This window comes from Chenopodium quinoa, unplaced genomic scaffold (assembly GCF_001683475.1).
Source record: "Chenopodium quinoa cultivar QQ74 unplaced genomic scaffold, ASM168347v1, whole genome shotgun sequence".
Lineage (NCBI taxonomy): Eukaryota > Viridiplantae > Streptophyta > Magnoliopsida > Caryophyllales > Amaranthaceae > Chenopodium > Chenopodium quinoa.
In genome coordinates, this window is record NW_018742951.1 from 5,851,639 (window position 1) to 5,923,727 (window position 72,089).

Below are 72,089 nucleotides of genomic sequence, written 5' to 3' on the forward strand. Positions count from 1 at the left end.
GGTCCTTGCACAATCGGTGCCGAAATCAAAGCTTTCTTAAGTGTGTTAAAAAGCTTGTAGGCACTCTTTGTCGAACTTGAAGTCAACTTCCTTTTGCAATAAGGCAGTCAAAGGCTTGGCTATAAGAGAGAAATCTTTTATGAATCGCCGGTAGAACCCCGCATGCCCTAGGAATTGTCTTACCCCTTTTGCATTGACCGGTGGTGGTAGCTTTGCTATAACTTCAACCTTTGCTTTGTCCACCTCTATGCCTGCATTTGAGATCTTGTGACCGAGGACAATACCTTCTTCAACCATGAAGTGACACTTCTCCCAGTTCAGGACTAAATTCACTCTCTCACACGGTTGTAGGCACTTCCCCAAGTTCACTAGGAAATCATCAAAGGAGGCTCCCCCAACAGAAAAATCTTCCATGAAAACCTCCATCTCGGCCTCCAACATGTCCCCAAAAATGCTCATCATACACCGTTGAAAGGTGTCCGGTGCATTGCAAAGTCCAAAAGGCATTCTCCTGTAGGCAAAAGTACCATATGGACAAGTAAAAGTCGTCTTCTCTTGGTCATCCGGGTTTATAGGTATTTGGAAAAACCCCGAATAACCATCAAGAAAGCAATAATAATTTTTCCTAGTTAGTCTTTCGAGCATTTGATCAATAAAAGGGAGGGGAAAATGGTCCTTTTTGGTAGATGCGTTTAGACGTCTATAGTCTATGCACATCCGCTAGCCGGTCACCGTTCTAGTTGAGATGAGCTCACCATTCTCATTCTCAACTACAGTCATTCCCCCCTTCTTAGGGAAAACATGCACAGGGGAAACCTATCTAGAGCTTGAAATGGGGAAGATGATACCTGCATCAAGAAGTTTGGTGATCTCTTTCTTCACCACCTCCCCCATTTGAGGATTGAGTTTCCTCTGCCTCTCAATAGAAGGCCTCGCACCATCCTCGAGAGTTATGTGATGCATACATGTAGCGGGGCTAATACCCTTGAGGTTATCAATGGTATAGCCTATGGCACTTTGATGCTCTCTCAATACATCACACAACTTCCGAGTTTGATCCGCATCTAAAGAAGAATTCACAATGACAAGATAAGTTGAATCAGGGCCAAGAAATTCGTACCTTAGATGTGATGGTAGAGGTTTCAATTCTACCATAGGGGCCTCGTTTACCTCTTTTGTGGTGGCCTTAGCAAGTGCATACATGGGTGTAATTTCCTTGAAACCGTTATCACCATCATCTTCCTCTAGCATTTGCTCCTCTATGTACCTGCTCTCATCGGTATCACTTGGCTCAAGATCATGGTTAGTAGAAAGCAATAGTGTATGCATACTAGAGACAATCGAATCAATAGTGTCAATCATCATGCAGTTTTCGGAAGTAGACAAAGGATATTGCATGCTTTTGTTCAGATCAAATTCAAGGACCTCCTCTCCTACCTTTAAAGAAATCTTGGCACTCTTCACATCAATGAGAGCACCAGAGGTAGCTAGGAAAGGTCGCCCAAGAATAATAGGTATATGATTATCTTCATCCATTTCCAAAACTACAAAATCCACAGGTATCACAAATTTCCCAACTCGTAGGGGAACATCTTCTACCTTACCCTTAGGAAATTTGATCGAACGATCAACTAACTGTAGGGTAATGTTGGTAGGAAGAAGTTCTCCTACCCCTAATCTTTGATATACAGAATATGGCATAAGACTAACACTAGCCCCAAGATCACATAATGCATTATCAATTTTCATTTTATTAATAGCACAAGGGATTGAGAAATTACCTGGGTCTCCCAATTTGGGAGGCATCTTTTTCATGATGATTGCACTACAATTCGCGGTGAGGTTAACAGTTTCCACCCCATCACAATTCCTCCTGCCACTCAAAATATCTTTCAAAAACCTAGCATAGTTAGGCATTTGTTTTATAGCGTCGGTGAATGGTATGGAAAGGTGAATTTGCTTCAAAGTATCTAAAAACTTACCGAATTGAACATCCAACTTATGTCTCACAAACTTATGGGGTAAGGAAGTTTTTGCAATAGATTGGGTTCTTTGACTTGTGTTACTTCCTTTTCATTTAAGACCTCTACAGTTTTATCATTCTCCCCGGTCCTCTCCTCCTCACTCTCTATAACAGTATCAGTGGTAGGTGTAGTCACAGATTGACTCCTAGGGGGTACTACTTCATCGCTCCCCCTCAATGTCTTTCCACTCCTAGTGGTGATAGCATTTACAGAGTTTTTAGGGTCAATACCTTGAGGTGGGAGTTTTGACACTCCAACCCCATCCTTTATAGCACTAGCCAACTGAGAAATCTGGGTTTCAAGCATTTTATTATGTGTCATCACTTCATTAAACTTTTTGTCACTGGTGGCCATGAAAGTGTTGAACATTTTGGTCTGTGCTTCCATCATCTCCTCCAAACTAGTCCTTTGCGATGGTCCTTGAGCATTGTAGTTGTCATTAGAGGCTCGGGAGCCACGCGCATTAGACTGTTGGGGATTTTGATTTTGGAAGTTGTTCCTGTTACCATTGTTATTCCAATTTCCCCTGTTATTGGCATTCATGTTCTGATTGTATTGCCCTAGATTACCTGCATTTTGTTGGTAATTATTCTGATTACCAAAATTACCATGTTGATTATAAGACCCTTGGGGATTTTGGTCCCTTTGGTTCCTGTTTCCCCACTGGTTTTGCTGTTGGTAGTCAGAATTATTACCCTGTTGATTATAATTGTTCCCTCTTTGATTAGGTGGTAAATATCTGTTATTGTCATTCCTAGGTCTATTATCATAAGACAAGGCATTGACTTGTTCATTATCACACTCATTACCATCATTATAGTTGGATTGAAATTGGGAATCTACGTTACAGGCAGAGGTATCATGGTCATAAGACCCACAGTTTTCACAGAATATACATCCAGCAGGCATATTATTAGAGTTAGAGTGCATACCTGCTCCCTTAGAATAGGATGGAAGATTTTGATGCGGTGGAGCGTTGAGCTTCTCCTTGATAATTGACATTTCCTTACCTAGATTTACAATTTGCGATGTCAAATTCCCGATTGCATTAAGATGGTCTACCGAATAGACCGCTCCTCCACTTTGCTCGTGGCCTCTCGCTCTCCATCTTGCCAATCCATGTGGTGTTGTACCACATCTTCTATGATATCAATGACTTCTTCTTCGGTTTTGTTCATAATGGGGCCACCTGCTCCCGCATCCAAACTGGTCTTCCCTTGAGGACTCAATCCTCCATAGAAAATCTGTAAAACTTGATATGTTGGGATTCCGTGGTGTGGGCACTCTCTTTGATACTCCTTGTACCTTTCTCATGCTTCGTAGATTGACTCCCCACTCCTTTGCCAAAATCCCTGGATCAAAGCTCTAGCATCGGCCGTCTTCTTTTGGGAATAAAATCTTCCCAAGAATGATGTCGTGACATCATCCCAAGTGTGTAGAGAGTTCGGCTTCACCTCCTTCTCTAACCATTCGAGAGCTCTCCCGATAAGTGAAAAGGGGAAAAGCTTCAATCTCACGAACTCTTGATTCACCCCATTAACCTTGATGGTATTGCAGTACTTCTCAAATTCGTTCAAATGAGCCAAAGGGCTCTCATGCTTGGCACCACTAAACTGCCTTCTCTCGATGAGGGTGATCATAGCGGCCGGATCTCGAAATCATTGGCCTCAGTAGTGGGTGGGGCAATCCCACTTGAAGCTCTATACGCCCCAGGAGTTCCCAACTCCTTAAGGGGTCGTGGTGCTAGCCGATTGGGTTGGCGCAGTATGTCTGCCATTGGAACCTGTTGTGTGTTGTGTTCCCTTCCTTGAGAGTTTGATGACGTCAATCGAGATTTACGATTGCTCTTCAAAGTTCTTTCGATTTCTGGATCGAAGGGTATTAATTCTCTCTGTTTAGACCTGCGCATACACACTAACCAAACCAATTAAATAGCAGGGCTACAAGTGTAGCCAAAAGGGAAAAATCTTTTTGTGCTTTTTTATGATGAACTAGACTCAAGAAATCAAAAAGCAATTAACAAACACCGTTCCCCGGCAACGGCGCCATTTTGACAAGGGTTAAATCGGTCGCTACAATCTAACTCTCAATCAAACAATACTTATACAAACACCCTATAACCAAGTACAATGGCAAATAAAGGTTCGGTCCACGAGGAACGAGAGTAATTGCAAATCAATCTTAAACCTAAGCTAGTTCGAAATCAATGGAAAATGGTGTTCTAAAATACTACTAATAAGATGGAATAAATCAATAAACTAAGACACTAGGGAGAACGGGAATCCGCCTAACCATTGGCAACTAAGCAACAAGGAATCACAGAGACAAACGGGATATGCAAAGACTATAAGTCTGATCAATATCATGTGATAGGAAGACAACGGGCAATACTAAGCTTGGATTTCTCATGCACTTAACATTACTCGATACATAATCAAACCACATTCAATAATGAAATACTCAATTCGCAATCTCTTGTTCAAATCAAGAATATCATGCAATCAAATTCAAGATTCTAGGTTAGCTACTCCTATTATAATGAATTAACATGCAATCGCATATAATCAATTTAATCACAATCCGTTTATCAAAATCAATCCTCAATTACATAGATTACCTAGTCCGGGTTTCATCCCGAAACCCTAGCTAGGAGACTACTCACACATATTCATAATCAAAGCAATAATGAATTCCAAAAGCATAATAGATATAAACATGAATTCTGATTAAGGAATAATAAAGCTTGATTAATAAACAAGAATGAATAATACCAATTGTATTTATGCGAATCAATGGAAAAGTTCAGAACTTTGATATCCGTTGTCAATGAATAATACAAAGAATCTTCGCAAATCTTGCTTCAAATAAATCCAAGAAAACTAAAATCTCTAGAAATATCTCTAAGAAAACTAATGAATCTCTAATACTAAGAACGTTCTCCAATAACTCTCTACAAAGGCTCTCAAAAACTATCTCTAAAAACTGTCTCCGGAATCCTCTTAAAGTTGGGCCTTATATACGTCTTCTAATTCGGAGAAGTCAAGCGCGCAGTTAACCCTGGATCAGCACGGCCGTGCTGAATTTGGCACGGCCGTGCTAGCTTGTCAGTAAGTAAACCGGATTTCTTCTTCAAATTGGCATGGCCGTGCTATATATGGCACGACCGTGCAGCTTCCTGGCACGGCCGTGCTAAAAATGGCACGGTCGTGCTGAATATGCTCTAGCACGGGGCTCATACTGAAGCTGACACGGGCACGGGCAACATCTGGCACGGCCGTGCGGGTGCGTGGATACTGACACGGCCGTGCTATTGGCTTGCACGGCCGTGCTGCCTTGCCTGGGGTTGCTTGCTTATAGGCCAGTACGGGTGTGCCTATGGTAACACGGCCGTGCTGCCTGTGCTATGTAATCAATGCACGGCACTTGAACTTCCTTAACTCCTCGGACTCCGGTCAAGGCTAGCTCTGTTACGCATCAAGGGCTCGGGATCCGATTAAACTCGGTAAATATTACCTGAAAACACATCAAAAACAAACCGAAAACCCGTGAAGCACGTAATATGGGGAACGTAAGCATAACAAGGTAATAATCGGCCAAAGCGGCCCCAAATACATCCAAAATCATCCTAAAATATGCTCTAAAGCGCGCCCTAAAGTGCGCTTGTCATAGAGTAGAAAGAATTTTTGGAGAACTTGTTGAAGTAAACTTTTCAGACAAGAAAATTTTACAGAAAGGGAAATTAGATACACTTTGCATATTTATGAGAAGTAATTTATGAGAAGTATATATTGAAATAAATGTCCTGGACACTCAGAAATTTTAATTACCGCAATTTGAAAATTGCTTCAATGTCCTTTCAAAATTCACCTAAACTGTTACTTGATGAATCTATCGAAGGTTAAGATGGTAATTTTGTTCTAACTATCGCTTGATTTGCAATTGTTACATTGAGCCCTAAAACGCATCGTTTAGGTTTGCGTTTCTCAATTCCAATTGAAATCAATTTATGCGAGACTTTGACAAACCATTTGCATCGTTTTATGTTTGAACGAAAATCAAATGGTACAATTTAACTAAATCTTCAACGCTCGGGTAAACTATAAAAACCTTTCAAAATATCCTTGACACAATCTTGTCATCATTCACTCTCTGATCTTCCCTTTCTTCAACCCTTAGTTCTTTCGAAACTTTCAAAGTGAAAACATGGTTTTTCCTTCTTTGAAAGAAGTACTAGACTCCTTCAAAGTCAAAGAATGTCCAATTGAGGCTCATGAATTATATGAGTTGATTGGTAAATACCCTCAGAATTTCAGACCTGGCTTCTTTTAGCATATCTCGTCTTCCACCACTAGTTTTGGCATCATAAAAGGCACAACTTGTAATACCCTGACCCCAAATAAGAGTGGGGCCTATTATCACGAAATGCGCATCTAGGACCAATAACTTCCCTCATAAACCAACACAAGTCCTTTCGGCGCATTTTGTCCTCACTCACCTAAGAAAACTTCCCATGAGATTACCCATCATAAGATTACTCCCTGTCAAGCACTCTTAACTGAGATGTAACTTAGCATATGTGCTCTGTAAAAGAAATATGCATCTTGTTGGTATGAGTAGTATATTAAGTTCCTTTAAAGCAATCATGAGGGGTATTACATACACCCCCACTTGAGAATGGCAACGCCCTTGTTGCACCTGGAACCCTAGGGACCCCAGTATTATGCTTAATGGCCTCTAGGTATCCAAAGTGTTACATCTAGTCTAGATACGACCATATAGCCCCAAAATCCTCCCCTGCTACATAGGATTAATTATCCACAATCATCACGCGATCGCAGGATTGCTCTGGTACCATTTGTAACACCCCAACCCCAAATCAAGGTGGGCTTATTGTCATAAAATGCGCATCTTGGACCATCAACTGCCCTCACAGACCAACACAATCCTTTTGACGCATTTTTTCCTCACTCATGCGCACCTTGGGATCGGAAAACTTCCCAAGAGGTCACCCATTCTAAGACTACTCCCAGCCAAGCACACTTAACTAAGAAGTATCTTAGCATACGAGCTCCCTAAAAAAAAGATGCAGCTTGTTGGTATGAGTAGTATATTAAATTCCTTTAAAGCAATCATGAGGGGTATTACGTAGCCTCTATTGGGCCAACATTCAAGTTTGATTTTTCGTACTTGGGTAAAGCCATGCTCCGCCCTGCAGCGTTTATTAACTTAAACTCAAGCGGCAATTGGATATTAAGCCATAATCTAATTAAAGGTTGGGTTTAGGACCTCACTGCCGGGGGTCGGTTTAAATAACTCTCTAAGTTCCATCCCAAACGGGAGAAGAAGAAAATTTATAGTTTCCTTAGACTAGTGACATATGGCAAAATTCCATGTAATGGATCCCTAACATGTGCCTTGATATTGTTATGGGATCTTGTGTTAAATTGCTTCATCCTGCGATAGGGTTGTATGACTGTGACCCTTACTGACATTACTTTCCTTACTAGTTTGTCCCCTTACAGCAATAAAGACTAGCAAGTTAATTAGAGTTTTCAATGTCATTGAAGGCACTGGACCCTTGCACAAAAGGTGTCATGATCTTCTGAAGAAGATTTTGGCGACATCCAAGAGTAGCAAGGTCAACCTCAATGCTTTTATCTTATATTTCACATCATCATCATACTAAACTGGAGTATCATCTGTGGAAGAGGTACCACTCTTCTTTGTATTCGCTCTTACTCGTTTAATGATGTGCAAATCTAGTGGCATTTCTCCACCGTTATTGCCACTTGATGTGAATATAACTTATAGTAGTTCCTTCGTAGCTTTAGGTCCGATTTTATTAGGACAATTGTACATATGTCTATTTAGATGAAAAGAGGCCCTCATTTAGGTTAAAATTTAGAAAACACTAGGGAACCTTTGTTGTTGATTACTTGTTAGGGTCATTATACACCACTTTGTGCATAGAGAAAACTGAAGAAGAGGTTACGAAAGAAATGGCAGATTAATGAGACATCTTTGTATGCATCTAGAACTGACTGTAGGGAGAGAAATTTAAAATTGAATTTTTGTAATTATGTTGAGATTTGCTTCAACTATTTTGATCACCAAAAAGTCCCTGACCCCGAGTTAGTCATGCGCTGTCTGCTGGAGTTAGATCCATTGCATGTCAACTGGAATGTTATGAGTCACAAAGACAGCCCAGATAAAGGTAGTCTTTGGGTTTTTGATGCTACTCCAGACTGGCTTGATAAAATGGGAATGGTGACCACCTTTGAAAAATATTCCCCATTTTGGTGTTTTGTTTTAGCTGTAAGGGATTTGCCTGTAGGAGAACCAATACATTTTGGCTTTGAGGTTTATAATCCTCAAAAGTTAGTCAGGCAATTTGGTCTATGCTAATATCTTGATGTTCCCTTAATCACCACTTGTAACATGCCTTGGGAGTCAAGGCCAATATTCAATGAAGAAGATGTTTGGGCTAGTAATTCCCTTGAATATCCTTCAATTGAGTTGCTACTTTGAAAGTCATGCAACATGTTCTCCTTAAGTTATCTCGAATGGTGGTATCATGGGACCACTTCAAGGTCATGCTGTTGAAAATGCCAAGGCACACTTTGTTGTGAGTGTGGCAGGCTACAGAGGTATTGCTTCTTCCCATAATCATTCCAATTTCATCCTTCATTCCCACTCACAATCTACATTTCAAGTAGAAATTTATTTTTATTTTCAGTTTTTGTTAATTGGAAGTTTGGAACAATGTATTGAGTGATTTTTTTTATTTTTTTTTTATTTTTTTATTTTGTGTAACTTTTTAAAAAATTGAGAATTGTTGCAAATGTATTATGTTGAATGTTATTTTTCAAATTAATGAGATATTTTAAACTATGGCATTAGAATTTCCCAAAAAAAAAAACCCCAAAAAAAATTTAAAATAAAAACCCATAAAGTGAACCGAACAGGTTTAAAGGAAAATAAGAAATAAATAATTTCCTTCCAGGTCAATAATTTAGCTAGTTTTGGAATTAAAATTTATAATTAGCCGTTTTAGTAAATACTTTTGTATCAAATTAGCTATTTAGGTAAAATATCCGAATTGGATCTAGTTGAAACTTCAAGCTTACAAGCAGAAATTTGTTAAATAAAGGAGTTTCTAATGAGAAGATGTCATCTAGATTCTATGGCCCTTTTCAAATTATTGAGGCTGTAAGAAGTGTTGCTTACAAACTGAAGCTCCCTCAAGATGGTCAAATTCACCCTATATTTCATGTTTCTCAATTGAAGAAGTTTCAAGAAAACATTCCTGCAATAACACACATTCCTAGTTGGCTTCATAGGAAAGTGCAGAGGAGGAATGGGAAACTAAAGCTACTTTGGAGAGGACTATTAAGCATCACAATACTTGATTAAATGGAAAAAATTGCCTTGTTACAGAGTCATCTTGGGAGTTTGCTTAAGACTTTGAAGAAAGATTTCCTACATTTAATGTGTCAACTTGAGGATTGTTGGATATTTATTTTCATAAATATATTTTGTATTAATGAATAATTATTTATCTATAGAATAATAATGTAGAGTATTGTTGTATGACTATTTGGATTGTATAATTGAATAATTGTAACTTTTCATTGATAATTTTAATGTGAATTGTTGTGTTATTTCATTCACTCTTCATTAGTTATAATGAATAGTTGTGTTGTTTCATTACTTGCGCCTTTTCATCCATGTTTCTTTTTCTATAAATAGTTGTTGGTTGTTCTGATTTAGGGTACTTAATATTAGTTTTATTTACTCTCTCTTAAAAATACATGCATATAATTGCGGTTACTCTAATCTAGTTTGTTCGCTGGCTTCTTATAATTACAATACCATTTTATAAGAAACTAAACCCGTTCTATTGTAGGAGACAATTGCTTAATAACATTGGGTATCATAGAGGGAGTAAAATTGTCTTAAGGACACCACGTGATTTGTTGGGCTCAGGTCATAATAGTTTACATTTTACATTAGTTATAAAGGTATGTGTTATGTTTTATTTGTTTTATATAATAGATATATAATTGTTTAATTTTTAATACTTGTTTTTGTATATTTTTAATAATTGTGTTAACGGATGAGCATTGTAATAGGAGTTAGTTAAGTAGAGCTGAGTTGACAGGTTATTAACTGAGTCAGCATAGTTTGTTTTGTTACGTTATTAGAGATGTTGTTAGTGCATCATAGGTTATAAATAGCCTTTTTCAATAAAATATTATCTTCAAACAATATCAATCGAACAATAAAATATTTTTAGAAATTTTTTTGTTATTACTATGTTAAGCAAAGAAAAAATAAAACAATTATCTTCAATCAATATCAATTAAACAATAAAAAAATTTCAGAAGATTTTAGCTATAAGACATTGATATATCCGTGCATTGGCACAATTGAAAACTAATGGGATACGTATTTTAAAATAGAGGGAGTAATAACAATAATAATATCAACTCATCTATATAAACCCAGTAAAACCCATCTTCTTTCATCCTCTCAAACTTCCAACCCAGAAAAAAAAACCCCGGTTCAAAAAACCCTCCAAAAATGTCAGCCCAGTTCATCGAAAAATACCGTGAAAACGCCGAAATATACACCGGTTCAGACATCTGCAAGCAAAAATCAAAAGAACTATTACTCGAAATCAACATGCCTAATGGTCTACTACCAATGGATGATATTGAAGAAGTTGGCTATAATCGATCAACCGGGTTCGTATGGTTGACCCAGAAAAAACCGATTCAACACCGGTTCACAAAGATTGGTAAGCAAGTATCCTATGATACTCATGTCACTGCTTTTGTTGAGAATCGTAAGATGAAGAAACTTCATGGAGTTAAAGCTAAGGAGATTTTGATTTGGATTACTCTTAATGAGATTTGTATTGATGATCCTAGTTCTGGTAAAATTACCTTTGGTACTCCTACCGGTATTTCTCGTATTTACCCGATTTCGGCTTTCGAGGTTGAAGAGGATGAGAAGAAATGAGGTGTATCGTGTAGCTCATCTAGTGGCGAGATGGGATATGAATATATGATACTAGTGGTAAATCTAGTAATTGTTTTTACTTTGGCGGAACTCGATTTATGTCAATGTATTATTTTCGGCTTGTTTAACATATGAAAATTCGGGGCATTGCTTTCTAATCAATCATTAGATGATTAGTAGATGTGTTTGTCTACTATTCCACGGAAATATAGGTGTAAGCTATATAATGTATGCAACTATGTCTATGAAATGATTGAAATCTATCTATGATTGAATAAATTGAATTATGTAACATTATTATTAAATAGTTATCATCGATGGAGTACCTTATCTTTTGTTATCTTACTTGTTTTAAAAATCAAAATAGATTCAATTTTCTTCCTCTACCTGTAAAATTGGGATTATCAACAAAATGTTGGCCTAATGATAACTGAGAAATCTTTCAAATTTAAGTTGGAGGTCAAGAGGCAAACTTTTAGAGCAAAGCCATTAGTTGTCCTAGCCAATGGTGGTCATCAACTTTTTAAATTAGTATTTCCATTGGTTTTCCTCTAACGATTTATGATCATATATACTCATCAAAAAATAAATAAAATAAAATAAAACTAACGGCCTACTTATACCATGGCAAGTAGCACACATATCCATATATTTAGTATGAAATATTATTTAATTTTTAGCCCTAAAGTATTAAAATTTATGAATTAATGTCAAACTACCTAATATGAATTTTCATATAATTTAGGTATTAAATTCCTATGAATTAATCCTAATTATTATTTTTATTATTATTTTAATCAAGGGTTTTCAAGTAGCTATCCAAATAAAGGTTGTTTGAGCATAATTAATGAGTTTTCAGATTTATTTTAGAGGTTTTAATTTATGAAAAGTTGCTTCGAATTATGTTCAATAATGAAGTAATGTTTGGTGATGAGTATCTTATTTATAAGATACTTTGATTTGAGTGAGATTTTGCATTCTGGCAATTTTAAGAGCGTCCTTAATATGTAGGTAGTATATTCTTAGATAGTTTAGTATCATGTTACTATGTTAGTATGTTGTTATTTAATTGATCAATCATGCTTAGTATCACTACGATTGTTGTGATGATTTGCTTGAATATGTGGAGTTTCATGTCCTGTTTATTGTTATGCAAGTATGTTTGGGATCATGGATTTCATTTGAAATCCTAGAATTACCGAATTAGACCATTTAACTTATTTGGATAATTCAAGAATTTGGATTTGCATTTGGTCCAAATCCAAGCCTTTAGAGAAATAAGGCTGATTCATTTTAATTTCAAATTCCATCTCAAATGTTGTCATTTCAATTTCTTATGCAGCTCTCTCTCCTTTCTCTCTCCTTGGCAGCCATTAGAGGAAGCTCAATATTTGGCAATTACCTCATAAATTAAAGCCAAAAATAGTCAGAGAAATATTTTTCTCTCTCCTCTCCCAAACTCATTCTCTTTCTTCCACGACCGTCCCAAACACGACTCTCTTCCTTCGCTACCACCACCATAACCACCACGATTCTCTCTCCACTAAATCAAATCGCCGGCTGCCTACAACTTCTTCCCAACGCTAATTTATCATCTTATCGAGTTTATCCTGAAAATTCAATTCCTTGACTCCAAATTCCACACACCTCCGAATGTAAGTTGGAATTTGAAATGTTGGAGTTGAAATTCTGAAGTTTCCCAAACACATTATGATGGAATTGAATTCTGCGATTTCAAATATTGAAATTGAATTCCACCATTTGAAATAAATTTCATGCTTCCAAACGCAACCTAAGTTTATTTTCTAATATGAATCAAGTGCATTAGTTTTTTGTTATATGAGAGTTTAGTATGAATTATTGTGTTGTTTGATTCATAATAAAGGAGGAAAGGATCTTGAAAGTCATTCTCTCTCTAAAAAAATAAGAACACTCTGATCTCTCTACCCTATCTCCCTCATCCAATTCCCAACAAAACCCAAGGTGTGCTCGCCAGCTTCAGGCGCCGTCAACCCTGGTCTTCGGAGAGCCTCTAACAACAAGGATCATAGATTAAGTATTTGGGCTCACAGTAGAGAAGAAGACGAGTGGAAGATAATTGCATAATAATTATGCTTTACATCAATACAATTTATGCTCTGCTAAGAATCACCTGTGGAAGATAATTGCATTATAATTATGCTTTACATCAATACAGTTATATGATCTGCTAACAATCACCAATGGAAGATAATTGCATACGAAGTAGTAATTATGCTTTACATCAATACAAAACAGCGAAATTAACACAGATTGCAACTGACCACCCCATCTCAAAAAAAATTCTCCCAAAATATTTGGTTTGTGCTGCAACTTAAGACCGCATCACTAGCCGGGGCAGCATTTTGGGACTTTCACAATCGTTATAGTTTAAACGGTTAAACCTGAGCATTTGATAGCTTAATTGATGCAGTTCAAACCAAAAACCATAGCCTAATAGCCCATATATGCTGCAGTTCATGCCAAAAGCTGGAGCATTTGTGAGCAATTGAAGCGCAACATTTGAGATTATAATTTTTTTTAATAATATAGCTTTAATAAAGTTATAAACTACATTATTCCTATTTTTTATGAACCTAGCCATATATGGATACACAAATGAACAAGCTAATGCAGCAACAAACTTTAATGGTATAGCGAAAATACGACAGACAAAACTACCAACTGCCACATCAGAATAAAGCCAGCAATATACCATACTCTCATCCCTAGCTGCCATAGCTTACAGTTGCTCCCCAGCAAAAACACTGATACAAGGCTGAAAACCTGAAAATACAAAATGTTGGACATACACTGATCGTCTCCGTTCAATAAATAAACTACAAGCTGATTTATATCTATTTGTGCAGGATGTTATCAGCAAATTCAAGGTAAAAGTAAAAAGCAAAATTTAGGTTATTCATTTTCATTGTTGATTCTGACTAAAGTCACAAGGACTTATGCTTAACCATAAACTACGTATGAATTAATAAGTTAGTTTTGTCAAATTTAAAAGAAAAAAAACTTACCATTGCATAGAATGCACAATAACTGCTATTTATACATGTATTGCAGAGTATGCAAAATGATCAAAGAAAATTAAACTAGATCAATCAGGGATCAACAGTCATCGTTTAAGCTATGATGTTATCCCATCTAATATGTATATGCACCACAGACCCACATATACTTAGAATAGCATGAGCCAACAAATATGGGGAAAAAAATTGGCATTGACGTGCATACTGAAATCAGAAAAAAAAAATAAATAAATAAAATAAAATAAAATAAAATAAAATAAAATTCTGGGCATTTTAAGTACTTGTTTTTGCGAGTGAAATAACTCTACATAGACCTTTGTTATAAGAGAGTGGATCCTTAAACAAGTCCCCTAATTTTGTTTACATACAGGTGCAAATTAATTATCAAAAAAATCATAGGTGAACGAATCTAGTCTTCTTCTCATATGTCTGATTAGAAAACAAAGGTAGAACAAAGCTCGTCTTTTTTCAATGATTCTACTCTTTTTGTTCTGTGAGTATTCATAACTACCTTCTTGTTCTACTAAGTAAACATAACTCCACTATTCTTCCCCTTTTTTATGAGGGGAAGGACAAATAATGCATGACACCATTGAACAATCAAATATAATACAAGTATAAGATATGGGCACTTCTAAATAGAAATTAAAAAAAAAAAATTGCCAAAGTCGAAAACTTGTTCATCAGATAATCAAAAGAAGCAGAAAGCATGATAATATGCATCGTTAAGATATAAAGATAACAATCCCATCTGTCCAGCAATCAATATAGCAGCACCAACAGTAATGTTTTAAGCAGACTTGTACACATTAGTTGACTTTTCTGAAAGTGGAGTCAATCAAATTATTTACATATGTAATGACTTTAACTGAAATAATTAACTCAACAATGTCAGCTCTCCTTCAGTGGTTATCATATGCATTCTTGAAAGGACAGAAGGAACACAGGATACTCCTAAAAGCCGCTTACATGACTAACAGGTTGCAAGGCACTTTTCAATACAGATCATGTGTTTAAGTCAATTCATTAAACTAATGTTCATATCTGTCTTTATTGATATTGTGAGCACCTTATAGATTTCAAGTATAAATTATATTAAAAGAAGCAAGAGTTTATAGGTCACCTTTTAAGGTATGCATTAGGATGTTCCGCCCACCCCAACAATTGTGCCAGATGACCTGTTATATTTTATAGTCACAATATAAGTATACCAACAACCCGAAAAGTTATAAAGTATAAGACAATTAAAACAAGCATCAATGCTCAACATATTAATGACAAGATAATCATTATTCACTTGACCTGTATCTTGGTGTAGCAGATAAATCTCAACACTGTCTAACAGACAAAGTAAAATGGATGAGAATTATGATCCAAAAGATCGTCTACAAGTATAACTTCCTGCGAAAATGGACACCAAACAAAGTAATGATATTATGATGTCTGGATGAGCAATAGAGACTGACAAGAACAATGGATTAGGCTATTCTTCATTTCTTTGTCCAAATGTCTTTATAATTGGAGCTCGGAGCAATAAATCTCAAGCGTTGAAAAGAGAAGAGGTTTTTGACATTAAACAACGATGTTAATTACATTTTAAAAGGTGAAAATTATCACGATCAATTTAAAATCTCTTAGCACTTCATAGTCTCTCAGCCACAAACCATTATCATGTATATGCCCCAATTAATTGTGCCACTTCCCATTTGACATGCAGGCTACTACCAGTAGACAATATGAAAAACATACAGCTCCAAAAACGTAACCTGTGTAAGCAAATTTTTTATTGGTCAATGCTAGCAAGTACATACATAATCAATCCATTAGGCTAAGCAACCCACATTATAAAATTCGAAACTTGAATGATGGAATTGCTATGTGTAAAGCTAAATTTTTTTAACAGATTAAGCTTTTCACGAATTTAGAAGATAGCGTGGAAGAATCCTACAAGCCAAAAAGTAGGAATCAAGGGTGGTGATGGACAAACTGGACAAGCAATTCAGATTGGTATGTTGAAACTTGAATGATGGAATTGCTGCTACCTATAACATAGGTTACCATTCAAATCAGTTAAGCTGATGCTAAAGCAGAAAACAGAGAACATGTGTCCGTGCTTTAAGCTTTAGGCCCTATGGCAAATACCAACTAGCTATCAAGCCCTGGTAGGAAATGTAATTGGTTCAAATCACGGTGTTCATAAACTTGGATGCTAAGCCTGCAAAAAAAAGGGGGAAACAAGAGGGATAAACCAGTAGAACTTCAATTGAAAACACAGAATCAGGAAAAAAAAAAAGTGCCAAACAAGAAGATAAACAAAATTGACTACTGTGGTTATATTTTACAGCAACCCAGCCATAGGAGCTGCCAAAGAAAATAGAATAACACACACACAAGCATGAAATGCATCAGATTTGGCGGAGAATGACAAAAACACTGTATATATGTGAAATAGCCAATAGAGCAGTAGTAGCATGTTATGTGAATTTTGAATGAAGTTTAGTTGAGAGAATTGTAGCCTCAAGCTGCTATGGGAGACTCATAGCCTAAAGATATCTCTTTTGTATCCAAACTTCTGCCATTATCAATCAAAGACTCAAGCTTTTATCTTTAAAATTTCTTGTTCAATAGAAAATCTGAAAATCCTAGTCTATTACAACTTGGTATCAGAGTGGTCGATCATGGTGACCACCACGATGCAGCGACTGGACGGATTGGAGGAAAAGGTACATGGGTTGGAAGCCAAACTCGCTGCCATTGATGGAAAGCTTGCAACACAGGAGAGTTCCCTCAGTAAGGTAGTGTCTGAAGCCATTAGCAAGGCTATGGAAACTGCCCAGCAAACTATACAGCAGCTAATCACCACCCTCATGGAGGCTGAGAGGAAGACGCAAGAAGAAAATGCCAGGAGGTTGGCGGGCTAGATAGACCGCTTCCGGGAGCACCACAAAACTCAGGCCGCCCTAGAGAGGCAAAATAATGAGAAGTTTAAGATGGAACTGAGGGCCTTGGCTAAGGGGCCGCTGACCGGTCAGAACCCACCATTAGTCCACCTTGAAGGGGAGTGCAACCAGGTGAATGGAGCCTACGAAGTCAGAACACCGATAAGAAGGGAAGAAGAGAGGGAATATGAGTGGGTAAGGCCAAAGAGTGTGGGCTGGCAGCGGAGGTTGCAGCAATGGAGGTGGAGATAGTTGGAAGCATAGGAAACTGGAAATGCCAATTTTTGAGGGGGAAGATCCAGACAACTGGATTGCTAGGACACATTTTTACTGCTTTTATGGTCTTTTTGTCGCTAGTTTAGAGTCATTTATTCATAAGTTACCATTATCGTGCTGTATAATGCTCCGTTTCTGTTTTCTTAATATTTAATGTAGTTTTCATATCTATTTGGATGTTGCGGAAGAATTCAGCATTTAAAGAGTAATTGTTGGATGGAAGGATGTTGATTTCAGGCCAATGACTCATTGACCTTGTGCTTATATATGTCTCTAGATCCCTAAAAGCAACTTGGAGTTGTTCCATAGCCTTTATTGCAAGCACGAGCTCGTATTAAGCTTTCGATGCATCGACAAGCGAAGGGATATGCCTTAGTCGTAAGTCCAAGGAGTAGCTAGCTATTGCTCGCTAGCTAATCATTATCGTGCCCAATGTCCTATGCGAGCTATAGCTTGCTCGTCAGCGAGATATAGGTCGACCTTGCTACCTTCACGCAAATGTTTAGCGATAGCTCACTCACAAAGAGCTCGTGTTGCTCAATCGCTTCTTAGCCGTTTGACGTGATCAAGTCGAGTATCATACCATGTCATCCCTTATCATCCAATAGCATCATAGCTTATGTATTCATTTATTATTTTCACTTAGGATTAGGCAAGAATATAAATACTTGAGAGGATTTTATTTTTCCTCTTATGTTTTAGTTTAGATTAAACGCTTCTTTAGTTTTCTTTCTCCAATGTTGAACCCTAGTTTATTGTACTTATTCAATCATTCGCCTTTTATTTTATTGATTATGCTTTCAAGTTTATTTATCACTTTTGTCTTGTTTATTTCAATTATGAGTGAGTAGTCGTTTTCTAGGGCTAAGTCATGTTTATACCTTTTATTTGTGCTTTAGGATTTAGAAATTAATGAATTAGGGTTTGAGTAATTCCAATTGATTTGTACTTTATTGTTTGATTCATGTAATTCGCTAATATCATGAGTTCATTATTTAGCTAATAAAAATTAGAATTGAAAGATATTTTTAGAGACTTAATTACAATTGGCAAATTTGAGCAGGTTAGCTGCCGACCTACATATGTTAATTCGTAAGCGTTAACTCCTAATCGTAGGATTAACAAGTGTTATAACTATCTGACCTACTTTGTTAATTAATGAATTGTTTTGCATTTCTTGGATTGGTATGAGCATGGTGGACCAAACGTATGCCCTAGACCTTTATTTATTTGAGAACAACCTTATTTTCAATATTGTTCTAGTATAGTTAATTGATTATCAAATCACTTATCGTATTTTGAAATAGTTAATAATAATTGGGCAAAAACTAATAGCCTTGTGGGATTTGACTCGTATTTGCTAAATCTCTACTAACAATAGACACCGTGCACTTGCGGTATAACTTTTTATTCATCAAATTTATGGTGCAGTTGTCTCATTGCACTTGCGGTATAATTTTATTTTATTTTTTTTTATTTTTTTTTTTGTTTATGCCCATGTCAAAATGGACAGGTGACTTGATCCCTATGGATACCGACTTAAACAAGACCCTTAGGCGACTCAAACAAGGGAAAGGAAAGTAGAAAAACACTCACTCGCAGAAGAGTCCTAGAACACAGTCTGATATACAACAAGAGATGACTGATAATAGATCTCCTAATTCTTTTGGGGCACGGTATAACATTGTAGAGAACTTTGAAATCAAACCTGCATTATTAGTATGGTCTAACAAAATCAATTCAGCGGTCATCCTACTAACTGAGCCAACTAATCACTTGCAGCGATTCCAACAATTATGCTCCACTGTTCATCACAAAGGAGTCACTCAAGATCAATTGAAAGTGATGTTCGGATTTTCTCGAAACTCTTCAAGCATACCTTTAAGAGTGCTTTCCTCCCGAAAAAACCGAAAAGATTCGGCACATGGGGAATCTCTTAGGGAAGCATGAGATAGATTCTTGGATCTTCAACGTTCATGCCCTCATTAGAACTTTAAGAAGTGGAATCCTGTTTGTATCTTCTATAACGGACTAGAACCCGAGACCAAATGTATTGTTAACTTAGCACAAGTGGTGTGTTTCTTTTCTTGACAAAACGATTGAAGAACGGTATGATTTTCTTGCTAATCTTGCATCTAACTAATTCTCCTCTCTAGAGCTAAGAAAGGGAAGATGGAAGTTGAAGCCTATTCACTCATGACATCTCAAATTGCTCCGCAAAGATAGATGCATTACAGGCACACAAGACTCCTCTCTTATATCTATTAATGCTATGTCTTCTGCAAACGAATTTTACTGTGAATTATGTGGTATATAAGGTCACTTTAGATATCAATGTGCTCAAAATTCTCAATACACTAATCAAATGGAGCAAGTGAATGCCTTTCAACAAAGGCAACCAAATGATCCATATTCGAACACATATAATCCAGGTTGGAGAAATCATCCCTACTTTTCATATCGAAGCAACAATGTTCAAAATCCTCAACCTGTTACAAGGCCTCCACTCAATCAACAAGGAACCTCTCATCACACTTCTCTTGAATTCAATAGGTCACCTTAACAACAACCTTCTCAAGGCAATGCTAGCACTCAAGAGCCTACTATGTTTAACCTAATGAGAATGATGGTATCCATGAAGTAAACAAGGAGTTGAAAAACATGACAAACCATTCGGGGAACCAACTCGCATAAGTAACAAGTACCAATATTCAAAGACATCTTGACCACTTATCGGAACAACCCGTCCCTAAGGAGACCGCTAATGCTATTATTACTCGTAGTGGTGTTAGCTATGAAGGGCCATAAATGCCTATTGATGATGTAACTCTTGTGAAGAAGAGTGATGTTATAGAGGAGGTACAGGATGATGTTCCCACCTCAGAGGATGGGAAAATTAAAGTAAGTGATGCTGAGAAAGAGAGATAAAAAGGATCCAAGCCTTCATAACCATAGCTACCATTCCCACGCCAGATGCAAAAGACCAAGGTAGATCAACAGTTCGGCAAGTTCTTGGCTATGGTCAAGAATCTGGTAGGAAACCATTCCTTTTCCAGATTTGGTCTCTCAAATTCCAATGTATGCAAAGTTTTTAAAGGAAATGATTACTAAAAAGAAAGACTTTGGTGGTGTTGGAACAGTTGCTCAAACTACAAACTGTAGTGCCATACTACAAAATAAATCCCCACCTAAGCGTAGGTGCATTATTTATTGATAAATCTTTATGTGACTTAGGTGCTAGTGTGTTATGCCTCTTTCTGTTTGTAAGAGGTTGAATATGGGAGCTTTAGATCACACAAATAACTTTGCAAATGGTGGATCGCTTTATAAATACCCTTTGGGGGTTTTAGAGGATGTCCCCGTTCAGGTTGGAAAATTTTACATTCTTGTTGACTTTGTAGTTTTGGATATGGAGGATAGTCAAATCTCGATCATTTTAGATAGACCTTTCTTATGTATTCCAGGTGTTGTTATTGATGTCAAGTCGGCCTGTCTTACATTGTCTATTGGTGATGATATAGTGAATTTTAAACTAACTAACGCAATGAAGTCCCGTAAGAATACTTGTAGGATTAATGTGATTGATGAGATTACAAGAGACCATATGTTGCTTGATGATCCATTAGAAGCAGTTCTCACCTTGGAGGTTTCTAAATAGAAGGAGATGCTGAGATTGACTCCTTAATTCATGACTTGGTCACGCGGGTTTCTATTACCGATTGATAAAAGATTTTTCAAAAATAGCAAAACCATTCACTCAATTGTTGCTTAAGGATGCCTCATTTGAGTTTACTGATGCTTGTATGGAGTCTTTTAACAGGATCAAAGAAGCATTAATAACTGCTCCGATCTTACAACCTAGGATTTACCATTCGATATCACGTGTTATGCTGCGAGAGTCGTGCTCAAGCAAAGGAAAAACAAGGTTTTACATGCCATCTACTATGATAGTAAGACCTTAAATGAAGCTAAGATGAATTATGCTACCACTGAGAAGGAGCTATTAGCGATCGTTTATGCTATTGACAAGTTTCAAACTTATCACATTGGTTCGAAAGTGATTGTTCACACCGACCATGCCGCCCTCAAATATCTTTTGGCCAAGAAAGGCTAAACCGAGGCTCATTCGATGGATTTTACTCCTTCAAAAGTTTGATTTAGAGATTCGAGATAAAAGAAGGGTGCCGAGAACATCATTGCAAATCACCTCTCTCGATTGAGATTAAAGTCTACTTCAAATGGCCTTATAGATGACTCTTTCCCTGAAGATCATTTATTCTTATGCTAATTTTTGTGTAGGTGGTTCACATCCAACATATTTGACTTACCAACAACGCAAGAAGTTTTACCATGATGCTAAGCGACACTTTTAGGAATATCAATATTTGTATCGTAAGTGTGTAGATGGGATGTTTTGCAAATGTGTAGCGGATTGTGATACTCATGAAGTTCTTCATCAATGCCATAATCTACATTCTAGTGGACATCTTGGTTCTATTGCGACTACCTATCTAGTGCTTCAATGTGGTTATTATTGGCCTTCGTTATTCAAGGATGCTCGTGCCTTTTGCAATGCATGTAATGAATGCCAGGTAATATTTCAAGGAGGCAAAATATGCCAATTGGAGTTGTCACCGTGCTTCTCTAGATCATCACTCAATAAGGACCACAAGTGTAGTAGATCTTTAGTGCACACTAGACTCGTATCTTTTTTAGGATAAAATACACCCTTAATTACACTATAAAGAATCCTCATGGTTGGATTAATAATGGACGATGACTAGCTATGACTAGGTTGCCAATCTTCCCTATTAGTAATTTCAAGCCAAAATTTAGCACCATAAAATAGATCCTCTTTTTTAACCAGTCTATTTGGAAAAGTGTTAAATTGTTCGAGTGAATCACTCCTTTTTGTTTCCAACCAAAACATCATTCAACCACCGACATTGTCGTGCAACTCCATTAAGTTGATATGTCATACAATTTCGGATAAGATTTCAAATTCCCATTGACTTCAAGAGAAGAAGCCAAAAATTCACAAATCTTTATAGGAGTACTCGAATATTAGGAATTTCTCCCGTGAACAAGAAGATAAGGCCCATACAATCCTCCAATGAAAACCCAACTTTCCAGCATCTTTCTTTGAATAGAACAATGTAGGCTTTACGGGATGGGTAAAAATGTTGGCTAGTCGACATTCATAGGCGGGATTAGGGAAAAAGAGTCGGATTTCAGATTGAGTTGGGGGATAGGAGTGAGAATCATATTTGGGGAAGGTGACGGTTTGAGGGGGTTTGGCAGGAGTTTCTTCGTAGAGATTGGCTTGTTTTGTGGTATTGGTTTAGTGGCATTTTGTTTAGGATTAGTTCTCTTGTTAGCAGTCATGATTGAAAATAATCACAAGAACAATTGCAAAACTTTCAAAGCTTCACCGATTAGGGACACAAACCAAAAAATCACAAGAAAATTAATCAAACGAATTCCAACAATGCACAACAAAACCATCCAAGATGCAATCAAGAATCAATAATTTAGAAGAACCAAGCAAAGGCATAACAAGTCCTAGAAAAATCACAATTCACGAATAGGGTGAAAGGTATAATGTAATTCAATCACAAAACCTTTATTGAAGGCAAATCCAACAAAATGCATCAAAATGAACCAATCAAATTTATCCAACTACCAATCCTCCCTAACGATCGTCAAACAAAGCAAACCACAAGTGTATATGGAATTCATGATTAATGCTCACACTCTTTACTCATTCTTGTGCGGATATAAAATGTACTCGATCTCTCTCCATCCAACCCCTTTAATGTGAACAATGCCCTCCAAACTCACATGTATTTAAAAAGACAAGCACTAATATGAATATGTCAAATCATTCTTTGCATTGATAAACAACTAATTTCACATTCATATAACTCTATGCACAAAGGTCAGAAGGTCTTCAAAGCTTGTAATGAAAGGCTAGGGTGAAAGGCAGGATAAATTTGGGAAAATGTGAGGGTTAAACTATGCTTTAGGAAGCCAAAATCCTAGTAAATAAAAGCAAGTTTATAAAATAAATAATGACCAAAATATCTCCAACACAACTCAACTCTACCAAAATTCACCAAAACAAAATAATTTCCACCAATTTTTTGTAGCTCACATAACATCACTCAAAATAATTTATATACAATGAACAACAGAGTGAAACAAACTTTGAATTTCTAATTCACAACCAACTTGAATTCTAATTTTCTTTGGAGCAATGTTACAAGGTTCGCGGTACAGAGGCCCGAATTGCGACTTGATTCGTTCATACCGGAACGCGGTACAAACGTGACTCAGATCGCTTGTGGTCGCGACCCAGATTGTTAAATTGACGACCTGATTTCAAAGAATGAGGCTATGCTTATGTGTTTTTAGGGTTAAAGGTCGAGTGTTGAAGCTTCAAAAATGGTGAGAGACATAAGAGACAGGAGAGAGGAGAGAGAAATCAAAACATTGGATACTACTTTTTTTTATTAATAAATTAAGTGAAAATTAAGAAAAAAAAATTAAAAAAACAACCTTAAATAAAATATAGACAATTGGACCCCACACTCCCACCCTTTTACAGCTTTACTTACCCTTTATGGTTTTTAAAAGATATCAGATACGAGAATACGATTGATCCAAGGGCAAGGCAGTATTTTTATTTTTTTCAAAATACAGACTATATACTTCTTCGTATTTCAATATATATATATATATATATATATATATATATATATATATATATATATATATAATCGTACCTGAATCACCAAAGGGCAGCGTTCCGCGTATTCGTTTTCCTACCCCGTTTCGAATCATATCACGTACCTTGTAACATTGCTTTGGAAACCTTCACTAGAACATTTGAACATAAACTTTGAAACTCACTTTTGTTCTCTTTTTTTTTTTTCCTCTTTCTTGAAGTTCACTTTATTTCTTCTTTTATTTTTTCACATATTATTTTCAAGAATTTTCAATTTTCACAATTTCAAACCCATCAAAAATAATCCACAATAAAACAAACTTTAAAAACCCACCCACATTGTGCAATAATAACGCACACTACAAACCCCCTCATCCAGGCCTGTCTTAGACATTTTGGAGGCCCTGCTCTATTCTTAAACACTAGGCCCTATTTTAAACAAATGTAAGAAATTATTATCATTTATTTACCAAATTAAGCACTAAAACTCAAATAACTTGATAAGCTCTGCAAGAAATTTCAACCATAGCAAAAAAATTGGACATAATTTTACAAAAAAAAAAAAAAAAAAAAAAAAAAAAAAAAAATTGTGGTCAGAAATTTCGCATGCAGATATCCAAAAGCAAAAGAATGAAGCAAAGGGAATTGGAGAATGGTGGAATAAATATAATGATGTATGATAATGTAACTGATTTCATTCCCTTTTGAAATAGATGATTGAGAATTTTTCTTGCATTGGTGGTATTAAACAATCCTAAAAAAATAATAATTAAAAAAAAAACCTTCGTAGAAGTTTAAAAAATTAAAGAGTTAGATTCTTCACCGTTGCTAATAAATTTTTGAGAATGAAAAGTGAAAGTGTTTAATGAAACTGTTGGGTATAACAAGAAAAAACAGTATGTGGTCAGTTTTTGTCAAAAAAAAAAAGTACAGTATGTGATGAAATTATAGGTTGTATGGAATTTAGAAGGTTTTAATTTCTAAAGTTAAATTATGTGAATTAATCTAAGGCCCTATTCTTTAGAGCCGTTGTGCTTTGCTTAGTCCGACTCTGTGCTCTGCTGTGCTTAAAAATAATAATTAATATTGAATTATTATAATAATAATTAATATTTAATAATAATAGTAATAATAGTAATAATAATAGTAATAACAATAATGATAATAATAATAATTATTAATAATAATAATAATAATAATTGATTTATAATAACAAATATTTAAAGATAATAATTGTTAATTTTTAACAACAACAACAACAATCACAAGAATCTACTCTACTAATCTATACTAATCTACTCTACTCTGCTGACTCCTGCTTTGTTCGTGCCCAGAAGCTCAAAAGAACAAGGCCTAACTCTTTGAGAATTGTGTTAATTCAACAGCAGAAGGCACATTGACTTCTACGGAGTACTTTTCTAGGATAGTTAATACAAAAACGTTGGGCTTCAAATACAGGAATAATTTTATTATCTTGGGTAATTGGGCTCCAAATTTTTGAGGCCTTAAAACATCCGGGGACCCTAAGGGCCAGGATGCACAGGGCCTTAGCTGGCTCTGCCCTCACCTCACTCACTATTAGCTCTCCCAAGCCAAGCTTGGGACTAGTAATCAATAGGGCTAAAATAGGCTTGTAATCTAGCTAAAACAACAAAAAGAGCAAGGCAACAACATGGGTAGTAATAAGGGAACAAATGTTTCTATAATCACCGAATGCTACCTAAAAGAGCAAATGTCTTCATCCTCCTCAATGTGCATAATAATGAGTCATACAAACATTACTCAAAGTTAAAAACCAATACTTAACTTCATTGACTTATCAGGAAAATAATATACACATTTCCTAACCAAATCAACTAGTCAAGCACCAAATCCACAAACAGATGAACAAAGTTAACTCATATTAAGGCATCAAAGCAATCAAACATCAAATCATGGCTAACCTATTCACAATATCCATCATCATATACCAAGAATCAAAACAATTTCAAAAATTTGTATGTAGGGCACCGGGAAGCATTATTCATCATTCATTGGAACGTATTTTGGATTCTTTTTTATTTTATTGATTTTTTTGAATTTTTTCTTTTTCAAAAGCAATAAAAACTGCATTCAAAAGCAATAAAAACTAATTCTAGAAAACAAATAAATACCTAAACTAAACACACCAAAAATCAAAAAAAGAGAGAAAAGAAAGAAAGCCACCACTACCAAAATCTCCAGGCCAAACTTTTGTTGTGTTTCTTTCTTTCATCTTCTTTCTTCTCTCTTAATTTCATTTTTGGTGTGCATAGTTTAGTTATTTATTTGATTTCTAGGATAAGTTTTTATTGCTTTCTAGTGCAGTTTTTAGTGCTTTTGAAAAAAGAAAAAACACAAAAAAAAAAAAAAAAAAACCAAAAATAGGTTCCAATGAATGATGAATTATGCTTCCCTGAGCCCCATATACAAATTTAGGAAATTGTTTTGCTTCTTGGTATATGATGATGAATATTGTGGATAGGTTAGCCATAATTTGATGTCTAATTGCTTTGATGCCTTAATATGAGTCAACTTTGTCAAATTGTTTGTGGATTTGGTGCTTGACTAGTTGATTTAGTTAGGAAATGTGTGTATTAGTATCCTGGTATGTCAATTAAGTTGAGTATTGGTTTTTAACTTTGAGTATTGTTTGTATGACTCATTATTATGTACATTGAGGAAGACAAAGACATTTGCTCTTTAATGTAGCATTCAGACGATCATAGAAACATTTGTTCCCTTCTTACTACCCATGTTGTTGTCTTACCCTTTTTGTTGTTTTAACTAGATTACAAGCCTATTTCAGCCCCATTGATTACTAGTCCCAAGCTTGGCTTAGGAGAGCTAATAGTGAGTGGGGTGAGGGAGTTTGTAGTGTGCTTTATTATTGCACAATGTAGGTGGGTTTTTGAAAAGTTTGTTGGGTTGTGGATTATTTTTGATGGGTTTGAATTTGCGAAAATTGAAAAATCTTGAAAATAAAGTGTGAAAAAATAAGAAGTTGAAAAAAAAACGAAGAAAAAAAGTGAACTTCAAGGAGGAAAAAAAAAAAAAAAAAAAAAAAAAGAGAGAACAAAAGTGAGTTTCAAAGTTTATGTTCAAATGTTCTAGTGAAGTTTCCTAAAGAAAAGAAAATTAAAAAATCAAGTTGGTTGTGAATTAGAAATTCAAAGTTTGTTTCACTCTAGTGTTCGTTGTATATAAATTATTTTGAGTGATGCTATGTGAGCTACAAAAAAATTGGTGGAAATTATTTTGTTTTGGTGAATTTGGGTAGAGTTAAGTTGTGTTGGAGATATTTTGGTCATTATTAATTTTTGAACTTGGTTTTATTTATAGGATTTTGGCTTCCTAAAGCATAGCTTAACTCTCACATTTTCCCAAATTTATCCTGCCTTTCACACTAGCCTTACATTACAAGCTTTAAAGACCTTCCACCTTTGTGCATAAAGTTATATGAATGTGAAATTAGTTGTTTATCAATGCAAAGAATGATTTGACATATTCCAAGTCGACTATTAGGTTGAGTGCTTGTCTTTTTAAACACATGTGAGTTTGGAAGGGCATTGTTCACATTTAAGGGGTTGGAGAGAGATCAAGTACATTTTATATCCGCCACAAAAATGAGCGAAGAGTGTGTGAGCACTAATCATGTATTCCATATACACTTGTGGTTTGCTTTGTTTGACGATTGTTAAGGGGGATTAGTAGCCGGATAAATTTAATCGGTTTATTTTAATACATCTTGTTGGATTTGCCTTGAATATAGGTTTTGTGATTGAATTACTCTAACACCTTTCACCCTATTCGTGAATTGTGATTTTTCTAGTACTTCTTATGCCTTGGCTTGGTTGTTCTTCTGACTTATTGATTCTTGATTGCATCTTGGATGATTTTTATTGTGCATTGTTGGGATTGGTTTGATTAATTTTCTTGTGCTTTTCTGGTTTGTCCCTAATCGGTGAAGCTTTGAAAGTTTTGCAATTGTTCTAGTGATTATTTTAAATCATGACTACTAACAACAGAACTAATGCTAAACGAAATGCCACTAAACCAATACCACAAAGCAAGTTAATCTCCAAGAAGAAACTCCTGCCAAACTCCCTGAACCGTCACCTTCCACAAATATGATTCCCAATCCTATCTCAATTTGAAATCCAACTCTCTTTTCCAAATCCCCCGCCTGTGAACGCCGACTAGCCAACATTCTTACCCATCTTGTAAAGCCTACATTGTTCTATTCAAAGAAAGATGCTAGAAAGTTGGGTTTACATGGGAGCATTGTATGGGCCTTATCTTCTTGTTCATGGGAGGAAATTCCTTAGCTTCGAGTACACCTATAAAGACTTGTGAATTTTTGGCTTCTCTTGAAGTCCATGGGAATTTGAAATCTTATCCAAAATTGTATATGACATATCAACTTGATGGAGTGGCACGACAGATGTCGGTGGTTGAATGATGTTTCTAATTGGAAACAAAAAGGAGTGATTTACCCGAACAATTTGGACATTTTTCAAGATGGACTGATTAAGAAAGAGGATCTATTTGATGCTATTGAATTTTGGCTTGAAATTACTTACAGGGAAGATTAACAACCTAGTCATAGCAAGTCATCATCCATTATAAATCCAACCATGAGTATGCTTCACCGTGTAATTAAGGGTGCTTTCTATCCTAAGAAAGACATGAGTCAAGTGTGCATTAAAGGTGAGTGATGATCTAGAGAAGCATGGTCATATCGATTATGGGAGTTTCTTGATTCTCTCATTTCTCAATGTTCGTGATGAGTCTAGTGAAATCCATTGTAGGGGGTTTATCGTTTGCATTGCCAAGTCCTTTTGACTATCGACTAATGATAAGACTCTGGTTTTTGAAACATAAGTCTTTGGGTATTGAAGCGATGAGACGTTTTGAATGAATTAAGTTGGAGAAAAAGGGGAGTGAGACGCGTTATGTTTGGTGTCTAAAGGGGGATTTGAAAGGAAAACGAAAAATACACTACTCTTACCTCCCTCGTGTCGAGGCTTATTTAGACTTGATGATTCATGGACATTTGCACCAAACTATATGGATGTTAGTCATTCAGAATCTCAGATCATCAGCACCCAAGCACCACATGTTACTAATGTCAATCTGGAGCTTCTTCTCTGACCACTACTATTGTTTCTTTGACTATAAAGGAGGCATTACAAGCTATTTTGTCTTCTTTCACCTCCTTTTGAAAGGAGACATCCTAGAAATTCGAATCATTGAGGGTCCCAAAGTAAGAGCATGCACCACTTAGAGGAGATGAAGCTGCTCCGACTACCGCTTCCTGGGAAGACCCTCATGTTATTACCGGTGATGCTACTCCCACTTCAGCTCCTAATCAATGAGCAATTTTTTCTTCCCTTTCCTTTTGTCTTTATGTATTTTTACATTGAGGACATCGTGTTTCATTTAGTTTAACTTGGGGGAGGGATGTCTATCTTTAACTGCTTTCATAGCGCAGTTTTAGTTGCTTTCCTATGATTATTGTATGGTTAATACCATTCACTAGGAGCAGGAGGTTACGTACCAAAAAAAAATGTATTGCTTTCCAAGTTTAGTTATTTTGTTTTAGTCGCTTTCCTTTCATTCATGTGTCTTCTTTCTATGCTTGTGATTTCGAACCGTGCGCATACTTAAACTTGATTCTTTTGAGTTTCTTTTACCTTAGTTATGATTTCAAAATTCAGTCGGTTTGTGCTATACAATGCTAATTCCCTGACATTGGTAAGATAGGTTGTCTCGTATCTAAGTATAGGTAGCCAATTCTCTTGCTAGATCACCATACTTTGTGTTTGTGTGACTAATGTAATCTGTTATTTAAGTAACTTTGGTTTGAGATCTATTAGTAATTAGATTATCACTTATGCATGCTGCGTATGAAAAAGGCCATTTTCTCTAGGTAGCTTTTAGATGATATTTAGATACATTAGTTCTCTTCTTACTCACCCATGTTAATGTCTTTGCCCATTCATTGATATCCAGCCACATTACAAGCCTCTATAGCCCCATTGGTTACTATTCCCAAGTCTAGGGGAGCTCATTGATGAGGTGTCGTTGTTTGTTATTGTCTATGTGAACCGTGGTTAAATGAGTTTGATGGGGTTGTATCTAAAGTTGAGAAGTGTTGCTATGAAAAAAAAAAAAAAAGAAAAAAACGAAAGTCGAAAAAAAAAAAGAGAGAGAAAAAAGAGCTTGTTTATATGTTCATTGAAAAAAAAAAGGTAACGAAAGGAGAAGAAATTCATGGATAATGTGTAGTTGTTTTCAATCTTTACTTCCATAGTATTTTTGATGATATTTGCAAGGTCGGGTGGAATAGCAAAGACCATTTCGATCTTTTACATTTGGTCATGTTCATGTTCGTATTTATGCTTCCCAAGTTAGCTTTTCGTTCACATCTTCCTAAATATTATCCTACCTTTTCACCTTAGGCCCATTACAAGCTTACAAAGTCCTTTTGATGGACATGTGTGTTTTATAATTGAGTGAACATAATATCTTGTTGCTTTACGTTAACCTTTTCCGCATCAAATGTTTAAATTCTGCAAGGTGTGCAACGACGACTAGCTTGATTGGGAAATGGGTTATGGTCAAGTTCAATTTCAATTGTGGATCATGATGTAAGGTAATTCTATTTGTATCTGAGCTAAATTTTGATCTTTATAACTATGGTTTGATTGTTTGCTCAAGAACCGAGTCGGTCCTATTCTGGTTCCTGGAAATCATGTTTAACGTGTTCGTCTGTTTTGAGTCAAGTGTTGCTTGGGGACAGACAACGGTTTAGCTTGGGGGAATTTGATAAATCATATATATAGGATTGTTGGACACATTTTTGCTGCTTTTATGGTTACTTATAAGTCCTTAGTCGCTAGTTTAGAGTCATTTATGCATAAGTTATCATTATCGTGTTGTATTATGCTCCGTTTGTGTTTTCTTAATGTTTTCGGTAGTTTTCATAGCTATTTGGACGCTCTCAGAAGAATTCAGCATTTTCGAGTAATCGTTGGATGGAGGGATGTTGATTTGAGGTCGATAACTCATTAACCTTGTGCTTATATATGTCCCAATAGATCCCTATAAGCGAATTGGAGTTATTTCATAGCCTTTATAGCCAGCACGAGCTCGTATTAAGCTTTCGATGCATCGACAAGCCAAGGGATATGCCTTATACATTGAGAGTTGTAAATCCAGCTCTAGCTCCTTTGCTAGCTCATCACTGTCGCGCACAGTGCCCTATGCAAGCTATAGCTAGCTTGCATCATTAGCTGCATTGGTTGCTCGTCAACGAGCTAAGCTCGACGCTTCTACCTTAATGTTGAGCGATAGCTCACTTGCAACGAGCTATAGCTCGTTGTTGCTCCAGCACTTCTTAGCCGTTTGGCATGATCAAGTCGAGTATTGTGCCACATCATCGCTTATCATCCAATAGAATCATAGCTTATGTACTTATTTATTATTTTGACTTAGAATTAGGCAAGAATATAAATACTTAGAAAGGATTTTATTTTTCCTCATATGCTTTATTTTAGATTAAACGCTTCTTTAGTTTTCTTTCTCCATTGAACCCTAGTTTATTAGAGGTATTTTTTTTCAATCTTTCTTCTTTTATTTTATTGATCATGCATTCAAGTTTATTTATCTCTTTTGTCTTGTTTATTTCAATTCTGAGTGAGTAGTCATTTTCTAAGGCAAAGTGAGGGAAGCCATGTTTATACTTGGATTATTTGTGCATTATCAATCAATTAATCAAAGCCTTAATCCTATAAGTGGGGTCGGCTACGTGAACCAAAAGTGATTATTTCGTATAGTTATCCACAAAAATCTTCCTCTATCCCTTAAATACCTCATTTTAATGCACATCCATAAGCTTCATATCCTACCTACCTCCTTAGAAATTCATGAATTATGTTTGAGTAATTCCAATTGATTTGTGCTTTATTGTTTGATTTATGTAATTGGCCAATATCATGAGTTAATTAGCTAATAAAAATTAGAATGGAAAGATCATATTTTTAAAGGCTTAATTACAATTGGCGAATTTGAGTATGTTAGCGACCGAACTACATATGTTAATTCGTAAGCGTTAATTCCCAAACATAGAATTAACAAGTGCTTTAACAATTTGACTTAGTTTGTTTATAATGAATTGTTTTGCATTTCTTGGATTGGTATAAAAATGGTGGACCGAACTTATGCCCTAGAACTTTATTTATTTGAAAACACCTTAATTTCAATATTGTCCTAGTTTAGTTAATTGATAATCAAATCACTCTTCGTATTTTGAAATAGTTTACAATAATTGAGCAAAAACTAATAGAACTTGTCCTTCCGTGGGATTTGCTAAGTCTTTGCTAACAACAGACACCGTGCACTTGCGGTATAACTTTTGATTCATCGATAAAAACTGAACTCTGCATGCTAACCCATATAATCTTGAGCAATGAAATTAGCGGATTGAAGAAAATAATTAGGTTAACCAGATCCACATGGGCAGAGTGGGAGGTACAAGATTTGCGTCAATTCTCCTAACAAACTAAGTGGGAATAGTAAAGGAGTGGATTTGGGCTTAATTTAGACTTATAGAGTGCCAAGCCAGGCTAGCCCATCAATTGTTGAACGCAAGGCGTTCTTTTAAAAAATTCTAAATTCTGGACGGTCTTCCTCCAATACATTAAGTAAGAAGAATGGAGAAACAAAACGCTTAACAGAATTAGAGCTCCAAGAACGAAGAGCAAAAGGATTATGTTTCCGATGTCACGAGCGCCAGGGAATAGGCCATTGGTGTACACGCAAGGAACTGGCAGTGGAAGATGATGAAATTGTTGACGAGGACGGTGGATTTATGGCAGATGGGACGCAGTGAAAAGTTACTTATGTTTAATGGTGGATGGATCCAACCCAAAACGATGAAATTAAAGGGAAAAATCGGAGATCGAGGAGTGGTGGTGATGAGCGACCCACAATTTCATCTCTATGACGGTGGTGGAAAAAGCGACAATTCCCGTGGAAAAAGGAGGAGCTTTCTTATGTGACTTTAGGAAATGGAGCTATTGTCAAAGGAAGTGGAGTGTGTGTAGGGTTGAATGTGAAGATTGATGGTGGTGTGACGATTGTGGAAGATTTCTTTCCTCTACAAACGATGATCTAGTTTTGGGAATTCAATTGTAGGAGAAGTTAGGAGTGGTAGCCACCAACTCGAAGACTCAAGAAATGAAATTCACCTTTGCCGGATTGCCAATCAACCTTAATGGCGAACCAACTTTGGAGGCGATTTGGGTAGACAAGCAGGACGTGACACAACACTCCTCTAAGTTCCACCTTGAGGACAAGGTGAATTTTCAGGCAAGGTGATGTGATAGACTCACATGGGGTACTCAAACCACCACTAAGTGTGTACGTGAGGAGGAAGAAAGGCAAAGAGAAGAGTATCCAAAGGGAAGGGAGCAAGCAGCAGTCACCAAATGCCAGCAGCCCAGCAGTGCAAAAGCGGACAAAATGAATTAATAACCCACTATGGCATTAAGCAATTGAACAAGGGGACAAGCTAATTCTCTGATGAAGAAGAAGACAAATCTAATTAATTCTAGGTTATTGTAATTGCTGAAGTATACATAGCCAATAGAGCAGTAGTAGCATGTTATGTGAATTTTGAATGAAGTTTAGTTGAGACTGATAGCCTAAAGTTATCACTTTTGTATCCAAATTTCTTCCATTATTGATCAAAGACTAGAGCTTTTATCTTTAAAATTTCTTGTTCAATAGAACTTATGATCTGAAAATCCTGGTCTATTACACACTATAAAACACGTTAAAGTTCCTTTAATTAAAAGGAGACTGCCCTAACCAATGACACAAATCTAAAATCATTAAGTAGATCTTGTTGTCTTACAATCATAACTTTGAAATAAAAGAGAAGGGTGACATGACAAATACCTCGATTATCTTCCCAAATTGAGAAAACTCTTCATATAGCAACTTTTTCAACTCTGAAAAAACACATTACAGAAGAATTAAAAGCATAAGCAAGCGGAAGAGTAGAGAAAAGTGAAGAGATTAAGGCAAAACTGAAATACCATTGAGTTTGATTCTTTCATTGAGATTGTTGATGTAGATAGTTTGATTAGGAAGAACACCACTTCCAGTGTTTGCGACTTCTGTCATGGCCATACCACTTTGAGCTCACACTTTCTGTGTAGTTTGATTGCAGTCGTGAGACACTACTATAGCCTCTACGCAGACTAACATAGAATTGAAGTTTGGGAAGACAGAGAGTTAACATCCCTTATCTCTTGATTAGGAAAAGGTAGCTCAGGGAAGAAGGGATCGAATTTGAGAGAGCAGGAAACCAGGAAAGTGAAAGAGGAGCAAAGGCGGTAACTAGGGTTTTCGTGAGAAAGAGAGGGAAGCAAATTCTCTATTTCAGTTAATTCAAATGTTGCAGTAATAGGAAAACTGGAGCATTTTACTCAAATGCTAAGAAATTTTTCATTCAGAGCATTTGAGAAACATTTTTTTTAAGTCTGTGTTATTAAATGCTGCATTTTTTTACCAACAAAAAAAAATAAAAAATAAAAAATAAAAAATAAAAAAAAAAAAAAAGAAAAATAAAATAAAACTGCAGTATTTCTCATGTAGCAAATGAGATTTGCCACTAATTCCCTACTCTAATGGTATTCTTCTAAATTATAAATTGAAGGATATACAAAAAGCCCTCCACCCTCTCATACTGGACACTCTAAACACTAAAGGGCATCAAGAAAAGTTGAAAGGTGGCAATGATAAGAACTCGATATAGAGAGAAGGGAGTGGTTGACTTGATAAAAAGGAATAGAATGAAGTACAAAATTAGATTAAAAAAAGAAAAAACTACATACTACAAAAGTACAAAAGCATGGAATGTTATGGTTCATTTTTAAAAAAAGTGCACTATGAATCTAGCAATAAAGTGAAGAAATTGAGGGGTGAGTTTGATATAGTATCAAGCTCACTCCTAAACTCATTCAATTCCATTCTATAATACCCAATCAAATACCACTAAAGAAGCTTCCCTTCAACCTAATACTTCTTTGAAATCTGAATTCATTTTCAAACCCGACATTAAGATAGGAGAAATGTCTGGCATGTATACTTTTTAAATTTGAATAAGAGCCTTAGATAATTGCAATTGAGTCTTAATTATTATTCCATTGGAGTCCATATCCTCCTCTATTCACATTATAATTAATGGAACCTAGTTCAAGGGAATTCCCAAACCCCTTCTCCACTAAAGAGACTATCTCATTCCTTTCAATAGACAGGTGAGCCTTGCTCAGTGCAAGATAGTGAATTATGACAGGTCATGAAAGTAGAAAAAGACCACGTGACACAAGAGAGGCATTATAAGCTAAGATAGTAAAAATCAAGTATATTTACCATAGAATCCAGATAGGAGCTGCTGCACTGAATCTGATAGTTAAGAGTAATATTGAATTAGATCTTAGTCCCAACATTGGAACACCAAGCATCCTTCACCAGCTCTAACATTAATATCTCTCAGAAATCCACGTTCTCATAGCTGTTTGATTGGTGAAAATAACTACATTGACAACACATACCGTGTTATTAAGAACAGGTGTATTGCTTCACTGCACCATCACCAGCAAAACTAGATTAGACATTGATCTTTAAAGTTCTATACATAAACAAGGAATCCTTGGTAAGTTGGTATATGTAATGAAAAAGGATGAGATGAATAAAATCTTTTTCTCATCTCACCTCAATCGTAACCCAAAACTGTTTCAGCAACCTTCGTATTTGTAGCCTCCCCTTCTATAATTATACTAATATGCACATGCTTTAAGTTTACAAGTGTGGTAGTACAAACATAAAGGGAACACACAAATTGATTCCATATTGCCAATAGACCATTTCTACCCTTAAGGATGCTTTTCTGATGCGATGTCAAACCGACGTGCACCAAGAGTCTTAAAGTCCCAAACAATTTCAGATATCTCATTTTGGGGTAGACTTAGACCTTGAGTCTTGATTGACTTAAGTAGTTCAGAAAAGAATTTAGGATCTTGTAATTTGATGTATTCAAGCAACATTTGTTCATGCTCAGGCACCCAAACACGAGGGAATGGAGTATAATCACAGTTGGGGATCAAAGACATGTGAGAAAACTGCACACCTTCAATGGCATCAACAAGACCCAACTTCAGAAGATCTGAGTACTCAGATGCCACATTGTTTCCTTTGCCTCTTAAAGGATGACTGAGGCTTCGGGAAGCTATCTTGTATACCTTGGCACGAGATTTGAGCTTATACCTGGCAGCATATAGCTTGGCTAAAGAGTTGCGGATCACATAAGCACAAAAGCCAACAACCTTTTTACGGTTGTCAGCATATCTATACCAATCAGCCATGGTTTCAAGGAACTTATTCATCTGAGAATTTGTATGAGCTTGGCTGGAATAAAGCATCGGAGTACAGGGCAATGGCTCTGGATCCTTCTCACCCTTCAACAGGTTAAGGCGCCTGAATCGGCGAATACATTGTGGCAAGCTAGCAGTAACTGAAAGCAATGTTCCTACACACTTTTTACTAACAGTTTTACCACCTGTACCTGTGTAATGCAATGTTGGGTATACTACACGATGGCAAATGACATGGTCTAGAAACAAAATTCCCCTACTTACATGCTCAATCTCCACCTTCGAGTAGTCCAACATTATCCCTAGTTTGCTACTGCAGAAGTCAATCAACTCCTCCCTTATCTTCACAGCATCCTCCCGGGATCCTCGTATGCCTATCAAAAAATGACCACCAAATCGTATATAATCCATTTTTCTTGTTTTTTCCTTCCCACCAGATGGAACAAACTCAGGCCAAGCAGGGTTATGACAACTATCAGTCTTTGAATCCTTCCATATCGAGTCAAGCATAGACGGCCTAAAAAAACTCAACTATCTTCTCCTCCATCATATGATCAAGTTCATTTAAACAAACATTGGCAAGCAAAGGACTAAGAATTCCACAATGCCCATAATTAGGCACCTTAGCTGCCTCCTCTGGTGCAAAATTATAGAATGTTCTAAGCCAATAAGGATCCGGTTTTGGCTCATTCGGATTCAAAACCTTCCTACGTTTTTCATCACTCTTTTTCTTCCTCTTCCCCGCCCCTCTCTTCCACTTCCGGCCATCATCAACCCCGAAACAACGTTTTGAAGTCCCTCTAAAGGAAGAATTAATCAAACCTAACACCCTTTTATCCTTCACAACTTCCTCCACACAGTTCATCACTAAACCCTTATCAACATTCTCTAAAACCTCACTCAAATCACCTGTCAAATACCAAAGATACCCAGCAAAATTACTCCTAATAGTCCTAATTACAGTGTGAGCATTTCGCCCGAGACGAAAACCGTGTGATTTTGACGAAAATCTAGACTCAAATACAGGTTCAAGAATCAACAACAATGCCTCCTGAACAACACGGTCTTGAAACGGTGGGTTACTAGAACCCAACAGCTTCTTCAAAGTTGTTTTAGAGGTAAATTCAGTAATGGGTTTTTCAATTGGACTACGAATATACAATTCAGTTTTCATATTCCATTGAAACTGACCTTTAACAACAGCATTACGAAGCGATACAAGATGATGCAATGTCTGCGAGTGAATGGCGCTTGAGGTAGGAAATGAACCAGTGAAATGCGCAACAGAACGTTGGTATGCTAAAACCCAGATATCAAATTTAGAAAGAAAGCCTGTAAGATTAGAGAAAAGCTTTGATTTTGGAGTTGAGAAGGATTTTACCCAGATTTCTGAGCAAATTTGAATTGGGTCTTCTTTCATTAGTGCATATGGGTCTTGCTGATTTTGTTGGGGTTGTGAAAGATGATGATTTTGATGATGTGGGTGTGCAGAAAGATAGGGGAGAGAGTGCAGGGATGAGAAGCGTACCAGTAGAGGATTGCTCGGAAGGTGTTTGATGAAAGTCCTCAACGACATGATCTTAGAGGACAAAGGTATAGAACGTTAAAGAAAATTCAAAGTTTATATACTTTGGGTCTGTTTCAATTTAGGGAAAACAAATGAAATAAAGTGATTGGAGCTGAGCCGTACTGAATAGAGCTGAACTGAAGTGTTTATGAAAGAAGGAAATTAGGAAGGAAACTGAATTAAATTGATTGTAGCTTAACTGAACTGAACTGAAATTAAGCTGAACAGAACAGGCCCTTAGTTGTTTAAAAGTAGTTAGTACACCTTCTGTTTTTTTTTTATAAGCTAGAGTTAGATTTGCACATTTGCTGAGACATAACTTTGACTATTAATATCTTTAATGAGAGGTTAGTAAAAATTATGAAAAAAATAATTTATAAAAGTAGACATTATGACAAATCCAACAACATATTATATGATCATATTTATATATTATATATTGGTAAAATAATTAAGTCAATGGTAATATATAAATAGTGGAAAATCCCAACTCTAGCTTATAAAAAAAAACGGAGGGAGTACTCTCTAAGCAGTTAGAAGTAGCTTAGAGCAAGACTAGTTTAAGTCTCGTGCAATGCACGGTTTTTACTTAACCTAATTATAAATTACAATGTTAATATATCAATAATTTTTTAAAAAAAAACAATATTTTTGAATGAAACAAAAACTCTGTACTTAAATTTCTTTTCAAAAAAAAAACATGAGTTTTATATTATATTGATATCAAAAGTTATTGATCATTAAACATTTAAAAAAAGAATAAAAGAAACGCAAATTCAATGATTATAAGATTTTATATAAGAATGAAATTTTATGTTAATTATAAAACCGTGCAATGTACTTATATACCAATATACCCCATGTCCCCATACGTTCCTATGACCCTATTTTGTTGGCATATTTTGACCGGGCACAATGTTTTATAGCATACTTTGATCGGCACAATGTTTTATACAAATTTAATGGACTTACTTTTTGTGCCAATAATCAAGGTTTTTTTATTTTTATTTTACATTTAAAGTTATTGAATTATGGTGTTATTATTATAAATAAATCAACAAATATATAATAAAAGCTAAAGTGTAAATCCTGGTTGGAGCAAAAAAAAAAACTTTCAAAGAAAAAGATACAATGTCGAATGATACGGAGTACGGGAGTAGTACATTATTCTAATATATTACCTTATACGTAGTATATGTTTGTTTATTATAGAAAAATACCTATTATAAAATATATGAAAGATATGTTAAAATATTTTCATTGAATGCATATGGACTATACTTTGTATACAGTTACCAAATTGAAAGTTAAATATTATATGATATATAAAATAATATTCATGAAGATTTGTTAAACAAAAAACAAAAAACAAAAAAAAAAACAAAAAAAAAAAAGTAAAAGTGGCGGGAAATTTAGGGATTTGTTAAACATCGCCCACAAATTACTACATAAAGCCCGTTTGTGAATTCTTACCCAAAACGAAAAAGTATGACGTCGAAAAATCAAATTAAAAAAGACACGTGATTTGACAGTTTTGGCCATTTCTGGAATCTTACCAAAAACGAAAAACTCTAACATCGAAAAATCGAATTGAAAAAGACACTTAGTTTGGCACTTTTGGCCATTTGTGAAATCTTACCGTAAAACGAAAAATTCTGACATCCAAAAATGTGGAGTCGTACTGGGTCCGCGCGGGAGACCGGAGAGCCGCAGCAAAACGAGGTAAAACATCGTCGGAGGCGTGAGCATGGACCACCAACGTCATGGTTGGGGCGCATGGCCAGGACGCCGGTGCCATGGCGGTGGCGCCTGGCTAGGACGCCGGCACCGTGGAGGTGGCGCCTGGCCAAGACGCCAGAACCGTGGTGGTGGCTTCCAGGCTAGGCGCCAAACCCACGGTCCTGGCGTCTTGGCCAGGCGCCACTCCCACCGTGGCGGCGTCCTGGCCATGCGCCACTGCCATGGTGGTGGTGGTCCTGCCAGGCGCCACTGCCTTTAGTTTTTTTTTTTTTTTTTTTTTTTGTTTATAAATTCTAAAAAAAAAAGAAAATGTTTTATTTGTAATTATGTTTTTAATATTTGTTAATAAATTTATTTTATAATTTTGTATGTGGAAATTAGATGTTTAATGTTTTTGTATTTTTTTATTAAATAAATTGGAAAAATTTAAATTGTAAAAAAAATATGTATAACTTGAAATAATATTTTACATATTTGCTAATAAATTTATTTTATAATTTTGTCTGTGGAAATTAGATTTGTGTTAATAATTTACAAAAAAATTAATTATGTCTTAATTTTGTTTGTGTATGAATACTTTTACACATAATTATGTTTTAATTTTGTATGCGTATGAATACTTTTATAAATGATTATGTTTTAATTTTGTATGTGTATGAATACTGTTATACATAATTATGTTTTTAATTTTGTGTTAATTTACGCTTTACATAATTATATGTATTTAAATATAATATCTAATTTATGCAGGATTACGGTGGAGACGGAAATGATTACAGTGGGATATTTGTACATGATGGTCCCTTCGAAGATGCTCAACAAGCGATTGATTGGGCTAAACAGGTTGCAATTATTTCTGGTTTTTGCTTGGTAGTAACAAGTCATAAATCTCAACGGGATGGTAGAATGGATCGCATTTTGAGATGCGACCGTTATCGCAAAAGAGAAGAAAGAGATTTCAGTACAGCCACTCGGTTTGATACAAAGCGGAAAGGTTGTGGGTGTGAGTTCAGAGTAAAGGTTCGGCAACTAGAGAGTCGTGAAGGTTGGGAAGTGAAAGGTTACTCCAAATGGGGGTATCACAACCATGAGATGATAGTATATGAAGTGGGTCATCGACAATTGAGCGGCTTAAGTCCTGCTGCAAAACTGGTTGTCAAAGAAATGAGTGATGCTCAAGTGAAGCCTGCTAAAATATTAGCATCTGTGCTAGAGAAATTTCCTGAAGACCAGCCAAACCGAAGACACATCTACAACGTCAGACAACAACTGAGGTTTGAACGGTCAGAGGGAAGGAACCCTATACAGCAGCTTCTACACCAGGCACAAGCACGTGGTTACCTGTTCTGGTATTATTCTGATGAAGATACAGCGGAGGTGACTCATCTATTCCTTGTGTATCCTGATTGTGCTGATATGATCAAGTCTTGGCCAACTGTGATTTTGATCGATTCAACGTACAAGACAAACAAGTACAAGTTCCCACTGGTTGAGATGATTGGGATGACTCCAATGAACCAGAACTTTCTGATTGGCTATGCTGTCATCAAGGATGAGACGGCTGCGAGTTATCATTGGGTCTTGGAGAAGCTGAGAAACTACATCGGCCCTAATGTTCAGCCATTAACCATCGTCAGTGATTGTGAGGGAGGTCTCTTTGCCCCCATAGCAGAGTTGTTTCCAGAATCGAAGCACTTATTATGCACATGGCACATCAACAACTGTGTGAAAGTGAAAGCCTACAACCTCTTCAACAAGAATTTGGAAAGTGCAGAGAGATTGGTTAATGGTAAGTGGCGGAAGATCCTTCAAGCTACCACGGAGGCAGAGTACGATCGAGCCTTGGCTAACTTCATGGATTCGTACCAATGGTGTCCGGCACTGATAAACTATGTGATGCAGCAGTGGGTACCTCATAGGGAAAAGTTTGTCAAATATTGGACAAACCAAGTACTTCATTTTGGAAACACTACAACATGTAGAGTTGAGAGTGCTCATAGAGCTACGAAGGACTGGATTGATTCTTCCACCGCTGCTTTGGATACACTGTTCGAGAGAATAAACAAGGCAATTGAAACTCAGAAGAACGGCCCTCCAGGCACCGCACCCTTAACCACCCAAGAATCATTAACGGCCCTCGACCGTTTTCTGCTTGCCCCAGACACGGTAGATGCAGATGATGTGCCAGATCTACTCACAAACCTACCATCCCTACCCTTACGCACATCTACCCTATGCGTCTTGTACATGTCATCTAGCCTCTGACTGAATGAACCGTAATCATCATATGGTCCACTCCCATCGTCCACATCCTCATATGCGTCCTCCTCCTCCTCCTCCTCCTCCTCCTCATCATCATCTTCATCCTCATCCCGATGGTGAACCCGTTCTCTACGAGCCGAGGCCGAAATACCACGGGATCTAAGATGTCTGGGCCCCGAGCTCTCCATCGAGTAGTTTCCAGACCTAATAAGGTCTAAATTCTTCCCCGCACCATGACGAAAATGCGACACCTTCAAAAAATAAAAAAATGTATACACATTAAAAAAATTATAAGAAAATAACTACCAAAAACAAAATCAAATGAACTAAAAAATACTAGCAAACTACCCTGAAAAAGAAATTAACAGAACACTTAAAATAAATTACAGAATAAAATATACACAAACAAAGAAAAAAAAAACCAACACATAAAAAATTTATATAAACATAAAAGAAAAAAAAAACCTAAACGAAAATATATCAACTAAATAGAGAAACATACTAACAAATTGCAATAACAAATATACAAAAAAAATTGTACAAAACAAACATACAAAGAAATGGAAAGGAAGTATAAATGTAAAAAAAATACAACAAAATTGAAAAAAACTTAAAAACACATAAAACACAAACAAAATTTCAAAAAAAATTAGGGGAAAAAACAAAAAACAAAAACAATAAAAAAATTATGATTTTAAAAAAAAATTAACAAAATAAAAAAAAAACTGATTTTAAGAAAAAAAAAACCATAAAAAAACAAAAACCCAAAGAAAAATACTGAAAAAAACAAAAAACAACAAAAACATAAAAAAAATTTATGATTTTCAAAAAAATAAACAACATACAAAAAAACTGATTTTCAAAAACAAAACCATAAAAAACAAAAACCCAAAGAAAATTACTTAAAAAAACAAAAAACAACAAAAACATAAAAAATTTATGATTTTTCAGAAAAAAACAAAATAAAAAAAAACCATAAAAAAACAAACACTCAAACAACATTACTTAAAAAAACCAAAAAAAAAACCTAAAAAAACGATTTTAAAAAAAAATAAATAAATAAAACATAAAAAAAAAGGGGGCGCATGGCTGGGAAGCCACGCCATGGGTGGCGGCGCCTGGCTAGGACGCCAGATCGCTGGTGGCGGCGCCTGGCCAGGACGCCATTCCTGTGGTGGCGGCGCCTGGCTAGGACGCCACACCGGTGGTGGCGACGCCAGATCCAGACGCCATGGCCGTGGTTCCGGCGTCTGATTCTGGCGCCACCTCCACCGCCGTGACGTCCTCCCCATGCGCCCCACCATGCCACGGTGTTTTTTTTTTATTTTTTTTAACGGAAAAAAACCAACCTTGCCACCGTGAGACCTCCTTCCCTCCGCCGCCGCCGCCGCCAATTCCTTGCCTTGCCGCCTTGACATTGCCGAATTTTGATTTTTTTTTTTAAAAACGTAGAATGAAAGTGGCACAGATTTTTTTTGTTTGGGTGATGAGAGAGTGTTTTTTTTTTAGGTCAAGGGTTTTTTTTTAGGTCAAGGGTAATATTGTCAACTCAATGGAAATGTGCGGGCTTTAGTTGGTAATTTGTAGGCGATGTTTAGCAATTCACGAAATTTATTAACTAGATGTGTCATCCTTCGTTTTGTCTTTAGTATAAAGTTTTTTATTAGCTCTAAGTCTCGAAGGCCTTGTTTAGTTCACCTTATTTTGGTTGATCTGTCTGATTTAATTTGATTTGAAATTATCTTATCTGATCTGACCTGCATTTATTTATTTTTTTACTTGAACTTATTTTTTCTAATTTGATCTAAAGTAAATTTAATTATTTTATTTTTCTAATTTTAATTTTAATGCTATCATATAATTAATTTTATTATTACTATTTTAATTTTGGAAAAATTGCCCGGAATAATCCCACCTTTGGGTTATTTATAAATAATCCGATCTTTATACCCAATCTGCTCATAAAACGGTCCCGAGTGACCAGTAATTGGTTGAAGAAGTAATTTTTTTTATTAAATTTAATTTACACATGTCACAACTTAATTTGTCCAAAATTACAAAAAATTTAATAATAAAAGAAAGTAAAATCAAATTAAAAAAAAAAAACCAACCACCGCCTAAGCCACACCACTTCAGCCACCACCATCTCCACCACCACCCAAACCCAGACCCTAGAATCACCACCCACCCAGACCCAAAACCACCGCCACCTAGACCCGAAACCATCAGGATCCCACCCTAGCCAACCCAACCCCAAAACCCCCTTCGAAAAATCGAAAACTCACCAAACCAGACCCTAGGAAATGGGTTAGGGAGGTCGGCACGCCTGAATCGATGTCGGGGGAGGACAACACGATCAGAATGGGGGACAGGGAAGGTAGGCACAGTCAGAAAAGGGACGGGAAGGGGCTGGGATCGGGACGGGAAAGGGATTTTCGAGGGTTAAGGGATGGTTTTAGGGCTGCCGATGTTTTTGAAACTGCTTGACCTGGTTTTTCGTAGGGGAGGGAGGGGGTTGGTGGTTCAGAGGAGGGGGAGGGGTGTCGCTTGCACGCCGGAGCTGGCGCTGGGGTTGGGGGCTGGCTGGCCAGAGCTGCGTGGCAGAGGACTCAGGCGATGGGGGCGACGGTGACTTGGGCGGTGGGTGGTTTTTTGAATATTAATTTTTTTTTTCTTTAAACAAAAAAAAATTTAATTTTTTTTAAAAAAAATTTTTATTTTATTTTTACAAGTATTGTTTTTTTACCAATCACAGGCCGCCACGTGTCTGGTTACTTGTTATAAAAAGTTATATGACTGGTTGGGACCATTTTAAGCGAATTAGGTATAAATGTCGGATTATTTAAAAATAATCCAAAGGTGGGATTAATTTTAGCGGATGCCCCAAAGATGGGATTATTACGGGCAATTTTTCCTTTAATTTTTTTATTATGAAAACAGCATAATATTAATAATATCTCAGAAGATTTATAGAAAATTAGTGGGAAGCAAAGATGATATTATTGTTGTTATTGTTGTTGTTCCAATTAATTTATCATTAATTTTTAATAATCTTAAAATACAATGGTCAAATAAACAAATAAACATGACCAACAAACGATGGATGGACAATTTTATTGAAAATGACAATACATGCATATATTTGACCATGAGGTAATGGGGATATCCGAGTACTAGTGGATATTTGTTTTCGATCAAAGATAAAGATACCTTAGCCTATATGCCCGAATTTCGAAAATAATAATAAGGAAAAATTAACAACAATAAGTCGAACTTTAGATGATCTTCCAAAAATAAGTTCAACTTTGATTAATTCAAGAATAAGTCTAACTCTGATGTCTATTATCATAAATGAATATTTTTACCTGTGACTACAAACAAGTCACCAATTGGCTTATACAATAATTAACTATCCATTTTTTTAATTTTGAAATAATAAATACTAATTTTTCCTAAATAAAACTGTAGTTGAAAAAATTTGGGTTGTACGCTAGGTGTGGATGTAATACCTCATATTTTTATATGTATATTAATTAAAAACATTATTTTATGAAATATTTAAATAATCCGAAATGAATTATTTATGGTATTTTAATAATTTAAAAAGGTTTATTTTAATTAAAAGTTCATTTTTATTTATTTAATTATTTTGGAAATATTTTATTTTATTATTTAGAAACTTTGGGGCATATTTAAATTATATAAGGTAGTTTTAAGGTCAATGGAATTTTAAAGAAAGTCAAATGCCAATTGGAATAGGAGTAGGAATCATTAAGGGTAGAAAAGGGAATTAAGTTAGCAGGGTTTTGAGAGAGAGTATAAATACCCATCTTATGAGCAAATTAGACTTTGCCCAAGGTGGAGAATACCCAAAGGTAAACTCTTTCTCTCTCCTCTTATTTTTCTCTCTCCCTTAATTTTTCCCCCTCCCTCACAAACACTCACACACACACACACACTAAGGTGGTCGGCCGCTGTCGCCACCACTTCCCACCGGCTGACCACCGCCACAGTAGCAACTGGCAACAACAGCCGCCTGCGTGGAGGGCTCAACAGCCCCCTACCCGTGCGTGCGGTTATGTTAAAAAAAAATTCTTCTTTGTTTTAATTTTAGGAAAAATTGCTTTAAATAATACGACCTTTGCTCCGTCCGCTAAAAACAAGTTGACCTTTTGTTTATTTCAGAATAATACGAACTTTGGGGGGTGTCCGCTTCAAACAAGTTATTTTACCTCCAACCTGAATAACCGATTAAAATTTTCAATAAATTTGTTTAATAATTTAATTGACTCTTAATTAAAACTTTTAATTATGGTTAATTAATAATTAAAATAATTAAAATCTTAAAAAAACAAAAAAAATACACACCTCCACCACCAGCCACCCTTTCCCCTTCCCCGGCGACCTTCCCCTTCCCCAGCAACCTATTAACCCAGCCCTCGGCGCGGGTCCTCCTCCCTTGAACCACGAATCCCCTCCTCAAAACCCTTCTCCCTCGCCGACGCTAGCTTTCCCACCACAACCACCCAGCCAGCCTTCATCGCAGCAATCGGCGATTTCGTGGTTAATTGACGGGATCAAAGGGCGTAGTTTCGTGGCTAAGGAAGGTGAGAGAGGATGGTTTCAAGGTTGGGCAAGGTGCGGCGATTTCGAGGCTGGTTAAGGTGCGACAATTTCGAGGCTGGGCAAGGTGAGGGTGGTGGTTTCTGGCTGGGAAAGGGAAGGGATAAGGTTTTTGGGCTAGGCAGCAAGGGAAGGGGAAAATGTCGATGGATGGCTGGGAGGGGATGTGGGTGGTGTGGCTGCGCAAGGAGAGGGTATTCGTGGTGGTCATGGGAGAGTGTGGTGGCGGTAGTGGTGGAGAAAGGGAGGCATTAGTGGCTGGGAATAAGGGGCAGCGAGGGAGGGGGGTCAACGCCGGCGCCGGAGGAAGGAGATCTAGGCGTGGCCGGCGTCGGAGGTGGTTGGTGGGGAAGATGGTGGGTGGGGGATTTTTTTTTTTTAAAAATAAAATAAAAAATTAATAAACTTTTAAAAATTAAAAACATTAAATTTTTTTTTAAAAACAAATAAAATTTCAAACCAATCATACAATGACACGTGTCCATATAACCTGTTAATCAAGTTAATAACCGGTCATAACTTGCTTAAAGCGGAGTACCCCTAAAGGTCGTATTATTCTGAAATAAACAAAAGGTCAACTTGTTTTTAGCGGACAGAGCAAAGGTCGTATTATTTAAAGCAATTTTTCCTTAATTTTAATCCAACTTTGATTAATTATTATTTTTGGGTGTGTGTGATGATTTTATTGTATTTTAGAAATGATTATTATGTATATAATTTTCAGATTTAGTTTTTGAATTAAAAAGCCCCAAATTAAAAACCCTAGGTTTCTAAATTAATGTTTATTGATGAAATTTGATTGTAATAGATTAAAATTATTGAAATTAATGTTTTTAAACAAAATTATAGCAAGTTTATAAGTTTTTATAATGCTGGAATTTTTATATAAAGGCTAGAATTATGTTTCTTGAAAGAACTTTTAATTACCCACTAATTGGGAATAAAAGTAGGTGGTTTAAATTAATTTTCAGCATGTTTTAGAAGGTTTAAAAGTGATTTAAAGAGTGTATATATGGCTGGAAATTTATTATGAATAGGTAATAATGTCTCTTTGTAATTTTGGGTTGTAGGAGACTTCCAAGTGAGTGATTTCATATAGTCGTGACGATTTTGAGATCATATTCGAGGTACATTCGCGTACTCGGTAATTATTTAAGTGTCTAGAAGCATGTTAGGCTTTGTTAAATTAATTCCTAGGTAGTATCATCATGATTGGTATTGGTTTGAATTGTTGATTGGATTAATGTTGGTGATTGATTTGTGAAGTATGGATAATTGTGGTAAATTGATGATTGGAATTAATTATGGTGGCTTGTTGATTATGAACCACACTTTTATTATTGGCTTGATTGAGAGCATGTTTAATTAAACTAAATGTTTAATTTGGCTTGGAATATAAAAAGGGAATTTTATTATGGTTCATATAATTTTATTTGATGCTTTAAGCATGGGAATTGAGCTATTAAGTGTCTTAGTACACAGGAATAAAATATATTGCGGTGCCTAAGTGCACTTAATGTGTTCTAAACACCGAGGGATAGGATTTGCGGTGCTTTATGCGCTTAAGGTGTTATTTAACGCCGATGTAGTTTATAAAGGGTTCAACATTAAATTTACGTGGTCACTAATTATTTAAGAATTAAACGGGTATGTTTGATTGCTTGGATGAATTATGATGATTGATTGTGTTGTGGATTGAGAGTCATCACCAAGTCTAAAAATATGTAAAACAACGTAAAGTGAAAGAGATTACACACCAAAACTCTTGGAACGTATATACCTTGAGTATGAACATATGGGGGGAGTTATGTGACTTTATAATTATAACTTCTACTGGGAGTACAAGACGCTGTATTTTTCTTTTATTATTTTATGCGCAGGACATCCTTCAATTTCATGGGACATTTGTCTACCCGGTTAGCTCCCGGTGTAGTTTACCTCAATTTATTTGGGGCTGAGATTTGGTGGGAAACCCGTTCGATGTGTAATCAAATTAAATAAGCAATTCATTTATTTATTGGTTGGTTTTATTGTATGTTGTATGCTTGTAACAGGTGCACAAGGTAAGTTGTGTGTTGATAGGATGAAAGCATGTTAGTATGTATTGTTTACGCTTATGTACTCAGCATTGCTGATTGTGTGTTTGTATGTTTTTTTGGCCTTGTCTTTATCTTGGCCATACGACGACCCATTTCTAATGGCGAGCAGTGGGGACAAAGTAAAGAGAAGCTTTTCAGGTGATGAAGCATATTCATGACGGGCATGAGTGAAGAGTGAATCCTGTTTAGTTTCCATAAGGATATGAAGTGTTTTATTTGCTTTGATTATTATATATTTGCTTGTGAGAGTAACGCAAAGGTTTTAATATTTGTTTTGGGTTTTGATAAGGGTCTACAATGGTTCCAAGTTGTACGTTGACTTCGTTTGACTTTGGTTTGACTTTACTTTCGTTGATTTGACTTTTTAAGTTGACTTGTTTTGAATGGTTTTTAAAGTGAGTCTTCCGTTGTGTGTCTTTGATAATTGCCTTAGTCGTTTTCACGGTGGCGGTAATGTCTTAGAATTACCTTTTTCGTATTTTAAAAAGAACATAACAAGTATTTTAAAGGAAAGGAATTTCTAGGGTGTTGCAGTGGAAGGGGTGAGTCTTGGCGGTTCTGGGTTCGCACTGGCGAGGGTAGAGGAAGTGTGGATTCTATCAGCCGCTAAGTGGGGCTGGCTAGTTTCGGGTTTGCGCCGGCTATGGTAGAGGGTGGGTTTAATCACCCGCTAGATGGGGGTTTCGCCAAACAAGGCTAGGGAGTGACACAGAAGTTTCTTCAGATTCAGAATCAGTGATGGCTCAACCACCTCGCAAGCTCAGCGATTATTCGCAGCCGTCCCTGGCAAATTTTCCACACCTTGCCCCTACACCCAATCTCGAGGGAGTACAATTTGAGATTTTACTCTAGTTTATTACCATGATCGAAAGGAAGCAATTCAGTGGAGCTAAGGGTGAAGATCCAAATCTTCACATCTTGGATTTTTGCCAATATTGCAATACTATTAGGCAAGCTGGGGTCACGCAGGACCAAATCAGGGAGATTCTTTTTCCCTTTTCTCTATGTGGTAAAACTAAATTATGGTACAATGGACTGAATAGAACTGCACTTGTTATTACTGACTGGGAAACTCTTGTTTTGAATTTCTATAACAAATACTACCCTACAGAGAGAACAGCTTTGTTAAGGAGTAAGATCCTAAATTTTTCCCAAGAAGTGATGAATCTTTATATGAAGCTTGGGAATGATTTAAGGATTTGTAGAGAGAATGCACTCATCATGGGCTAGCACAATGGCAGATAATCCAAGCCTTCTACAACGGGATTGGATATAATTCAAGAATGATTTTGGACTCTACAGCTAACATAAGATTTATGAATTTGGATGTTAATATAGCGAGCAATGTTGTTGAAGAGATGGCTATTCATAATTCCCAATATGGGAATCCCAGAGGATTTGCAAATAAAGGAAAACACCAAGTCGATTCTATATCTTTTTTGCAAGCACAATTGACTGCCATTAGCCAGAAACTAGACAATATTAATAATTCTAATTCATCTTCCAATGCTAATCTTTCTGCTGTTGGTACTAACTCTGCAATAATTTGTGAAAATTGTGGTCTTGTAGGTCATTGGGCTCAGGAATGCACCAGTTCGCTTGAGAAGATTAATGTTTTTCAGGCCTATAAGCAAACTAGTCCATACTCTAACACCTACAATGCAGGGTTGAAAAATAACCAGAATATGACGTACAACAGTACGAATGTGCCTAACCCCCCACCACAGGTACAACAACCGCAGCAGAGGTACTACCAACCTCCACATCAGAGACCACAACAGACTGTTACTCCTCCCCCTGATTCCGGCTTAGCAGAAATAAGAACTATGTTAGTTAATATGCAGAAACAGATACAGGTTAGAGATGCGCAAATTGACTCGATCCTAGCACATAACAAAATCATGGATAGTCAAATTGCTCAACTTTCTTCTAGTCTGCAATCTCGCCAGTAGGGAACACTACCATCGCAGCTAGTGCAACCAACAGATCACGTGAATGCAATTATGCTGAGAAGTGGTTTAAAATACGATGGGCCTTCTATGCCCAAAGATGATGAACTTATCATTACAAAAATTGCTAATCCTTATTCTATTACACCAAATATTGTTGTTACTAACCCTGCAGGGCCCCAAAATAAAACTAACTCTTTTGATAATAAATTGCAGGCTAAAACTCAAGACAAGAGTGGAGATATGCAGAAACCAGTTATCAAACTACCATTCCCAAATAGACATCTTAAGAGTAAGTTGGATAAGCAGTTTGGTAAGTTTCTGGAAGTTGTCAAGAATTTGCAGGTAACAGTTCCTTTCACAGAATTAATTACTCAAGTTCCTGCACATTCTAAATTCATGAAAGAAATTTTGACCAGAAAAAGATCTATTAGTGAGGTGGAGATAGTTGCTTTTACTGAAGAATGTAGTACTATATTACAGAATAAATCTCCACCTAAACTAAAAGATCTGGGTAGTTTTTCTATTCATTGTCACATTGGTAATCTGATGATTGATAAAGCTTTATGTGATTTGGGTGCAAGTGTAAGTGTTATGCCATTATCTTTGAGCTCTAATTAAATATGGGTAATTTAAAAGCTACCAATATTACTCTACAAATGGCCGATCGTTTTGTTAAATACCCTTTAAGTGTTTTAGAGGATGTTCCTGTTAGAGTAGGTAAATTTTATATACCTGTTGATTTTGTTGTTCTTGATATGGAGGAAGATTTGCAAATTCCAATTATTTTGGGTAGACCATTCCTTCATACTGCGGGGGTAATAATTGATGTGAAAAGTGGTTAACTTACATTATGTGTAGGGGATGAAAATATTATTTTTAATCTACATAATGCCCCTAAAAGCCCCATGTTGGAAGAAAAATGCTATAGTATTGACGTGGTTGATGTAATTAATTTTTCTAATAAGCCCCAAGCTCTCGCTAAAGATCCCTTAGAGGCGGTATTTTGTGTTACATCTTCCACAAGAAAAGCTATTACATGGAAAGATGAAGTGGATGCTATAGAAAGAGCTCTAAACTGTGCAGAGCTTGGGTTTGAAGATGAACAAGTGGAGAAAAATGGGAAAATTGAGAAAAAACGGACTCAAAATGCTGTAGCTCGCCCGACCGGGCGCGAGAGAAAGTCCGTATACGAGCGAAATTTGCCCGACCGGGCGCGAGAGAAAAGAGGAATTTTGCCTAAAATTCACCCGATTGGGCGAACATCCGCCTGACCGGGCGAACATCCGCCCGACCGGGCACGAGATCAAAGGTCAAAAAGGAGTCAAACCTGCCCCACCGGGCGAAGATTCGCCCAACCGGGCGCGTGAGTGGGACAGCAAAACGGGCCAACTTCAAGATGTCATATCTTTTGCGTTTCTTAACGAAATTTTACGTGTGATCTATCGTTGGAAAGCTCTTCAAGTCTAATTTCCAATGAAACTAGAATCACTGCATTATCATTTATATAATGCATAGTGAGCCTAACTTGTTTTTGCCTCTTTTCTTAATATCACTTTGTTTCTTTTTTGTCCAGAATTCCAAAGTGCTGAATTGTGATGTTGGGGATGGTGGTGGCTACGAGCTTGATGACGAGGGGTAGTCGCTTGGGTTACTAACTTCCCTTTGAGCCAATGAGGACATTGTCTGGTTTGGCTTGGGGGGAATTTCTTGTATATATAGGTACTCTTTCTTTCCCTTTTCCTTTTATTTTCTTTGGTGTGCTTAGTATAGGTTTTTAATTGCTTTCTAGGTTAGTTTTATTGCTTTCAAAAAAATAAAAAAAATATACAAAAATACGATCTAATGAATGATAAATCATGCTTCCTTGTGCCCCATACATGAAAATTGTTTTGATTCCCCATACATGAAAATTGTTTTGATTCTTGGTATATGATGATGAGTATTGTGGATAGGTTAGCCATGATTTGATGTTTGATTGCTTGGATGCCCTAATATGAGTCAATTTTGTCTAACTACTTGTGGATTTGGTGCTTGGCTAGTTAATTTGGTTAGGAATTGTGTGTTAGTTCCTAGTATGTCAATGAAGTTGAGTATTGGTTTGCAACTCTGAGTAATGTTTGTATGACTCATTATTATGCACATTGAGGAGGACGAAGGCATTTGTTCTTTAGGTGGCCTTCAGACGATTTTAGATACATTTGTTCCCTTCTTGCTACCCAGGCCATGTTGTTGCTTGTACCCTTTTATTGTTTATTTTGCCACATTACAAGCCTATTTAAGCCCCATTGGTTACTAGTCCCAAGCTTGGCTTGGGGGAGCTATTAGTGAGTGAGGTGAGGGAGTTGTAGAGTGCATATTATTTGCACAATGTGGGTTGATTTGAGAAGTTATTTGTTTGTTCTTATTTTTGTGAATTGGAAAATTGAGAAATATGTTCAAAGTTGAATAAAATTCCAGTGTGAGATAAAAAGAAAAAAAAAGGAAAAAAAAAATCAAATTCAAAAGAAAAAAAGAGTTCAAAGTTTGTTTGTTCACTCAAGTTCTATAATGTTATATTTTGTATACACGAGTGAAGTTGTAAGTGTTGGAAATTTTTAATATAATTGGATGTTTGGTGAATTGTTAGTAGAGTTGAGTTGTGTTGGAGATGATTTGATCATTATTTAATTTTGACCTTGGTTTTATTTATTAGGATTTTGGCTCCCTTAAGCATGGCTTTGCTCTCACATTTTCCCAAATGTTTCCTACCCTATACCTAAGCCTTACATTACAAGCTTTGAAGACCTTCTGACCTTTGTGCATAGACTTGTATGAATGTGAAATTAGTTGTTTACCAATGCAAAGAATGATTTGATATATTTCGAGTCGACTACTAGGTTGAGTGTATGTCTTTTAAACACACGAGTAATGTGAGTTTGGGAGGGCATTGTTCACATTAAAGGGGTTGGATGGAGTGTAACCGGATACATTTTATATCCGCCACATAAAAGAATGAAGAGTGCGTGAGCACTAGTCTTGAATTCCATATACACTTGTGGTTTGCTCTATTTGACAATTGTTAGGGAGGATGAGTAGTTGGATGGATTTGATTGGTTGACTTTGATGCATATTTTGTTGGATTTGCTTTGAATCGATTGTGCTTGATTTAAATTATTTTTGGGGTGAAGTTTTGGTTTATTTATCCATTGCTTTGCTTAGGGACAAGCAAAGGTTTGGCTTAGGGGAGTTTGATAAGTCTATTTCACATATTTTTATTCCCCGTCCCAATGGTCATAATTGTGTTTATTTGAGCTCTACGGAGCTACTTTTGTTACTATTATGCGTTTTCTAGTGTTTTCGTAGATTTGGTATTGTTTTATAGGAAATTGCGGATTTGGAGCATTTTCCCAGATTTATTGGAGCCACTACGAGCATTGGAGTAAGGTCGCATTCATATGACCAAATTCCGAAGCCCAAGACCGGTTGGAGTCATCAAATCGGTGATTAAAGGCTCGGCGAAGAAGAAGAGTTCGGGGCAATGGACCATGTATTCAGAACCCAAAGAGGAAATGCGAATTGCGCTAAGAAACGGCCCAATTGAAGAAGTCCAAGTTCGCCCGGGAGCTCGCCCGAAGGCGAGCCCAGCAGGGCGAGGAAGAAGGAAGAGAGTTGCTGCTCGCCCGAAGGCGCGCCCGGCAGGGCGAGATGGCGCCCGACTGGGCGCGTGTTTCTGAGATCATTTAGCGACTTTTAATCTTTGTTTTAGCTTAGGTTTTCTAGTTAAGTACAAATACGCTTTTGGTAAGGAGGTTTAGACTCTCTTGGACGTTTTTCATAAGTAAAATTCTTAGTTTTTAGTTTTAGCTTTTAGTGAATATTCTTGTTTTCTCTCTACACTTTTGTTTTATACAATTCATCATTTGCGTTTATTTTGGTAACGATTTCTTCCCCTTTTATTTTCAGTAATTTAATTGATTTGATTAATTATGTCTTGTTTAATTGCTTTGATTAGTTTAGATTTAATTATGTGTGACTAGTTTAATTCTAGGGTTTGTGGGGATCCATAAATAATATGAAGGGGTAGTTTATTATTGTTGATTGTCAATGCTTGATTGATTTCCTATTGATTGATTTAATGCTATGCAATTTAATTTGCGCTCGTTTAATTGTATGAGTAATGCAATATTGATTCGAGATTCAAGAGATGATAATTGATGTTTAGGCTTAGTTTCAATCGGAGGTTAATTTATAAATGGTTAAGTCAAGATTCGAGAGATGTGATTTAATACCGGTAGATTAATTCTGTGATCGTAATACGTAGCGAAAGCCCTTTATGATCTGATTAATTTATGCATTGATAATTGATTGTTATGTTTTTACCATGGATATTGTTTATTGGTGAACCTATACCCTAGGCCTTTTATTATTGTTTTCCTCCCTTACTCAACTTGCTTTAGTTTAATTATTAGTTTTACCCTCATTAGAACAATTTGGTTACTTGATAATTTAGACTCTATTTGTTAAGCTATTGCGTCGCTTGTGTTGAAAGAGGCGACTCCTTAGGTTAATCTATTGTGTCGCTTGTGTTGAAAGAGGCGACACGTAAAAAATCAACATTTTTTTCCAACTGTTTTTATTAGCTCATATAATGTCAATGTTTATGCTACTTAGCATGCTTGATCTCTGGTTCTTTGCCTGGAAGGTTGAAGTTCTTGCCATTATGCCAAAGTTGCTTTTTATATATATATATGAGATTGTAACTAGTTTAAATAAATTGTAACATTCAACCTATCGAGTCGCGTCTTACGTATTAGGCGACTTATTAGGTAGTGATTATATCATAAAGCACCTGACAAGTCGAACTTTATGAGTCACCTGTATATAAGGTGCGACTTGTAAACCTATCAAGTCGCCTCATACTTAATAGGTGACTTGTTAAGTTGGGGTTAAAATCAACAAAACACCTAACGAGTCACCTAATATACATAAGGCGACTTGATAGGTTTACAAGTCGCACCATATATGCATGTGACTCTATAACCTGACTTATTCGGTGGCTTAAATTAGATTTTCAAAGTCACCTATATATACAATGTGACTCATTAACCTATCGAGTTGCCTTATACATATTAGGCGACTCATTAAGTGAGAGTCATAGCTAACAAAACTCACCTATTGAGTCGCCTAATATGTATAAGGCGATTCGACAGGTTTTCGAGTCACCTTATGTACAGGTGACTTTGAAAATCTTATTTAAACCACCAAATAAGTCGGGTTATAGAGTCGCATGCATATATGGGGCGACTTGTAACCTATCAAATCGCCTCATATATATTAGGCGACTTGTTAGGTGCTTTGTTGATTTTAACCCCAACTTAACAAGTTGCCTAATAAGTATGGGGCGACTCGATAGGTTTATAAGTCGCACCATATATACAGGTGACTCTAAAAGTCCGACTTATTAGGGTTTTTTTTGTAGTAGTGCCCCCTCTATACTACGCCATTTCATTCAATTTGCATGTTTGTTCTTTTTTTTTTCTTTTCTTTAACTTTTTTTATTAAATATACTTTCTATCTAAGCAACTCTATAAATAATTTTACAGATCTTTTTTTTTTATTTCTCTCTCCTCTTTTTCAGCCTTTTTGTTTTCTCTCTCTTCTATATTACTGATTTTATTTTCTCTCTCCTATTTTATTTTTTTAATCGTTTTTCAATTTTTAAAATGAAAATAATTAGGTAAATTGCCTATTGTTGTTGATTTGTTGTGGTAGTGAGGATGATGAGACAACAATAGTTGACGTTCAAATATTTAATTTGCTTATTATAATTATATGTGTGTTTATTTAGTGAAATTGTGTTTATGATGGGTGATTTCACTTGGTTGAAGTTGTGATTTTGATTTTTGAGGTGTGTTTGACTGCCATGGGAGGTAGCTTAGCTTTGAGGTGCCCCCTCGATTGAAGAAATTATATATTGATGAAATTTTGGAGTGAATATTGACTAGAATATGGAAGTTACTTAGTGTAATTGAGGATTGTGTTAAATAATGGTGGATATGTGATTACTCCCTCTATTGATGGATTCTTGTGGTAATGGTGGTATGAGTACTATGAGAGAGAAATTTTGAAGCTAGGTGGTTTCGGTGGTATGAGTACTATGAGAGACAAATTTGAAGCTCGGTGGTTTCGGTGGTATGAGTACTATGAAAGAGTACTATGGATTCTTGTGGTACTGACAAATTCTTGTGGTTTCGGTGCTGGTGGTTGTGAGTGGTTTCGGTGCTGGTGGTGGTGGTGGTAAGTGGTTTCAGTGCTGTTGGTGGTGGTGAGTTAATTATTTTAATTTTTGTTAAATTTGTTTTTTCTTATTTTTTTTTGGCTTGGATTAATACTTAAGTATATGTCCTTATTTTTCAATAACTACACTTAAGATCTTTTGCCTAAGAGTCCGCATACAGCATGTTTGTTGCGAGTAATCTGAAGCGGAGGTAGTATATGATATATATGTGATCGAATTATATATATGTGAATTATTATGTATGATCATTGCAAAAAACCACCTATTAAAATGAAATGATCACGTATTAGAATGAAAATGAACATATTTCAATATAAATATGTACATAGATAAAAGTGAGAATAAATTTTAAAATAGCCGCAAAGTATTAATGCATGATATTTATATATATGAATAATCATGTATCAATATTAACTCATGATTATTCATTCAAGATGTGAACTATCATGTATCATTGCAATGATGAGTGTCTATTAGAATGAAATGATCATGTATTTGACAGGATCTAGTCGTATTACCTAATCAAAAGAAATTCCTAAATCCTCTAACTAAAGCAGATAGGGAAGTAGGGTCGAATCCACAAGGAAACAATGTTCTTTTATTCCTAATCAATAATTATAATCTAAATTATTAAGTAACCAAGTTGTGTTTGTGTGAATTAAACTAATAATAAACTAAGGAAATAAATCTAAGGGAATAATCAATAATAAAAAGCTCTAGGGTATAGGTTCACCAATAAATAATACTCTAGGGTAAAACATACAATCAATTATCAATGCATAAATTAATCAGATTATAAAGGGCTGTCGCTACGTATTATAATCACATAATCAATCTACTGGTATTAAATCTCATCTCTCAAATCTCGACCTAAATATTAATAGATTAACATGCCTATTGAAACTAAGCCTAAATATCAATTCTCATCTGTCGAATCTCGAATCAATATTGCAAAACTCATACAATTAAATCTGCGCAAATCTAATTGCATAGCATTAAATCAATCAATAGGAAATTAATCAATCATTAACCATTAACAATAAACAATTACCCCTTCGTACTATTCATGGATCCCCACAACCCTAGAATTAAACTACTCACACATATTTAAAATTAAACTAGACAAAGCAATTAAAGAAAGCATAATTAAATCAAAGCAATTAAATTACTGAAAGTAAAGAGGGAAGAAATCGTTACCAAAATTAAAGGAAATAATGAATTGCATAAATCAAGACTGTGTAGATAAAGTGTAGAGAGATAAAGTAAGAGGGAAAGAGAGAGAGAGAGAGAGAGAGAGAGAGAGAGAGAGAGAACAGAAGGTAAAAGAAAAGTCGTCCGTGTCAAAGACGCCCCTCAACTCGCTTAACAAAAGCGTAATTATACTAAACTATAATCCTCAATAAAGAAAAAGAGAAACGAAAATAAAAATCCTAAATAAAACACGCGCACGGTCGGGCGAGGCATCGCTCGGTCGGGCGCGCCTTTTTGATCTTAAGTGCGTAGCTCGCGCTCGGTCGGGCGCACATCCAGGCGAACCTTCGCCCGATCGGGCGGATGCTTGGGCAGCCCTTTTCTTCTTCTTTTCAATTAGGCTTCACACTTCTTGGCCCAAAACTAAACTTCTTCATAGGTCCAACTTGCCCGAGCTCTTATTCACTTCATCGAGCCCTTAATCACCGGATTGATTTCTCATATATGGTCCTGGGCTCCGGAATATGATCATAAAAATGCGTCTCGTCTCCAATGCTCGTAGTGGCCCCAATAAATCTGGAAAAATACTCTAAATCCGCAGTTTCCTATAAAATAATACCAATTCTACAAAAATACTAGAAAACACATATTAGTAATTAAAGTAGCTCCGTAGAGCTCAAGTAAACACAATTATGACTATTGGGACAGGGAATAAATATATATAAAATAGACTTATCAGTATTGGAATGAAAATGAAATTAATATGAAATTATACATGCATAAAAGTGTGTAAATTTTGAAATAGCCATGTAGTGACGTCTTAGGACACCGTAACTCTTAAAGGTTAGTTTACACAGGTTCAATTTCACTGACTTTCCATTTACGTGTTTGAAAGTACAGAAGAATTTTCCTTATAGTATTCAATATTTAGACTTATACGAATATTAAAAATGAAAGTTACTCATTAACGTACATAATGGTGTGCTCTCATAAATGTTCAATTTAGTATACAAAAATTTCTACGTACATATACATAATATAGTTTTCTTGAACATCAATTACTTTGTCAAATTATAATCTCTTCATTGTTAGCTAGAAGAATAAATCTTAGTATATATCTTTTTTTCTATTTTTAACAATCCTCCTTTTTTGATCTATACTATTTGATCTTTATTTATGTATCCAAATGAAAATGAACACCTATTTATACAAAAATGAACATTTTTTTTTATTTTGTTACGAATTGGGTTTTGAAGATATTTTCCCTAAAATTTGATACAACATTCTTGGGGTTTATGATTTACGATATATTTTATTAATAAAAATTGTTAAGGTGAATGTTTCATAAAGACGTTTCTTTTATGTTATTGTTGATCATTTAATGATATGGTTATGAACATTTAATGATATGATAATGGACATATAGTAGTAATGGAAATAATTAAGTGTGAGATTAATGAACGTATTCATTCTAATATAGTATGCATAGAAAACCTTTACTTTTTTAAGAATTAAATTTACAATAATATCTAGCATACAATATCTACTATTGTATGAATTATAAGATTTATGACATAAGAATTATAACTTGTTTATCAAATATTATAATATAGTCCATGAAGATTCAACATTGACAGCTATTAATGCTCAATCATCAAATCAAGTTATTATGAACATTTAGTTTTTTGTTTATGAACATGTTGTTTTTTAATATGAACATTTTATATATACTGGCTAGATGTCTACTTCTAAAGGATGTGATATATAGTAGTATTCAAGGAAACAGAAAAAAGGTTATTTCCTACTCAACAAAATCAAAGTAAAATTGTATACGATTAAAATTGAAGTACTGGATATTAAAATATACAATACAATTCCATGCATAATATCAAACACAATAAAATTCTCAATCGAAATTAAAAGCACTTCAAGCTCTTCTTATTGTTTCATGTTGCTTGCATGCCTTATTTGTTTCCTTCTTTTTGTCGTCTCCTTTTTTTTTGCTAGTGTGTGGTCTAACACACTATATCCACTGACTCTTTATTTACTTGATAGACAAGATGTATAAATTATTGGATGTGAACAAAAATCAATGTTTAAATGAACCAATTTTATATGAAAATGAACATGAGTGAGACAATTGACACGATCGAAATAATTTTATATGGATGGAGATGTACATCTATTAATATATAAATGAACATATCTTAGTTTGGAAATGGTCATTAAAAAATAACAAATTAATATCAATTATCTAAAAAAGAACATTAACATATCTCAAAATGAACATAAAATTTTCTCAAAATGAACGTCGAATTATCTCAAAATAAGCATCGAATTTATACAATTAATATTTTTTTATTGAGGAATTATGAAAATATACTAATAATATTCATATAGAAAAAGTGGTTTCTAATCATTTTAGTTAATCTGGAAATTATATCAACTTATGAATATAAATTACATAACGCTTTTTCAACATGAGCACATATGATTTGTTGGAAGCATTATAGTTTCTAATTTGATCCAAAAATTAATCACAAAACAACAAAAATATAACATAGAAAATTAGATCAAATAATGAAATAACTATATCACCAAAAAAACCACAACAAATTCAATCAAATAATTCTATCACAAAGTTATTACCTGTTGGTAAGGAATGGTAACCTGATTAATAGGTTATATGGACACGTGTCATCATTTTATTGGTCAGAAAATATAATTTTTTTTATAAATTTATTTAATGTTTTCAATTTTTAAAAGATTATTTTGTTTTATTTTATATTTAAAGAAAAAAAAAAAAAATTCCCCCACCATCTTCCCCACCCGCCACCAGCCACCGGCTGCCACCCCTTTCCCCTTCCCCGGTGTCTCCTAGCACCCCCTCCCTGCCCTCCGATGTCGGCTACGCCCAGATCTCCTTCCCCAGCCCAACTATTCGTACTGTCATTCCATTCCCCACCCAACCAATCCGAAAACCCTATCCACAAAATCCCACCATTCAACCCGATGGAACTCCCTTTCAGTTACCCAATTCGAAAGAGAAAAGGAGGGGTAAGAGTGAGAAAGATGATTTCGGTGCTAGTGAAGTGTTTCGTGAAATTGGGGCAGTGAAATCGTTGTGGTTCATGGTTGCTGGGTACGTGGGTGTGTCGGGTTGGGCGCGCGGTGGTGTTTCGTGGTTGTTGATTGGGTGGGTGTGTTGGGCTGGTGGCTCTGTTTTGCGGCTGCAACGATGTAAGTTGAGGGTGTTGCAGTGCTTGGGGAGAGAGGTGATTGGTTGCGTGTGTTTGTGAGGTGGTGCGTTGTTGAATGGCAGCGAGTGAGTGGTGGAGGTTTGTGGTGGCAAAATGGTGGCAAGGTGAGGTGGGATTGTGTGGTTGTGTGGGCTGGTGCGTGAGACTGGGGTCGGCGGCAGGTGGAGGGAGGCGGGTCTGGGCTGGGTTCTTTGTCGGTAAAGTGGTTGTGCTAGCTGGGAAGGAGGAGGAGAAGGGGAAAGGGTGGTTTCATTTTTTTTTTTAAGTTTATTTTAATTGTTAATCATAATTAAATGTTTATTTAAGAGATAATTAAAGTGTTAAACGAATTTATAAAAAATAAAATAAAATTGTTAATCGGTCATTCAGGTTGTAGGTAAAATAATTTGTTTAAAGCGGACACCCCCCAAAGGTGGTATTATTATGGGATAATCAAAAGGTGGACTTGTTTTTAGAGGACGGGCTAAAGGTCGTATTATTTATAGCAATTTTTCCATTAAATTATTAATTATCTTATTAGACGTGATTTCAAGAATAAATTCCCTTTAAACCTGCACGAAAGGGCGTGATCAAGCAATAACAATAAATCATGAATAATCAAGCAACATATAATTATTGACACAACAATCGTCATAATCATATCATGCTAGGGTTTGTTATTAATCCTAGGCATGATACTAAACGGATTAATAACAAACCCTAGCATGTCACTAAATAATAAAGACCAAAGCTTTATCCTAAACATGATATTAGAAATCAACATGATATTAGAAATATTAGTTAACACCCAAAACATGATACTAGGAATCAAAATTAACATCCTAACATGATACTAGAAATCAAAATCATAACATGATAATAGAAATCATAAAGACATCCTAACATGATACTAGGAATTAAAATAAGATTCTAAGCATGATTTCTATATCAAAAGAATAATTAAGTAATCAAATTACCCACTTTGATGCCTCGTATCTCTTTCTATCAAAACAATACACACGTTAGTAAACTTCAAGAAAGATTAAATCAATCAAATAAATCAAATACTAATTGAAATATAGATTTGGGACCAAACCCTTAGAACTATCAACCTTTCACGTTGAGGTCGAAGGCAACTACGAGATTAGCTAGGAGTATTCGAGGCTCGTGAAGGAGGTATGGTGTTGGATCAGGAAAAGTATCAAAGGATGGGTGGGGAATGTGTTTAGGCTAGGCTAAGAAATCAAGAAAGAAGAAAGAAAGAATATTAGAGAGGGGGATTAGATGATGATTGTTGGTGATCAAGCTTATTGGTGATTGAAAATGGAGGAAAACGACCTCTATTTATAAGAAAAAAGAGGGTCAAAGGATCAGAAAAGATTTAGAATTTGAATCGGAACAAAACGCTTTTATCGCGGCACGACAACCTTGTCTGTAATCCCCCGTATTTTCAAATATTTTATAAATGAAATTTTATTTTATTTATAATATTTGATTAGGGGATTTTTCCCTACCAATCACCATCTGACAAGTGAGCCATTCAGGCTCTGCCAAGTGTCCGCCACATGGGCCAATATAGAAGCCTGCCACGTGTCAGGGGTTGATCTGTCCACCATGGACCAGTTGTGTCACGCCACGTGGCCTCCGTATGCCAAATAGGCCAAACGGCCACCTAGGCCCAATTTCCAAGGGAAGCCCAGTCAGCCCTAGGTTAACCTAAACCTAGTATTTGGCACGTTTCCCAAGGTTATAAATACTCTAATTAATCCTCATTAAAGGGGATTAAGCAATTAATTACTTTCAACTAGGGAACCTAAACACACTGATCACTCCTCCCCTAGAGGAACCCGATCGCCCAACCTTTACTTTTTCCGCACTTATTACTCCCCAAACAAGTACTAACTTGACCGTCGGAGGCACAACTCCCACCACCCGGAGTCACGTGCCACCTGTGAGGGGCAAATGATTAGGGGATTTTTCCCTACCAATCACCATCTGACAAGTGGGCCATTCAGGCTCTGCCAAGTGTCCGCCACATGGGCCAATAGAAGCCTGCCACGTGTCAGGGGTTGATCTGTCCACCATGGACCAGTTGTGTCACACCACGTGGCCTCCGTATGACAAATAGGCCAAACGACCACCTAGGCCCAATTTCCAAGGGAAGCCTAGTCAGCCCTAGATTAACCTAAACCTAGTATTTGGCACGTTTCCCAAGGTTCTAAATACTCTAATTAATCCTCATTAAAGGGGATTAAGCAATTAATTACTTTCAACTAGGGAACCTAAACACACTGATCACTCCTCCCTTAGAGGAACCCGATCGCCCAACCTTTACTTTTTCCACACTTATTACTCCCCAAACAAGTACTAACTTGACCGTCGGAGGCAGAGCTCCCACCACCCGGAGTCTCCGTTGTTTTGCAGGTACAGGCGCATGGATCCAGTCCCGGAATTGTAACTCTCCCACAGGAGATCAGAAAACCCCGAAACATTTTGGCGCCGTCTGTGGGGAGAGTACTTTCGGGTTGGCATCACAGTCTATACCGACTCAGAGCGAGAGGCGTCCTACGGACGACCCTCAGGTCTATAGTTACCAGGATACTGAAAATGAGGTCGAGGTTGAGACTCATACGGCCCCAGACGGGACCTTACGAGCTCGACGAACCCGTTCCTCTGAAAAGAAGGAACGAAAAGATTGCCAGGTTGGATCTAGTAAACATGCCGGCCAGCCGCATGATCATCAACAGGCGGCCGAGGGATCTGCTCCCATCACTAGAAGTGAACTCATGACTTTCATAAATAGCTTTAAAGGGGAGATTCAGGATCTCATCAATAAGAAGACGCCTGCTCCCTCCAAGGAACAGTAGGCTAGAAAACCTTCTTAGTCTGGAAGAAGGAAGCCTGTACAAGGTCGAGAGGCGACTCCTCACCCTAATTCTAGGAAGTGGGAGCCGCCTGTGATCGACTTAACAAAGTATCGCTTTCCCTCACCAGGGAAGAGAAAGCCCATTCGTCATGTTCAAGCGGATGGGTCAAAGAAAACTTACTCAGATGCTCGACTGTTGTTAGAGTAGAAGAAGCATGACCGACTGTCAGAGTCGGCCTCTACGTCCGATTTTCAAGACAGTCTTCATAATACCTCCATGAGGTATTCCCAATCAAACTATGAGAGTCAGACAGGCGACACCTCCCGTCGGTCCGGATTTCGTAAAGAACAGTCGGTACCAAATGTACCATTCGTACCGCAATAACAATACTTCTTGCAGCCTCCTTTGTTTGGAGGGGAGGCGGCAAGGAATGTCCAACCATTGGATTGGCAACTACGGTTGCTCAGACTTGGAGAACAGCTGTCCGCCTTCTCCAAGGAAATTATTGAGGCCACCGAGCCGGCCAAAGTGAAGAATGTGTTAGTAGGCGCCTATGATGGCACTACTAACCCAGAAGATCACCTAATGGCGTTCACCAACCTAATGTACCTCCAAGGGTTGGATGATCCCACTTGGTGCAAGTGTTTCCCAGCGACTCTCAAGGGAATCGCACAACAATGGTTCGGCAACCTGCCGACTAGTTGTGTGAATAATTTCAAGACACTTGCCTACTTGTTCACCTCCAATTTTGCTATGAACATTCCTGCTAAAAAGACGACCCTTGACTTACGGACCATTCAGCAGGGTGACAAGGAGGGACTCCATTCCTACATCAGGCGGTTTAACCTGATGAGGATTCAAATACAAGGGCTGCCGGATGAGGTAGCCTACACTGACTTTTTCAGAGGTCTTAAGGATGGGTTGACCTTCAAGTTCGACTTGGTCCGAAAGAGGGTTGCGACTCTCCAAGAAGCATTGATTGAAGATAAATCGCCTATATACAGGCGACTGATCTCTGTAACACTGGAAAACAGTCGGATGGAAGGAGGTCTGACAAAAAAGAAAGTCGACCAAAGCAGTCGGCAAATAAAGATGAGAAAAAGAGAAAAGAAGTCTGGGCGGCCGACTCCTCTCAACAGCCGGCCCAGAAAAAGAAGAAAGAATTCAAACCATACTCTCCCAAGTATGCGTTCAACAAGGATAGCCAAGCTATCCTCAAAGAAATCAAGAGTCGGATCTCAATCGAGAAGCCTGCCCCCATGAAGGGTTCTGCAAGCAATCAGAACCAAGATAAATTCTGTCATTTTCATGAGGATATTGGTCATGAAACCAATGAATGTATAAGCCTCATGCGCTACCTGGACTGCCTGGTTGAAAAAGGCGACCTTGACTCCTATGTCAAGAAGTCCAAGGGGAATGCTCCCCCCAAGCACAAGCAGTCGGCCAAGAAGAATCATCGGCAGGCCGACAGTTCAGATACTGACGATGCCGTCGTTACACTATAGCAGGCGGCTTCTCAGGAGGCGGCTCCACTATCAGGGGCAACAAAGACAATATCAGGCGGTTAGATGTTAATTCCGTTCACCAAGGACGGACAACCAAGAGTTCATTCCCTGAAATTGTCATCACAGAAGAAGATCTGGGAGGAGTTAGGGGGCCGCATGATGACCCCATCATCATTAAATGTAAGGTGGCCAACCAAAGGGTTGGCCGGATCCTCATAGATATCGGCAGTTCCTCTGATCTCATCAGCAACAAGTGCTTGGCAAAGCTTAAGTACAAAACTGACTGCATACATCCGGTATCTCACCCTTTAGTAGGGTTTGGAGGAAGTGTCGTACATCCAGTGGGACGAGTGGATCTACCCATTCGTCTGGGTGAGAAAGGGGAGGGCCATCACATGGTAGTTCGGTTCTTGGTGGTTGAAGAGCTGTCGGCCTACAATATGATCTTGGGATGACCCACCCTGAACAACTCTAAAGCTGTCATTATTCCCTCTCTTATGCTGCTCAAATTTGAGAGGGATGATGGAACAGTCGGCTCCCTAAGAGGAGATCAGAAGATGGCACGAGAGTGTTACCTCTCGGATATCAAACCCACTGTGGCGACTGCTGGCCCAAGTGGTGAAAAAATTGACCTTGAGCTCATCAAGGAGGATGCGCCCGCCCAAGTGGTAGGCGGCAAGAAAAGAAAGGCTACTCAACAGCAAGGGCAAGAAAGTTGCCAAGGCTCCTGAAAAGCCCAAGCCTACAGGTGAAAGTGAATTCTTTTACTGCAAAAAGAAAGGGCATTGGAAGCGCAACTTCCAGAAATACCTTGACTACCTTAAGAAGAATGGAGCATCAACCTCAGGTAATATGTTATAAAAATTTCAACTTTCACTTAGGTTTGTGATACCAAGTTGCAATGCTAACATTATTCATGTTGTGCAAAGACTGCAAAGAAGTGAGGCTAGCATGTAAACGTTGGGTTTCGTAGAGTCCGACTCTATGCGAAAGAGAAACCCCCCCAAGACCCGCACACTAATTAAAGCGACTAAGCATGCAATCACAATTTAAACAACAATTAATAGAGAGAAGGAAAAGACATTCATACCCTTGACGCGTGCTTCGCTCGAATCCCGAGCTCTTACTTCAAAACTTGAACCCCGCAAATGCGAAGGTCTCCGACGGCTCGTACCAACGAACCCGACCCGAACGGTCCAAGTCCCAAAGGTTAGTCGGGACCCGACCAATAAAAACTAGAGTTTTACGAACTTAAGGTTTTCTCACTTTTCTAAGGAGATGCCTTTTTAGTTCCACTCAAGTGTTCTTCCCAAATCCCAAAATCTTGGTATTTATAGGGAAATGAACCTTGATTTCCCATTCACAATCAATGTAGGAGATTTGCAATTTTCCCATTTTATTTTAATTAAAACAAAATTAAAATTGCAATTCAATCAATAAGTTACGAGTGGCACAAGGAAGATGAGAGATTAGGTGAGGACCATTTCCAAGGGGCGGGAGGGGGGGACCATAGCCTTGCTCCCCAAGGCAAAGCTTCAACCTGTGGTCCCCACAAGCAAAATCAGCTCTCCCCATCCAAGTGGCTGGCTGGCAGCCTGCCTTGGCTGCCAAAGCTGCCAGTTGGCGCCTAGCACCAAGGCTGAGCAGCCTGGCCAGCCAACCAGCACACACGCACACAGCCCGCATGCATGCGCAGCCAGCCAGCACGCAATGCTTCGCTGCTACTTGGTGCCTAGTGCTGGGCGCTGCTATGCGAGGCACATGCACACACACGCACACAGCCAGTATGCATGCGCAGCCAACCAGCACAAGGCCAGCCACCACGCAATGCCTCACTGCTGCTTGGTGCGTGGTGTTGGGCGCTGCTTTGCGAGGCACAACACGCATGGTGCGTGTAGCGATGCCTGGCACAGCTAGCACGCATGGTGTGTGGCTGCGATAGCTAGGCATCAGCACGCCAGCAAGCATGCAATGGCTACGATGCTTGCGAGCTGTGCTAGGCCATGCATTGCGCCAGCGCCTAGCATGCTAGCAAGGCCTAGGCTTGCGATGGCTGGGCGCATGGCATGCTAGCACACACGCAAGGCTGCGATGCTTGCGGTGGCTAGCTAGCATGCATGGGCCTAGCACGCCTAGCATGCTAGGCTTGCGGCTAGCGTTGCGATGCACATGCTAGCTCGAGATAGCCTAGCCCTCGCACGGCTAGGCCAATGCGAGGCTACGGCCTAACTCAAACTTGTAACTTGATTGATTTCGCGTCTCGTCAAATTCTAAATTCGATTCGACTTACGACGCTCGGTCTCGACGTTCTAAGCTCGATATCCGACGTCTTAGTTCGTAAAACTCTGATGACTCATCAAGTCCTTCGGATTGATTCGTCGTCTCGGATCGGTTGTTTGATTGGGTTCGACCCGAAGGGTTTAGTCAAGATTAAGCTGTAATATTAATTGTACATTAATATTACTGATCGGAAGCGGCCTCCACCTAGGCATTCTGATCACTTGACCTTAGTGAAGAATTAGCTTTCTAATAATTCTGAACCCTCTATCAGAATAATACAATTGTTGGAAGGACACCATTCCTTTCAGTAAATGGAGCTTGAGGTGCACTAGAAGTGTTCAAGTGACCAGCGATAGTTTCATAGTTTTTAATTTTAGAATTTTACAATGAATTTAGACTTATTTCCGATTTTTGATGAGACAATTTTTTAGTTACTTTGTTGAAATACTGATTGGTTTTACTTGGAATGGACAAGTGTTGATCCATGACAAGGTAATAAATTGTTTTCATTTTTCTAGCCATGAGTTAATTTTGTTCTATGACATTGATATAAGTAGACCACAAAAGCGAAAAAAAAAACAGATGATTCAAAACTAACTTACTTATAACATAGTAAGGTTAGGTCACATAAACCAGTTGCACATCCAAAGTTATAATTGGATGGACTCTTATCCTCATTTGATTATGAATCACTTGAGAATTATGAGTCATGCTTGTTAAGTAAGATGACCAAGTCACCTTTTAGTTGAAAGGGTGAAGGAGCTAATGACCTTTTGGAACACATACATATGGATATGGATGTGTGTGGACCAATAAGTTCAAAAGCTAGAAAAGGATTTAAATACTCCATTAATTTTACTAATGATTTAAGTAAATATAGCTATATCTACTTAATGAAGCAAAAGTAGGAATCATTGAAAAGTTCAAGGAATTCCATAATAGAGTACAAAATCAGCTTGAGAAAACAATTTAAGCACTACGATATGATCGTTGTGGTGAATATTTGACTCAAGAATTTGATGATCATCTGAGAGATTGTGGAATTATTTCACAATCAAAGAAACACCACAAATTAAAAGGTGTGTTAGAAAGGAGGAATCAAACCTTGCTTTCCATAGTTTAATCCAAGATTAGCTTTAACGATTCACAAATATCGTTTAGAGGAGATGCATTAAAACAGTTGCGAATATATTAAACAGAAACCTACCCAAACCAGTTGAGAAGACCCCATATGAGTTATCACTAGGCGAAAAATGGTAATCAGCATCGGTTCAAAACCCTCATTTAGCACCGGTTTTGAACCGGTCCATATTTGAGGGATGCCAAAACCCAGAAGATTTCGCACCGATTCAAAATAGGTGCTAATTATGGGATTTCGCACCGGTTAACCGGTGGTAAAAGTGGGATTTCGCACCGGTTAACCGATGCTAAAAGTACTGCGCGCCTTTTTTTTCATATAATATGCACCGATTAACCGATGCCTTTAACTGTTTTTTTTTTGTTTTTTTTTTTGGCAATAAATAATAATATTAATACTGATAATAATAATAAAAAAAACTGTGTTTCCTGCATTAATTATACCATTATTATAATATATTATAATATCAATAATAATTATAATTATTATTATTATTATTATAATATTAAAAATAATATTAAAAAAATAATAATAATAAGAATAATAATAATAATAATAATAATAATAATAATAATAATAATAACAACAACAACAATACATAGATATTAATTAATAATCCTAAATGCAATACAATAAAGTGTCATATTTACAAACATTACTAATTAATAATGCAGTTAAAAAGTTAACAAAATAAAAATTCCAATAGAAATGACATTTACAAATTAAAGGTGATGAAAGACGCCAACATGGCTCGAACTTCATTAAGTTCCTTGCTTGTCAACGGACCTCCCTTTAGTACCTTGCAAAACTTGGAATAAACAAAAATACATTTACAAGTTCACTTAGGCTAAAATATATTACTTAGGCATATATGACTACTACTTCGCCTATTTTCTACATTTCTAATCAAATGAACTCATTCTTTCTCATAACATGTCAATATTACTTAGTTATAGGCGGCTAAGGCTTGAAATCACATGAAAAGAGCAATTCAAGGGTTTTAGGACGCATTTTCATCCAAAATGGCTCAAATAAGGCTTATATGACTACTAGGATGCCTATTTCCTACATTTCTTATCAAATCAACTCATTCTTTCTCATACCATGTCATTATTACTTATTTATAGGCGACTAAGGCTTGAAATCACATGAAAAGAGTAATTCAAGGGTTTTAGGACACATTTTCATCCAAAATGGCCCAAATAACTAAGTCAATGGCATACCTCATCAAGCTGTAGTGTGTCCGTACAACGACTCACTAGTGAATAATGTATAATTGCTACATATATTATATATGTAAATCAAATTCAACCACACACCATGCATATACCATTCATATAGTAAAAAAATGCATATATGCTTCCAAAGGGTCCTTATCACTCCAACCTAACTCATCCTTGAACGTCTAATCTCACTAGTGAATGTATGTCGACTTTCCGATTTTAAGGAAAATCCGGCAGCATTTCCCCAAGTACACGATGTAGATAATTACTTACCCACATATGTACCCGGATAACAGGGTGAGGAAATGGTAAGCCAATATGTTCCTTAAAATCGAAAAAAAAAAGACATACATTCCACCTAAGTGAGAGTAAATGTTCAAGAACAGTCCCAACCGGGGACTACTCAAGACTTTTTCCTAATGAGAAAGCCTTGAACGAATATCTAGGCATATGATGATGCAAGCATTTTATATATTGTTGTATTTATTTGTCATTAAACAATACACAAGTTGTAATAGCATGAAAAAACTTTTATTAAATGGATAAAGAGAAAGAAATATAGCTTAGTAAAGTGTATAATTCATACCAATATAGCAAGTACAATGGATGTATTCTTTCTAACTTCCCACTTGAGCTAAATATGTAGTCTTCAAGCTAAACTTGTGCTTCAATTCACATATGAATCTATAAAAAAAACAAAAATAAAAAACAAAACAAAAAACAAAAGTTAGTAAGCATGAACTATCATTTGTCAATCGGAAACTATGAACTATCAAAGTATCAATCTATCATGTCTATCAATTAATTAATAATCAACAACTCCACAAGTATTCAAATCCAACTATTCAACTAAATAACTAATTGCTCTAGTACTCTAATTCAATCAAATAATCAATTATTCAACAAGATAACGATATACTTATCTAATAAAAGGTCGTCATTGTGATTTCGATAAATACAACAAGAACTAATCATGAATATACATACATGCTTTAACACTTTCCTGTAACAAAGACATTGATTCATAAAATACAATTTAACGGCTTCTAACAAAAAAAATGCATAAAATACCCATAAAAAATTTACAAGCTTACAACAAGGCAATAATTCAATTCACAACAAGCCAGCAATATAATAGGCATTAAAGGAAACTTGAAAGGCAAGCTCACCTGACACTGTTCGAGGGGAGCCGCCGTGGTGCGCACTTCAATGACAAACCCTATATTACAAGAACCCTAAAATTACTTAACTGAAAAGCAAATCAACGACAAACCCTAGATTTTAAAGGAATTTGATAATTTAAAAAGGACTAAGAAAAAATCTTACCTCGAAGCTGCTTTAATGGAGGTGAGAAAGCTTGAAGCTGCTTTAATGGAGAATAAAGAGCACGAGCTTCAATGGAGGAGAGATATGGAGAGAGAAGGAGGTGCAGCGTGAGTAAAGCTCAGAAACTGCTTCAATGGAGAATAAGAAACTTCGGAGGTGATGGAAGAGAAGGGCAAAAATTTGGGAGGGGAAACAGAAATAATGAAAAGCAGGGGGAAAGAAAGAAGAAGAAGAGGGAGCTCAATTTTTTTTTTTATTTCACACCGGTTTGAACCGGCAATAAAACA

At 36.6% G+C, this 72,089-nt stretch overlaps 3 protein-coding genes across 3 annotated transcripts; 2 read left to right on the plus strand and 1 right to left on the minus strand.

Moving 5' to 3' along the window:
- The first annotated feature begins 10,374 nt into the window (after positions 1 to 10,374).
- On the plus strand, positions 10,375 to 11,355 carry LOC110728568. The gene has a single exon (XM_021908206.1). It carries the CDS (start codon positions 10,608 to 10,610, stop codon positions 11,046 to 11,048), a length of 441 nt encoding a protein of 146 aa, XP_021763898.1. The 5' UTR covers positions 10,375 to 10,607; the 3' UTR covers positions 11,049 to 11,355.
- Positions 11,356 to 13,179: 1,824 nt separating this feature from the next.
- Positions 13,180 to 38,123, minus strand: LOC110728569 (nuclear intron maturase 1, mitochondrial-like). The gene is given in 8 exon segments (XM_021908207.1): positions 13,180 to 13,853; positions 15,231 to 15,285; positions 15,410 to 16,322; positions 34,034 to 34,086; positions 34,174 to 34,288; positions 35,513 to 35,724; positions 35,855 to 37,038; positions 37,040 to 38,123. Coding segments are annotated over 2 exon segments (2,073 nt in total). The 5' UTR covers positions 38,090 to 38,123; the 3' UTR covers positions 13,180 to 13,853; positions 15,231 to 15,285; positions 15,410 to 16,322; positions 34,034 to 34,086; positions 34,174 to 34,288; positions 35,513 to 35,724; positions 35,855 to 36,015.
- LOC110728649 lies at positions 20,131 to 20,980 on the plus strand. Its single transcript, XM_021908292.1, has 2 exons — positions 20,131 to 20,223; positions 20,564 to 20,980. Exons 1-2 carry the CDS (start codon positions 20,131 to 20,133, stop codon positions 20,978 to 20,980), a joined length of 510 nt encoding a protein of 169 aa, XP_021763984.1.
- Positions 38,124 to 72,089: the final 33,966 nt, after the last annotated feature.

Excerpts from the sequence above, each read along its gene's own strand:
- LOC110728568 (XM_021908206.1), top strand. The coding sequence starts at position 10,608 with ATGTCAGCCCAGTTCATCGAAAAATACCGTGAAAACGCCGAAATATAC.
- LOC110728649 (XM_021908292.1), top strand. The coding sequence starts at position 20,131 with ATGCCTATTGATGATGTAACTCTTGTGAAGAAGAGTGATGTTATAGAG. Across the intron at positions 20,224-20,563 it reads CAGAGGATGGGAAAATTAAA|TGTGTTATGCCTCTTTCTGT; the intron begins GTAAGTGATGCT and ends CTTAGGTGCTAG.